The sequence below is a fragment of the Gossypium hirsutum genome, chromosome A12 (genome assembly GCF_007990345.1).
Source record: "Gossypium hirsutum isolate 1008001.06 chromosome A12, Gossypium_hirsutum_v2.1, whole genome shotgun sequence".
Lineage (NCBI taxonomy): Eukaryota > Viridiplantae > Streptophyta > Magnoliopsida > Malvales > Malvaceae > Gossypium > Gossypium hirsutum.
In genome coordinates this window covers 97,147,500-97,219,588 of record NC_053435.1, presented here as the reverse complement: position 1 = coordinate 97,219,588, position 72,089 = coordinate 97,147,500, and the positions used below count along the sequence as shown (strand labels likewise).

Genomic DNA, 72,089 nt, shown 5'->3' with positions numbered 1-72,089 from the left:
TCCTAAGCTAATCGGTTATAAAAAAACTAGTTCTTGAATTGGCTGAGGAGTTTGACGATATCACCTTCTATTACCTCCACGGGAGGAAAACCAAATGGCTGATGCATTAGCTACTCTAGCTTCGATGATTCAGGTGAATAGACTTGAGGCAATGAGGTCTGTTCAGATGAGTATCTCTGAGACCCCGGCTAATTGCTGCAATATTGAGGAGGAGGGAAAAGATGATTGTCCTTGGTATCGGAGTATCTTACAATATGTGAAGAATCGGGAATACCCTGATCAAGCGACAGAGAATGACAAAAGAACTCTGAGAAAGATAGCCATTGAATATGTCTTAGATGGAGAAGTGTTATATAAAAGAAGGAAGGATCAAGTACTGTTAAGATGTGTGGATGCTGTGGAAGCCAAGAAAATTTTGGAAGAAGTCCATGAAGGTATTTGTGGGACGCACGCCAGTGGTTTCACGATGGCTAGACAGATCATGAGATTTGGGTACTATTGGCCCACCATGGAAGGAGATTGTATTGATCATGCCAGGAAGTGCCACAAATGCCAAATTTACGGAGACAAAATACACGCGCCTCCTTTACCTCTTCACGTCATGACCTCTCCTTGGCCGTTTTCCATGTGGGGTATGGATGTTATTGGGCCAATATCACCAAAGGCTTCTAATGGGCATCGCTTCATCTTCGTAGTAATTGATTACTTTACCAAGTGGGTGGAAGCTGCTTCATATGCAAATGTCACGAAAGCAGTAGTCAGCAAATTCTTGAAGAAGGAGATCATTTGTCGATATGGAATGCCTGAGAGGATCATATCCGACAATGCGATGAACTTGAATAATAGCACAATAGCTGAAGTTTGTAGCAAATTTAAAATTAAGCATCATAACTCATCGCCGTATCGTCCCAAAATGAATGGTGCAGTGGAGGCGGCCAATAAAAACATTAAAAGGATTGTGGGGAAAATGACTGAAACCTACAAGGATTGGCATGAGAAATTATCATTTGCTCTCCTTGCCTATCGAACATCTGTTAGAACCTCTACTGGGGCAACGCCTTTTTCTCTGGTTTATGGAATGGAGGCAGTATTACCCATTGAGGTTGAAATCCCTTCTCTACGGGTGTTATCTGAGCTACAGTTGGATGAAGCCGATTGGATCCAATCTCGGTACGATCAGTTGAACCTAATAGAAGAAAAGAGGCTAAGAGCTATTCACCATGGGCAAATGTACCAGAAACGAATGATGCGAGCCTATAATAAAAAGGTTCGCCCCCGAGAATTTCGTGAAGGGGACTTGGTGCTAAAAAAGATTCTTCCTATGCAAAAAGATTTTAGAGGAAAATGGATGCCAAATTGGGAAGGCCCTTATGTTGTAAAGAAGGCCTTTTCCGGTGGAGCTTTGATCCTATGCGAGATGGATGGCAAAAGTTTACCAAATCCGGTAAACGCAGACTCCGTCAAGAAATACTTCACATGAAAGAAAGGGGAACCAAAGTGAAAACCCGTAAAGGGCGCTTTGCTTCCTAAAAAAAAAAAAACTTTGGAGAGGCTAAGGTGAAAACCCGTAAAGGGCACTTTGAGACCAAAGAGGGCTTGAGTCGAAAACCCGAAAAGGGCGACTCAAGTATTGGGCAGGATTGGAACATCAGGACTTGAGCGGATCAAATTTTGATCAGGGGCATATGATGATCTTGCAACGTCTTGGAACATTGACAGAGTATTGCAGATCTCCTGAACACATGTCAAACTCAGAAGGGTCTTCGAAAAGTTTGTACAGAGAAACTCAAGCGGCGATAACTGGGGCACCTAGTTCTTATGTGTATTCTTGAAATACATTTTCTTTCTTTCTTTCTTTCCTTTTGTGAAAACGCACATTCTCAATTCACTTCTTTGTTACCTTCTTTTTCGCCATCTTTGATGTTTTATTTGAGTTATGATCAGAGCTAGCTTTATTCTTATCCATTGTTATGATCTTTTTGCAAACATGTTGCATAGGAATAACGATTAACGAACTAATAAAACTTTCAGGAAAGAAGTTTTGCACATTACTCTGGAAAATTTCTAAATAATATAGGGACCTGAAACATGACTATTGTTTAGAAAATACCAAGTTTAAAGGGTGAAATAGCTAGGAAGGAAGAGTCTAAGTTAAAGACCATCCTTTCAGATTTTGTCGTCTAAACATTGATTGAACAAAATGACAAGCTGTCGTGTTAATTACAAAGCTTAAATGAACAAGCAAGCAATGATCATCAGGCAATAGGAAGAGGTTACCTCGGAGAAGAGAGCCTTCACTTGCGCATAAGACTTTGGTATGACACCTTGAGAATGGTGTAGGAAACCAGAACGGTTCAGATCCTATATCCCCGAATTGTGATAAAGGAGGACAGAGGAAAAGCCACATATTTCTACCCTTAGATTGCTGTGAGAGAATGATGGTACAAATTTTGGCGTCCCAGTGGATATAACTTTGAGGTTTATAATGGGGACAGTATGGCTGAATGTTTCTTCAGAAAAATCAGTCAAGCGAGAAGGTGTTGTAGCACATCAGTCACAAAACCTTGATAAACTTCGAGTAGTGATAACCTAAGCAAGATCATTCTCGGAAAAATAAAATTCTGCATTCATGTAAACACCATTCACATATGTCTAGTTAGGAGCATTTGTTTCATTTTGATCATGTCATCCTAATCATTAGGCATAATTAGGTTTATTATACAGGTCTTATCTCCCTGAGATTACAGTGGAACAGACCAAAGAATTTCAGATCTTATCTCCCTGAGATTACAGCGGAGCAGATCAAAGATAGTAATCCTATCTCCTTGAGATTACAATGGAGCGGATTAAAGGATCTTATCTCCCTGAAGTTACAGTAGAGAAGATCACATCAGGTCTTATCTCCCTGAGATTACAGTGGAATAGACCAAAGAATTTCGGATCTTATCTCCCTGAGGTTACAGTGGAGCAGATTGAAGCCAGAGATCTTATCTCCCTGAGATTACAGCGGAGCAGATCGAAGACACTATCCTATCTCCCTGAAGTTACAGTGGAGCGGATTAAAATAAAGGATCTTATCTCCCTGAGATTACAGCGGAGCAGATCGAAGACACTATCCTATCTCCCTGAAGTTACAGTGGAGCGGATTAAAATAAAGGATCTTATCTCTCTGAGGTTACAGCAGAGTGGATCACATCAAGTCTTATCTCCCTAAATAGTAGTGAAGCAGACGAAAGAAACCGATCTTATCTCCCTAAGTAGTAGTGGAGTAGATCGCATCAAGTCTCATCTCTCTAAGCAATAGCGGAGCAGACAAAAGAAACTAATCCTATCTCTCTAAAGTTGCAGTGGAGCAGACTAAAACCTCGAAAGTTGCTGCGAAGAAGATCGAAGCAACAAGACGCAATGGACTAGAATGAGGCTACTTAAGGAAGAGAAGCTCCAGAAGAAGTCAAGATTCGGCAAGACCAGGCAAAATGGGCCTTTCTTAGTCTTTGCTCTGTTATTGTTACACGACAACGAGCAAAGAGGGGCAGCTGTTACAGGCCCATTTCAACCCGAAGCCCAAACCTAACCTACCCAAAACAAACCCATTTACCCGGGGCCCAATTGAAGCCCAAAGACCCCCAAACCCAACAAGGAGTCAGACTAGGGTTTCAGTCGCTGAAACCCTAGTGCCCCACTTGCGCCGCAGCCACCGCCCCTGTCATGTCTTCTGCTGCCACCGCCCAAGCACCTGCCACCACCGCCCATGCCCACTTGCTCTGCAAAACCTGCAAAGCAACAAAGAACAGAGAGCAAAAATAAGGCTATAAAAGCCGAAACAAGCATGTAACAAGGGGGGATTTTTGGTTTGTAAAAAAAAAAGGAGACAACACATTAGCAGAAAGAAATAAAAGTAAACAAACCGATTCCAGGTTGATTTTTCCATCAGATTCGCATTTTCTTTTTTATTTATTTTCTTTATTTTGTATATCAAATAGAAAACAAAAAAGGACGAGAGGAAGCCTTACCTGCGCCGCGCCGGAGAGGAGGGAAGGCGAACGGATTCCTTCTCTTCTTTTCAGTTTTGACTCGTTTTTAAGGATTCGGCTTTGAATCCGAGTTCTAAAGGGAGTGGGCTTCAAGCGGGGCTAAGAAAGGTTTTGTTTTGCACCTCCGGCCGCCGTCCGTGGCGGAGCTACGGCGGAGGTGCGCCGGAGCCTTTGGTCGGGTCCTGGGGAGAGGGTGTTGAGAGAGAGAGCTCTCTGTTTTTGTTGAAAATGAAGAGGAAACTGTTTTTTTAATATTTTTTTTGTATTTATATTAAATTTAAAACGGCACCGTTTTGATAGGGTCAGGACAGCCCCAAAACGACGTCGTTTTGGGCTCCTGACCCGAGACCCGACCCGTACCGCCTGGGATCCGCGTGTTTTTGGACCAGAGGGGTTATTTGCGCCCTCAGTCCTTCCGCTTTTGAGGCCGTTTACAATCGGGTCCTATTCCCTCTTATTACTTGTTTTAATTTTGCCCTAAATTTCCATCTTTCTTGCGATTTGGTCCATCGACCGTCTGCTCAGGCTTTGTTAGAACGACGTCGTTTGGTCCACGTGGGAATATTTTCCGTTTTGACCCTCCGTCCTTTCGCGCGAGTCACATTTTGGTCCTTTTCGTCCTTTTTATTCCAAATTCGCCCAGTATTTTCTTTTTTATTTCGATTTAGCCCTTTTTTAGCCACTTTATTATTTTGTTTATTTTATTATTATTATTATTATTTACTATTATTATCTTTACTATTATTGTTAGTATTATTACTACTATTATTATTACTATCATTATATTTATACCTATATTTACTTATATAAATCTTAGATAATAGGTGATATATTATATTATTATAAATTGCGTATATACGTATATGTATATGTATTCTTTTGACTTATTTAATATACACATACAAAATCATATTTTCGTATATTTTATAATTTGTATATACATACACTTATATCTATATTTTCTAATTTTTATAAATATATTTATATGTGCATACTTATATTTTTATATACTTTCTAATTCGTACATACCTATTTACATCTATATTTTAATATATTTTAAACATATATATAAATATCGCTATTTATTTTTTTATTTTTTATTTGCTATCATTATTTTCAAATTTTGATGTATACCTACATATATATATCTTTACATTTTATAATTTTATTCATTTATTTATTTACATTTTCATTATTATTTTGAACGAATGCTCTAATTTTATTTGCTTGTATACATTGCTATTTCGTATGTTATTAGTCTGTATCTTTTATTTTTCTTATTTTCGTTGCTATTACTTGCATTGTTTTTACATCATCGTATTCATATTTATTTAGTTACGCATATTAACATCTTATCTTATTTTTACTGTTTTGTGAAAAATATTTCATTCGATGTATGAATTATAACTTTTTGAGTAAACAAAATTTCGTGTTTAGATTCGAGAATATCGTACCCTAACTTACTGGGTTTCGATTTTCACAATAAATCTAAATATACGAATCTTTTCAAACTCAAGTTTTTTTAAAATGATCTCCGGAATTAAGAAAAGATCGTGTCCTAACTTACTGGGCACGACCCCTTTCCTAAACCTGGGATAATAAAATATCTTTCAAATAAATAAAATTTCGGCATTCATTCGCGTATCGAAAATTCGAGACATTGTGTCCTAACTCACTGGATATGATTCTCCTTCTCGGATAACGTGAAATATGCCCTTTTTTTCCTGAAAATTTTCAACGTTTTAATATAAGGATCGTATTTTTAAAATTCTTCAAGGTTCTCAATTTTGACATTAAGACATTAAGTAATCAACTAGGTACCAATTTTGGGCGTATCGAGGGTGCTAATCCTTCCTCGTGCGTAACCGACTCCCGAACCCATTTTGTTTCTTCTGAATTTCGTGGACCAAACTTGTTGTTTTAATAAAATCAAACCGTTTATTAAAAACAACCATTTTTCGAGGTAATCCAATCACACCTCATAAAAAAGGATTGGTGGCGACTCCCATTCCCGTTTCTTTTTTCAAAACCCAAGTCGATCCCGTTTTTAATCCAAAAATGGAGTCAACAATAATATTTTGTCATAACTTTAAAAAGTTTATTTTTTTTTATAAACAAGTTAGGATAAAGTAAACATATAACATTTTTTTAATGAATAAGTATATTATTTTTATAACATATAGCATGAACACATAAGTAAGTTATGTTCATATCCGACCATCGCATTTTATAAATAAATATATTATAACACTTTTATAAAATGTAAAAATATATATAATAATTTGTTCCTATAACTTTAGAAATTTTTTAGGATTTAAATACTCTAATTTTTTGTTATAACCTTATAAAATACACAAATTTTTTTATAATATAATTTTTTAAGACTTATAATATAATTTTTTTTCCTTATAACCATCTCAAATACTCATATCCGTTTATGCTTATAATATATTTTTTCATAACTTTTATAAAAATATTTTTAAAAAATTAGATTTGGATGTAATTACTTATCTAATTACTCTAATTCTCACCTCCCCTCTAAGAATTGAAAAGTGTGGATAGGTGCTCAAATTACACCTAATTAGGTGAGACCCATCAATTACAATGGTTACCTAAATACGCCACTTTTAAATAATTGCAAGCAAGTACATTAAAATCTAATTACTAAGTAGCTTTCCAAGCACTACCTTAAATTTAATTGTAAAAATTTATTTTAAAAATTCCTTTTATTTATCTATTAAATATTTAAACTTAATTTAGATTATATAATATTAATTTTAGATTGTAAATGAATAGTATAACTAGTTTTCTTACTCGTGATCACATAGGTTGATTGTGTGTATTAATTTAAATATATTATATTTTTATTAAAAATTTGATACAAAATTTGAATATTCAAAATTAGATATATGATATTTTGTTTGTTAAGAAGTTGAATATATAAAATTAAAATTGCAACAATAGTTAAAATTAATTTTTTTCCCGTTAAAATCATTGACTATATTATATCAATTAAATCTTTGAAATAAATTTATAAAAAAATAATCTAATATAAAATTTTAATGGGACTAATTTTTTAAATGATTTAAAATATTAAGCAAGACTAATTATAATCCATATTTGAAATAAATATTTACTTAAAAAAAACACGTTTTATAAAATTTATTGTAAAAAGCATTTAAAAAAAAGCTAATATTTACATCAACAAGTAGTAGTTTATAAAATGTTTTTAAAACAAATATTTTTTTAATAATTGTTTTAATTCTTTCTTTACTTAGACATTTTTAGCCGCTTACTTTCATAATTTTTCTAAAAATATATTATTGATAAAATTTAATGCAAAAATGTTTTCTAATATTTAGTAATAAAAACAACCATTCTTACAATATTTTATTAAAATATTATGAAAGTTGTGTTTAAAAAGTTTTTTTTTTCTTTTTTAATGTATTAACATTTGATGCAATGTCGGTACACAAGTCTCATATACCATCAATTAATAATAGATGACATATCATCATTTGTGTAAAATAAAAAATATTAAAGGACTTAAAAATAAATACAATTAATTTTATTTAAACATAATTAAATATTAATTATAATTATCTTTCTCTTTTAGCTCTTGGGATTCAGATTTGATTTTTTTTAATATTTATTTATGTTTAATAATTGTAATTAATATTTATTTTTAATCCTTTTAATATTTTGTGTTTTTCACTAATAACGATGTACTAATAGTGTATGAGATTTATATATTGATTGTACATCAAATATTCTCTGTTTTGTAATATATTTAAGAAAACTATTTCATTAACATAATTATTTTTTAAAAACTGTATTGCATAATAAAAAAATGCTTATAAATTGTGTTCCACACCATCACTATTAAATTTCTAATATTATTTTAAAATATGTTTTATGAAAATTTGAAAATATATTAAAACATAATTTAAAATTTTAACAGTTTGACATATTGTAATTTTAAATGTAGTTAATTATTTATCTTAAAATGTAAATATAAAAAAGAAAAAACCAACAACTTGAATCATAGCTAGCAATTAAGGCTTAAAAGCCGAACTTTGGATTTGTCTTTGGATGGGTAAATCTTTGAGGAGGTCCGTGAATTTTGTGTTGGTTTTGATTTAGTCACTTTTCGGTATATTTCTAAATTGGCCAATTGGGTTCTAAATGATGCCTGCTGGTTTGGACTGCTCAGGTGTCATTCACTAGTTAGTGTTGGATAACGTTATTGCTGCTCAATTTTATTTTTTTTTAAACTTTTCTCCTTTATGACCAAACGGGAGAATTGTTTTTTAGACCCTTCAAAAATTAAAACATTCAATTTACATGTTTTCCACCTTTACTTAAATAAATAAATAAAAAATACGTTTTGACTCATTTGAATAATTAATAATTTAATCTAAAACATTTAAATACAAAATATGTTTCTTTAGCCACCCAAAATTTTATTAATTCTATCTAGCTCCTAAACATAATTCCTAGCTTTGCCCCAATTCGAATGGTTTGTAAAGCTTGAAACCCCGAGTTTAAATTACACCATAAAATTTATATTGGTGAATTAATTATCTAACCATTACTTTTGAAAACTAATATTCCTATAATTTCAGTATATACATATATTTAAGAAATTGAAGGAGCCCTAGGAAGGCTGTTCCCTTCACCCCTCAATGTATATATGTCACTAAATAAATTTCAAGTTGAAGCTAATTAAAGTAAGTCATATATATATATCATTTTAAAATATTTAAACAACCAATTGCCATTGACTTATACATATTTAAACAAAACCATTTTATTATTTTATATAGTAAGGAAAAGTCGCATTTGTTGTTAGCCCATAAATTGTTAGGTAAATTAAGAAAAATAAAAAGAAATTAGAGAGAAATTAAGTTGACTTCGTATTATTATTATTATTATTATTATCCAGCCTTTGAAATATTCTCTATCTTTCCCACTTCAAATGAAATACAGCTATATATATAAAATATATTCCTCCACCCAAGAATTCCTTCATTATGTTCAATAATTTGTGTTATTTATGCCTTTACTTTTTCTTTTCCTTTTCCTTGTCATGTTTGTAACTGTAAACAAAATTCAACATAAATTATTAAAATATACTAAAATCTTAAATTATTTAATCAATGCACAACATTTTGAATTTCAGTTATAGTGAAAATGTGAAAAATGAAATGCCACATTCAATATAATATATGTTAGGAAAATATAAAACATAAAATTTTCAAATGAAAAATATATTGCTAAATATAAATCTAACAAAATTTAGGAGTTTAAAAAATTATCATGAATATATTTTAATTTACACTACTTTTTAACTTTAATTATCAAGCCCTACCCAAAAGAATTGACAAACTATCCGTTTGAAATTGTAGTTGAATTAATCCTCCATCTATATCTCAACCTAGTATTACTCTTCAATACTTTAAATTTGGTTGTATGACCGTTTGGAAACCAAGCCCCTAACCCTGCCCATTTTTATTAAACACATCATGTTTGATTTTTAGTAATTTAATATGCAAATATATAATATTTTTATTTTTTATTTGAAATATATAATTTACATTAAAATTTCAAAGCTAAATTAACTAATACCTATTATATTTCTCAACATTTAAACATATATAACTTTTTATTCTACATAATAAATATATGTTACATGTATACATAGTAAACATGCACATTGAATATATTATAAAGTAATTTATACATATATATATATATGTATAGTAAAACTCTAACTGTATGCATATAAAATTAATTAACTTCATTAATTTTAATTATTTCCTATTACTGCTAGTTTTAAATGGGAAAAGGAAGAGATTGTAACATGTTTTGATAACTGAAAGGCAATTATTAAAAAAATTAATAGAATGTAATTTTTAGTCAATAAAAGTAATATGTAGTATAAGATAAATATAGTAGGGGTGACCGGGTGAAGCCAAAAAAAATTTTTTTTAGGGGCAGGAACTGAATTATAAAATTTTTAAGAGATTCAAATTAATTTTACCATATATTAACTTATAATTCCATTATTTTTAAAGAAATTAAATATTTTTTTCATATTTAAAAGGAAATGTGCAATTTCACTATAGATTAATTCATAATTTTATAATTTTTAAAGGTACTAAACTAAAATTTCCATTTTTAAGGGGACAAGGCCCCTTCTCAACCTCTTAGCTTCACCTCTTAGATATAGATACAGCTACAAACTTTTTCAATTAATATAATTTTAATGAAAAAGCAACAGTAATTGACAGGCATTTATTGAAGAACTAAAATTTTCCTAATTAAACAATAAAAAATGAAAAATATAATATAATACATATATAGATATAGACATGTTCAATTAATTTTTTTTTTCAAATTATATATAACTAAAAAAACTCTAACTCAACATTATACAAAATTAACTCGAAACTATATAAAAGATAATGATTGGAAAAAGTTTATAAAGTTTCTTATTAGTATAATTATATTCAATTTTAACGATATTTTTAATTTATCTAAAAAAATTAGAAAGGAATGCAAAATGTTATTTTATCCAGAAAATTGAAATAAATGTAACGATTTTAAACCTATTTAATTTGGAAGAACTAAAAAGAGAGATGAAAATATTGTTGAATATTGGCAATATCCCACATTAGGAAAAGATAGAAAGGGAGGGGGTTTGGTTTGTTATATATAGAACCCCTCCCCCTTTGGTTGTATCAGCCCAAAATCTTCTCCTTTGTAATATTTCTAGAGGAAATATTAATTTGGTAGTGTCCGAGGACGTAAGCTAAATTGGCCGAACCTCGTTAAAACTCTGGTATTTTATTTCTTATTTGTTTGCTTTTATTTAATAGCTTTATGTTGGTTATATTTATTTAGTTATTATTGCTATAAATATCTAAGTGAGTTCTGTCTAGTTGTTGGGTTTTAAGCGGGACCATTGTGACCCCTCCAATTTAACTGGGAATTTTCTTAGTATAATTGTTGGCATAATAATTATCTAAATATTTCTGATAATATTGTTATTAATATTATCGTCGCTTCCGCAACAATTGGTATCCGAGCCAAGGTTTTGTAGTATGCTCTGTGTTTGCAGCTTAGTCTGATCTTACACATCAGAAACATTTCCTAAAGCTTGTGGGTATTCTACATTTGGTGGCTATTAAGTAGAAGCTATGGCAAAAATGACAGAAGAAAAACCATCCATATCAACAACTTCCACTTCGTACATTTTGCCGAGGATTGGAACTGCAAATACGAGATTTGTAGTGGAAATTTTTGATGGAACAGGTCATTTCGGCATGTGGCAAAGTGAGCTTCTAGATGCCCTCTTTCAACAGGGTCTAGATATTGCCATTGAGGAAGAAAAACCAGAAGGGGTTGATGATAAAGAATGGAAGACCATCAACCGATTGGCATGTGGTACAATTCGATCATGTCTTTCCAGAGAGCAGAAGTATACATTCAGTAAAGAGACTTCTGCAAGTAAATTGTGGAAAGCATTGGAGGAGAAATTTCTGAAGAAGAACAGTCAAAATAAGTTACATATGAAGAAAAGACTGTTTCGTTTCAGTTATGTTCCTGGTACCACGATGAACGAGCACATTACCAATTTTAATCAGCTGGTGGCTGATTTGTTGAATTTGGATGTGACTTTTGAAGACGAAGACTTGGCGTTAATGTTGTTGGGATCGCTTCCTGAGGAGTTTGAGTACCTTGAAACTACTCTACTTCATGGAAAATCGGAAGTAACTTTCAATGAAGTAACTGCTGCATTGTATAGCTATGAACTACGCCGAAAGGATAAGTTGAAAGGTTCAGGTGAAGCAGCAGTGGAAGCATTGGTAACAAGAGGTCGTCAGCAAAGTCAGTCTAAGGGGAAGAGAAGAAAGTCCAAAGGTCGAGCTGTTGCCAAAGATGAATGTTCTTTTTGCAAAGAAAAAGGACATTGGAAGAAAGATTGTCCAAAATTGAAGAAAAAAGGGAAGACTCCGCAAGATGCAAATGTTGCAGAATGCAATAGTGAAGCAGAGTCAGACTTTTCTCTTAGTATGACATCTTCAACATTATATGCAGATGAGTGGATCATGGATTCTGGTTGTTCCTATCATATGTGTCCCATTCGGGAATGGTTCTTTGAATTTCAAAAACTAGATGAAGGGGTTGTTTACATGGGTAATGATAACACATGTAAAATAGCCGGGATAGGTTCAATTAAACTGAAGAGTCATGATGGATCTACTAGAATTTTGCGGGATGTACGATATGTCCCAAAGTTGAAGAAGAATCTCATCTCTTTGGGGTCGTTAGAATCTAAAGGCCTAGTTGTGACAATACGAGATGGAGTTCTTAAAGCAACTTCAGGAGCATTGGTGATGTTGAAAGGCATAAGAAAGAACAATCTGTATTACTACCAAGGTAGTACAGTGGTCGGGACAACAGCAGCAGCAATTACGAGTACCAAGAAGGACGCTGAGGCAACACAGCTGTGGCATATGCGTTTGGGCCATGCTGGTGAAAAATCCTTGCAAACTCTAGCCAAGCAAGGATTATTGAAAGGTACAAAGACTTGCAAACTTGAATTTTGCGAGCATTGTGTTCTGGGAAAACAACGAAGGGTGAAATTTGGCACTGGGATTCACAATACTAAAGGTATTCTGGATTATGTGCATTCTGATGTATGGGGACCGTCCAAGACTCCATCACTTGGAGGAAGACGTTATTTTGTCACCTTTATTGATGATTTTTCCAGACGAGTTTGGGTGTTCCCTATGAAGAACAAAGATGAGGTGCTTGAAGTTTTCCTTAAGTGGAAAACTAAAGTTGAAAATCAGACAGGAAGGAAGATTAAGGTTCTCCGATCAGACAACGGTGGAGAATATAAAAGCGATCCTTTCCTGAAGATATGCCAAGATTGTGGCATAGTAAGGCACTTCACCGTAGGTGGAACACCGCAACAGAATGGGGTGGCAGAGCGTATGAATCGAACGCTTGTGGAGAAAGTTCGATGTATGTTATCTAATGCTGGATTAGATAGAAAGTTTTGGACTGAGGCTGTGACGTACGCTCAACATCTCATCAATCATTTGCCATCATCTGCTATAAATGGCAAGACTCCTTTGGAGAAATGGTATGGAAAACCTGCTACTGATTATGACACCTTGCGCATTTTTGGTTCTATTGCATATTATCATGTGAAAGAATCAAAGTTAGATCCAAGAGCAAAGAAGGCTCTATTCATGGGCTTCAATGCTGGTGTTAAGGGATATCGTTTGTGGTGTCTAGAGGCAAAGAAGACGATAATCAGTAGGGATGTTACCTTTCATGAATCTGCCATGTTGAATAAGGTAAATCCAGAAGGAGTGAGTAGTACTTCACAGCAGGTGGAGTGTACTCCGCAGCAGGTGGAGTTTGAGCAGAGTGTGGTAATTCCAGCAAAAGGTACCACTAGTGATTCTTCATTGGCAGATGCAGAGTCAGATGAGGAAGAGGTTTCTACCCAAGAACCTCAACAGCAATCAGAGCCAATTGCAGTCAGAAGGCAGAGACGAGAAATTCAGAAACCTGCTCGTTTCACTGACATGGTAGCTTATGCACTTCCAGTTGTTGATAATATTCCATCCACTTACACCGAAGCCATTCAGAGTTTAGAGAATAATAGATGGTTAGGTGCAATGGAAGAGGAAATGCAATCTCTAGAGAAAAACAAGACGTGGAAGCTGGCACAACTACCAAAAGGGAAGAAGGCGATTGGTTGCAAATTTGAAGACACTATTGAAGTTTGTGTTATGAGAAGATGTTCGAAGATGTGGAATATCGCCAAGGTGGAGATTTGTTGAATATTGGCAATATCCCACATTAGGAAAAGATAGAAAGGGAGGGGGTTTGGTTTGTTATATATAGAACCCCTCCCCCTTTGGTTGTATCAGCCCAAAATCTTCTCCTTTGTAATATTTCTAGAGGAAATATTAATTTGGTAGTGTCCGAGGACGTAAGCTAAATTGGCCGAACCTCGTTAAAACTCTGGTATTTTATTTCTTATTTGTTTGCTTTTATTTAATAGCTTTATGTTGGTTATATTTATTTAGTTATTATTGCTATAAATATCTAAGTGAGTTCTGTCTAGTTGTTGGGTTTTAAGCGGGACCATTGTGACCCCTCCAATTTAACTGGGAATTTTCTTAGTATAATTGTTGGCATAATAATTATCTAAATATTTCTGATAATATTGTTATTAATATTATCGTCGCTTCCGCAACAAATATAGTATTGTTAAACACCAATGGTCACCAACTTGAAATATAAATAAGGTTCGGATCAATTATCCACGACCTGGTCAGGCATCACCAGATGAATATATGCAAGGCGTACAATGAGGGGACAGCCAGGGGAGCTCGCGATATCAGCTCATACGGGTTGAGGGGAGTTCCTGGTCCTAACTTGCATACACCCAATAAGTTTACATGTAGGGGACTGTGAGGCCTAAGATGCGACCCAGAACGGTACATGTGCTCAATATGCTCGAGGCCTGTTCAGAAAGAGATCAAGTTTATGAACAGTGGAGTCAAATTATAAACAGTGATAATAAATATAAATACTCGAATGTTTCATTTAACGAGACACAGAGAAAATTAATCAAACAAATATAATATAATATATAAACTAAAGCGATGTTAACTTTGTAGGGAGTTGGTTTTATATAATAAATAGATTATATTAATCTAAACAATTTGATGCTTAGAAAAATAAAACCTATCTGTTAGAGTAACGTAATGCTTATAAACTATCGCAAGCAAGAATAAAGAACAAAGCGTTGACCTAATAGCTAGGATAGTTTAAACTTTAAACTAACTCAAGGGCTTCTTCCATTTATGTACTACTTTAATTATGCATGTGGATTATTTATGGGTAATTATATGACCTTTTCCATACATGCATCCGTACGCAATTGAATATGCATATTCACATACATCATCCTTCACGTTTAAATATATATAAACTAGAATAAAATCATCATTATTTATCAATAAGAAATTGGATGCGAACTTTAAAAATAATATTATTGAAAGGAGCAATCATAAATCTCGAATATAAACCGTAAAACGAATATAAATATATAAAAAAAACCGAATTTTTTGCTTAGTCCACCCTCACCTGATTTTATACTTCATCTATTATTGTTTGTTTTGTTCTTCTGTAATTCGTACTTATTAATTGTAATAGACATTTCTATCAACCTCCAAATAACAAAATTTGTTGGTAAAATAATGTTATCGTAAATCTATTAAATTTTAAATTTTCTGTCTATTTGTGGAAATATATAAATATATAATCTAAAAGGTCAGTGCTCTCTTTTTTCTTTTTTTTTTCTAGGGATTTTAATATAACTATTATTCAAGCAAGTAGGCAGTGTTTGAATTTGACAAAAACGTTGAAACTAGGAAAAAAAACTCTTTTTTTTTTCAAAAAAATGAAATTGTTGGTTTTAATGAATAGATATGCAGACGCGGGCTGACTCCTTCGTACCCAAATTTCGTCTTCTCTGTCTTTATCTGCATGCAAACGCCGTTTCTACTCTTTGTATATTTTTAAAAGGTTAAAATATACTTTTCATCCCTGTACTTTTTAAAAAATTTGAGATTTGGTCCTTTTACTTTAAATACTACTTTTCCATTTTAAAAATCCTAGGCCAATTATTACCATTGTTGGTAGTTTTCGCAGAAATTTGTCCTCTAAACTTATTTATTTTCTGTCAATTATATGTCACGTCAAATGAGGGTAGCCTATAATCAACATGCCAAACTAACAAACTTTGATGAAATATACTTATAATTTTAATGATTAGACAGATATTTTTAAATAAAAAAAGTTACATGGCTTAATTTTTAAATTTTTAAAGTACAAAGACTAAATATCAAATTCTCTATAAGTAAAGGGATTAACAACATATACAATTGGCAAAGGCAAAAACCCTAAATCTTGAGTATTTAAGTTTGAGACACAATGTGTAACAATATAGTGGGTCTACGAGTCCCGCCATATATAAGTTTTAGTTTGGACTGTTCTAGTTCTTAATCTAGCTATACTGTAATTATTTGATTATACAATTCTTAGTCTATCCGTGTTGGATTTTTTAAAAAAATAAAATAATAGATATTCATTTACCAAACTTGATAGAAATCACAGAATTTTTAAGATTGATTTATTAAGTAAATGTGAAATGAAAAATTAATTATAGTAATGATGTATTTTATTTATTTTCTTGTTTTTTATTATAAAATAATTTTAGAATTATTTTTAATTGATATTAAATGAAATCTAATTTAAGTAAGTTTTGAATATTTTTAAACTTATATTGAATTCAATTATATATTAACTTTCACATGAATACGCTAAATATTTACATTTAAAATAAAAATCATTAATTTTAAAAATTTAAATGATAAATAAATTAATTAAAAGAAATAGAAGAATAGTAATAAAAGAGGAAATAATATATGAAAATATAACAATTATAAATGGCATTTTCTTGAAAATAAACTTACATTTGATCTCTTTAGAGATATATAACTAATTTATTAGAATGTTATTAAGTAAACTAACATTTGTTTCAAATTTTACTTTAATTACTGAAATATCCGTTTATTTATTTTCCTTTCTTGTGTTTTAGTTGTTTTTTATCATTATTTTTTTAATTAATTATTCCAAAGAATTACAGATGAATTTAAAATATTTAATCTGTGCTTGTATAAATTTTTTTAATCCTTCAGAGTTTCTCATCAACCGACAAGATATTAGCAGCCGTTTCCAACTGTAGGCTGTAGGAAGGCCAACCTCTGCTTTTTCAAACCCCACTTTCTATCTGTCGTGCATGTGTAATGCGTTTAACATGCCGCCACCAATTATCCTAAATTCATAGCTTAAGCTATATGCCATTACTCCCACAACTCTGCGTAAACTACGATTTTAGTGGTATTTTTATTTTAAAAAATTTAGTTTTTTTTTTTTATTTTTTATATTTTAAAATTATTTTGTTAAATTTAAATTTATTATAAAATTAATTTTTTTAGTTACATAATTATTAAGTAAATATTTTTTATTTCAAAATATCATATCAATAAATTTAACGAAAATTTTTTAAAATTTTAACAATTAAATTTTATATTTTAAAATCTAAAAAAGTAAAAAAAAAAACGAACTAAATTCCAAAATTTAGAAAAAAGTAGATAAATTTATCATATATTTTAATTTTTTTAATTATTACAAAATCTATATATTTAAGAAACTGAGTGTAAAATTATTATTATGACTTCAAATTTCAATTACGTGCAAGAGATTAATAATGATTATTGAGAATTGGTCATATACTTACATAGTTTTGGAAGTGTTATATCCCATCACTCTAGCATGTGTTAATATTAGACATGTTGCGGAAAGGATCGATTCGAGAACTCCGATATGACTACAAGTAAATTGACCGGAACGAAAAATAAAGTGAACACAAGGATTTACGTGGTTCGGCTTTAATGCCTACGTCCACGGGCAGAGGCGAAAAGAAATTTCACTATAACAAGATGAAGATTACAAGTGTTTTACACTCAAGACACAACCCGAGAACCTCACAACTCTCAACCCCTATAGAAAACCCGAAAGCTAAAATCCTAGCTTTCAAAGAACAAGCTTTGCTCTCTCTTGGTTTGGGATGATCAATATGGCTAATGAACCTCTCTATTTATAAGAGAGTTCAAGGACATAATTGTCCAAAACTTTGGCAAAGATTTGTGGTTGAAAATGGACACCAACAACCATCCACTAATCCACTACCACCAACAACCCACTACCAACAACAACAATCCACTACCAATTTTAAGCCATTTCTTAACAAATCTCCACCTTGGCTTGAAATTTACCAAGCTGAACATCATAGTGAATTCCTCGAACTGGATCACCTCTTCCAAACGCCTCTCTGGCGCTAATCAATCCCGAATACCTATCAAGTCCAAGCAATGCTTGAACTTATATGCAGGGATCACCTTAGTTAACATATCTGCAGGATTCTTCTCGGTAGCAACCTTGCTGATAACAATGTCACCTTGCGTAACATGTTCCCGAACAAAATGATATCTGACATCAATGTGTTTGGTCCGTTCATGAAACATCTGATTTTTAGTCAGATGTATGGCACTCTGGCTATCGCAAAATACAACAGTGAAATCCTGTTGTAAACCCAAACTGCTTACTAGACCTTTCATCCACAATGCTTCTTTCACTGCTTCTGCTAACGCCATATATTCCGCCTCAGTCGTAGATAAGGCTACGGTAGACTGTAACACAGCTTTCCAACTAATGGCTCCTCCAGAATAAGTGAAAACATAACCCGTCAGAGATCTTCTTTTGTCCAGATCTCCAGCATAATCAGAGTCCACATAGCCCGTGACACTGCTAGTGCAGTCACTCTGATCATATACCAAGCATAAATCTGCAGAACCTCTCAAGTACCTGAGAATCCATTTCACGGCCTGCCAGTGTTCCTTGCCAGGACAACTCATGTATCTGCTGACCACACTAACTGCATGTGAAATGTCTGGACGAGTGCAAACCATTGCATACATCACGCTTCCAACTGCACTCGAGTATGGAATGTGAGACATTTGCTGCTTTTCTTCATCAGATTGTGGTGACAACTCTGCAGAGAGTTTGAAATGTGGTGCCAACGGAGTACTCACAGTTTTCGCTTTATCCATGCCGAAGCGTTGAAGAACCTTTTCAATGTAGTTCTTCTGCGACACACGAAGCTTGCCCGCCTTGCGATCTCTGTGAATATCCATGCCCAAAATTTTCTTGGCAGCACCCAGATCCTTCATCTCGAACTCACCACTCAACTGCGACTTTAACTTGTTGATTTCCGACATGTTTTTGGAAGCAATTAACATGTCATCAACATACAGCAACAAATAAATGTGCGAACCATCTGAGAGCTTCCGATGATAGACACAAGCATCATAGTCACATCTTGTGTAACCATGCTGAATCATGAAGCTATCAAACCGCATGTACCACTGCCTTGGGGATTGTTTCAATCCATATAAAGACTTCTTTAATAGACAGACATGGTCTTCTTTACCAGGAACTGTAAAACCCTCTGGTTGACGCATGTAGATTGTTTCCTCGAGCTCACCATGCAAGAACGCCGTTTTTACGTCAAGCTGCTCAAGTTCTAGATCAGACTTGGCCACCATGGCAAGTAATACACGAATGGAAGAATGCTTTACGACTGGGGAGAAAACTTCATTGTAGTCAATCCCCTCTTTCTGAGTGAAGCCTTTAGCAACCAATCGTGCCTTGAATCTAGTTGCTTCAACCCCTAGGATGCCTTCCTTTTTCTTGAAGACCCATTTGCAACCAACTATCTTCTGGTTACTTGGCGGCTTAACCAACTCCCAAGTATGGTTCTTGTGAAGAGATTCTATCTCCTCACTCATAGCAATTGCCCACTGTGCCGACTCATCACACGTGACAGCCTCATTATAACTGGAAGGTTCTATACCAATGGACTCCGCCACACTGAGCGCGAAAGACACCAGATTAGCGTAACGCGGATTTGGTTTGATTTGTCTCTTCGTTCTTCCAGTGGCAATGCTATATGGTTTTTCTTGAGGTGACTCATCTTCATCGGAATCTTGCACCTCAACTTGATCATCCTGGACTGAAGTACCTTCCGTAGGAATTGGAGCGTCCACCTGACACTCCACCTGCTTCTCAACACCGTGATCTCCCATTCTATCTGACTCCTCCTTTTCCCGGGAATTTGTGGTGGATCGAAGCATGGATGACTCATCAAAAGTCACATCTCTGCTGATGATGAACTTGGACGAAACCGGATCAGGACACCACAACCTGTATCCTTTCACCCCTTGGCCGTATCCAAGAAATATGCATTTCTTCGCCCTCGGTTTGAGTTTTCCCTCATTTACATGAGCATACGCAGGGCAGCCAAACACTCTTAAACCAGTGTAATCAGCAGGAGAACCATACCATACTTCCTCAGGAGTCTTCAGCTCAATAGCTGTTGACGGAGATCTGTTAACCAAATAACAAGCAGTATTAACAGCTTCAGCCCAAAATTCTTCACCGAGCCCAGCATTTGATCGCATGCAACGAGCTCGCTCCAAGAGAGTTCTATTCATGCGTTCTGCAACTCCATTTTGTTGTGGTGTTCGACGAACAGTGCGGTGTCTCACTATTCCTTCATTTTTGCAGAACTCATTGAATTCACCTGAGCAAAACTCCAAGCCATTATCCGTCCGGAATCGCTTGATCTTCTTTCCTGTTTGATTTTCGATCAAAGCTTTAAATTGCTTGAAGTTGATGAGAACCTCATACTTGCTCTTCAGAAAATACACCCAAACCTTTCTCGAGTAATCATCGATAAAGGTAAGCAGATATCTGTAACCACCTTTAGAAATTGTCGGAGAAGGCCCCAAAGGTCAGAATGGAAGTAATCCACTGTGCCTTTTGTCTTGTGAATCCCAGTGCTGAACTTTACCCGAGTCTGCTTACCGAAGACGCAGTGCTCACAGAAATTCAACTTTCCTGTACACTGCCCAGACAATAATCCTCGTTTGCTTAGCACCGATAAGCCTCTCTCGCTCATATGCCCGAGCCGCATATGCCATAACTTCGTGGTGTCAGAATCTAGATCATCTGATGATGACACTCCCGCAACACCTGTAACCGAGGAACCATCGAGGAAGTAAAGGCCCCGCTCCAAATTACCACGTATCACAGTCAAAGCACCCGAGAATACCTTGAGAACTCCACCTTCAGCAGAGTACCGAAAGCCTTTCTTGTCCAACGTACTCAAAGAGATCAAATTTTTCTTCATTTCTGGAATGTGCCGAACATCAGTTAGAGTTCTAACAATACCGTCAAACATCTTTATACGAACTGTGCCAATCCCCATGACTTGACATGCGTGGTCATTTCCCATTAGTACTGAACCAGAATGCTTCTCGTATGTTGAGAATGCATCTTTCGAAGTACTTATATGAAATGTAGCTCCCGTATCAAGAATCCATCTCCCACCAGCGTAAGAGTCGGATACTGCAAGAACGATCTCGGCATCACTTGAAGAATCTGCATCAGCTACATTCGCACGATCATTTTGTTGCTCCTGTGATTCTGATTTCTCCTTCCTTTTCGGACAATCTACCTTCATGTGCCCGTACTTCTTACAGTAGTAGCACTGTATTCTCTTCTTGGACTGCGATCTAGGATGGCTTTTACTTGAACTTCCACCCTTTGCCTTGGATCTTCCTCGAGCAACCAAGCCTTCGCCTTCATTGTTTTCGACCACCTTACCAGTGATTTTCTTCCTCAACTCACTGGAACTTAAGGCATTTTTCACCTCCTCTAGAGTCAGGTCATCACGACCGTACATCATTGTATCAACAAAATTCTCATACGAGGGAGGCAAAGAACACAAAACAATTATTGCTTGGTCCTCATCATCGATTTTGTTATCGATATTATTCAAATCCATGATAATGGAATTGAATTTATCCAGGTGCTGGGAAACAGGTGTACCTTCCTCCATCTTCAGGGCATAGAGTCTTTGCTTGAGGTAGAGCCGGTTCGTCAATGACTTCGTCATGTACTTGCTCTCTAACCGGAGCCACAAACCGGACGCGGTTTTCTCATCCGCTACTTCTCGTAGCACTTCATCTCCTAGACATAGCAGAATAGCACTATGTGCTCTTTCTAGCATGTCATCCTTTTGCTCTTCCGAAAGCGTGCTTGGTAATTTATCTTTACCAGACAATGCTTTTAGCAATCCTTGTTGAACCAGCACTGCCCGCATCTTGATGCGCCATAAACTGAAACTATTTTTCCCGGTAAATTTCTCGACATCATACTTAGTCGATGAAACACTTGTAGCCATAATTTGGAACCTTTGAATGAATGATAATATTTTCTTCCTGATGTGAAAGATCAGACAAAGCTGCAGTCACAGGGCAATTCAGAAAATATTATCACTCCTTCAACTACGCTCTGATACCAATTTGTTGCGGAAAGGATCGATTCGAGAACTCCGATATGACTACAAGTAAATTGACCGGAACGAAAAATAAAGTGAACACAAGGATTTACGTGGTTCGGCTTTAATGCCTACGTCCACGGGCAGAGGCGAAAAGAAATTTCACTATAACAAGATGAAGATTACAAGTGTTTTACACTCAAGACACAACCCGAGAACCTCACAACTCTCAACCCCTATAGAAAACCCGAAAGCTAAAATCCTAGCTTTCAAAGAACAAGCTTTGCTCTCTCTTGGTTTGGGATGATCAATATGGCTAATGAACCTTTCTATTTATAAGAGAGTTCAAGGACATAATTGTCCAAAACTTTGGCAAAGATTTGTGGTTGAAAATGGACACCAACAACCATCCACTAATCCACTACCACCAACAACCCACTACCAACAACAACAATCCACTACCAATTTTAAGCCATTTCTTAACAAGACACATAGTTAATTTTTGTGTTGTCATTTTTTGAAATAGCATTTTGGTAAGTCATTTCGAATTTCAGTACCTTTGAATATGATCATCTGTTTCACCTTTCTTGATCTCTTTAAATGAATCGATTTCTATCATACTGCTCCTCTTTAATATTCTTTTTAATTGAATATGAAATAATAAATAACTATGCATACTATAAAAATGAATATAATTATATCACAACTTGGGAATCCCATTGCATCAAACGGATCTATAAATAGTTATATTAAATTAAATGAATTTTTAAAAAAAGTTTTAAATTGCACTGACATGCATATGAGTTATGACTAATTTCTTTATTAAATTGCTGGTATGTACATATATTTTCCTTCAATTTATACTAAAATTAATCTAATAAAATAAAATATTTCGACCTCGAAAATTGGAAAAAACCAGACAAATTAACATTAATTTAGTCGAATTTAATTACTTTATTCACTTATCATTATCCTATTATCATATATATATATATATATATATGCATTCAATAAATTTGGATTAATTCAAAAATATAACACCAATAGGATAAACACAATACGATTTTATTCATGATTAATACAATTAACGGGAAATATTTAATATATGTATATTTTAAAATTTTATATTGTAATATCTATACACCGGATGTATGTAGTTTTTGGCAAATGTCAAAGCCATTTTTCAAAATCATGGACGAAACCAAAACTGTGCATACACAATCAACTGTCCATTGCAGAAGCAAAAGTTGAAATAATAATTGTAGAGTTAACAGAATTTTTTTATAGAAAAAAATTTATTGCAACGCCGTGGTTTTCTTACTTACATTTACACTTTATATATATATATATATTAAGATTGAATAAAATAGAGAAATCACGTCATTTTATATATATATTTAATTATTTAATAATATTTTAGTAAAATTTTTTTATGTTATTTATATATAATTTTAGTTTTTTTTAACCTTAATCTTAAATTTTGAATCTTAAATTTTAAACCCCGAATTAAGATGTCACGTTTAGGATATAAAATTTAAGGTAATTGGTTCAAGGTTTAAGATTTGATATTTAAGGTTTTTGGTTTAAGATTCAAAGTTCTAGGTTCACATTAAAAAAATAATCAAAATTATATATTAATAATATGGAAAAAAAATTATTAAAATACCATTAAATAGTTGAAAAAGAATATAGGATGACGTGACGCCCATATTGTATAATCATTTATCCTTATCTCATTATTTTTTAAAAATATAGATAATGTATGTGACTTAGCAAAAAAAAAACCAAAACATTTAATTCTTAACGTAACAAAAAGAAGGGGATAACATGAGAATAAAAAAGAAATAAAGAGAAGGGAAAAGTATAAAAAGGTACAGGTTCAAGCTATAATTCTTCACACAATATATTAATGGAATTGCGTTTGGACTAGTTCGTTAAAACAGGTCAAGTTAGAACTGCATGGATTCGGAGGGTTACCTTTTTTTTTTAAAAAAGATTTTATCCCATGTTTGTCATCAATCCCCACACCACCATTTTTTTTAACCCAAAAACCCTCCACTCTTTGGGAAAGCCAGATCAACGATTTGTACTAATATCAATCTCGATTTTAGATTTTATAGACAATCTCAATTCTTATCCTTTGTCAAAAACTCAAAAAAATAAAAAATAAAAAAGCCATATCCCTTTGATTTATTTATTTTCAAGTGTTTTTGAATTATTAAAAAAATAAATACTAAAAGTAGTTTCATCGGAGTGAGATTCCGAATCTCACTACAATATAGCGAAGTCTTACAAAAAAACAAAGCAAAGCTACCGTCACCGGAGGTAAGAAAAAAGAAAAAAGAGGAGAGGTTAAAACCTTTGACCATGAACCAATCCAATACCCCCATGTGACGTTCGCAAAGTACGAAACTTCAACGAATGGTAGCATTGTTTGACATTAGGTGGGGACCGTGTATTGCGGCTCGAACCCCTCCCCCCTTCTTTTTTTTTGTATTCTTTTGCCCTTTGCCAGTACATGTTATCCAAAAGAGTTGAATTTCATTTCTTCCTTATAGTTTTTTATTACATATGGGATGAATATATTAATGACTCCCTTTTTTTTTTCATTATAGTTTTTCGTTGGTTCTTTAGTTTTTTCTTTAATGCAAGTGGATTTGGGTTTTGTTGACATTAATGTTTATTGGAGCATGAAGTCATTTTTATATATATACACTGAAATTCACAATATTATTAAATGGATAAATAACAATATAAATCCGTGATTAAAAGAGTTATGATGAAAGCCATTGTTTTTGCATTTTTTTTTAACAGTTAAAAAAGAGAGAGTCAAATACAGCAGCCTCTCTATAAAAGAAGAGCGAACTTGGTTTGTTTGAGAGATTTTATTACAAAAAAAAAAAAAAAAGGAGAAAGCTCAATGGAGGAGAATTTGAAGAAGAGCTCTGATGATATAGGAGGTGGTGCAGTTGTGAAGAAAGAGAAGATAGCTGATTCTTGTGCTGATGATGAAGACGCTCCCGCTGTTGTTGTTGTTCCCAAGGTGAATACACACACCATTCTTATTCCTTGCTGGTTTTTTCTTCATATTTTCCCTCTATTTTTCTATAAACAAAATTGATTTGTATTTCGTATGTCTGTTTTTAGCAGTTTCATGCTGTTTCTTTGGATAAAAGAAAAATTGTTTTCTTAATTTATTTCATGTTATTAATTTTGATGATCAGGGAGGAGATAAAAGACCCTGTTGTGAGAATGATGATAATAAGCCATCTTCCCCTGGAAAAAAGGATTTAAGCAGCAGCAACAACAACAAGGTAAACAATTAATTAAATCCTGCTTTATATTAATTCTTTTTTTTAATAATAATTTCAAGTAGAAATTTTATTTATTCTGATTAATGTACACGTTACTGTGGATTGAAACGAATGGTTATTTTACAAGTTTGATTGTTTTCTTCATGACCAATATCTATTATATAATTGGATAAAGTTATTGTAAAATATCGACCTTTAATAAGATATAGATCATTTAATTCACAGTCTGTACAACATATTATCAACTATTTTAATTTGTGTGAAGCATAAAAATTTGGTGATCACTATGGATGCAATACCTATGTATGCAATCACGTAAATCCAACAGCACTAAAAAGAAGTATAAATTTTTAACATAAATTGGCACAAAATAAAATAAAATAACAATATATTTCTACATTATCCAAAAAAGGATATGCAAATTTTCTGATCCTAGATAGTTCACCATATACCATCTCGTAAATCAACATCTGGCACATATGTTTTACACAAGAAAGAGACAAGTTGGATTTATACAACATTTGGTTGTGGAAGAAATGAAGGGAAATATTCCAAGTTGGCTACGAAGCAATAAAATTAGACAGATTTTTTGGCTACAAACATGAACAATCAAGCCATAGAAATTTGAGTCATCTTTTTTAGATTTTTCAACCTTTTTTTTTTATATTTTTCTTAAATCCCTTGATTTCTAGATTTTGACTAATGTATATGTTTCTTGTCTCGATGCTAGACTTGAAGTCATCGCCCATCCTTTTATTCTCACCATTACTTTTCCAATTGCTTGGCTTCATTCTGGGCTTCCAGCTTTGATTTTAATATAAATAGACTGATTTTATGCTAACTCAACATTGTGCAATATTAAAACAGGTATCTCTAAAATCTGATACTGAAAGAACCGAACCTGAGTACTCCATGGCTTCTTCTTCAACTCGAAAGGTGCAGGTTAGCTTTGTTTTATGTATATGTATGTATGTATGTATGTATGTATCCATGAAAATAAAAACATGAATTTTATGCTTTAATAAGGGTATAGATTTTCAGATAAGGATATAATTCTTGGGGAAGTACATGATTGAATTATATTTGCAATAAAGAAGATTATTTGGTTAAACTGAGTATTTTGTTTTTGTTATGCATGGAAATAGGATGATCAACTTGAATCTGCCAAAGCTGAGATGGGAGAGGTTAGAGAAGAAAATCAAAGACTAAAGATGTATTTAAATCGGATTATGAAGGATTATCAGAAGCTACAAATGCAATTTTATGACATTGTTGGACAAGATTCAAAGAAATCCCAACCAGCAGAAAATAATGACCGCCACCACCAACAACAAGAAGAAGAAGAACCCGAGCTTGTGTCTCTTACACTTGGAAGGTTTTCGAGTGATTCGAAAAAGGATGGTAAAAACAAAGCATCCAGCAGCCATGGAAAAGAGGAGGAGAGAGGGAATGAAGGTTTATCTCTTGGCTTAGATTACAAGCTTGAAGCTTCTAAGTCTGAGGTAGATGATGAAGCTTTACCAAATCCAAGCCCAGTGAATAGTACTCAAGAACTCAAGGAGGAGGAAACATGGCCACCAAGCAAAGTTCTCAAGACAACCAGAACCGGAGACGATGAAGTTTTGCAGCAAAACCCTGTTAAGAAACCTAGGGTTTGCGTCAGAACCAGATGCGAAACTCCTACGGTATTATCATGGTGTTTAGTGCATATAGATACGACTATACTAATCATGGTTTGACGGTTATAATGTTCTTGTAATTTTTTACAGATGAATGATGGATGCCAATGGCGGAAATATGGGCAGAAGATTGCTAAAGGAAACCCTTGCCCTCGGGCATATTATCGTTGCACAGTTGCACCTTCATGCCCTGTGAGAAAACAGGTGAATTTTGAAGGTTAATTTTCTGTTTTTTTAAGCCATTAATGGCTACATTAATTAAACTGTTATCCTCCCTGAACTTACAGGTTCAAAGATGTGCTGAAGACTTGTCGGTCTTAATCACAACTTATGAAGGAACCCACAATCATCCACTTCCAATGTCAGCCACTGCAATGGCTTCCACCACTTGTGCAGCAGCTTCAATGCTATTGTCTGGTGCATCGTCGTCGGGTTCCAATGTTGCATCGTTAACTTCCACCGCCAACCTCCATGGGCTCAATGTCTACCTAACTGATAACTCAAAATCAAAGTTCTACTTGCCCAACTCTTCACTCTCGGCTGCCTTATCACACCCAACAATCACTCTTGACCTTACTTCAACACCATCTTCATCCTCATCATTTCCTTTCAATAGGTTTTCTTCAGCTTATCCCACTACATCAAGATATGCTTCCACAAGTCTCAGCTTTGGTTCTTCCGAATCCAACACTGTGTCTTGGGGCAATGGGCTTCTTAGCTATGGTAGTCCAAGTACTCAACCCTACATGAAAAACCCTCTTAACATTAATGGGAGACCACAGTCCACCATGGAGAACAATAGCATTTTTCCATCTTTCATGCAAAAGAATAACCTAAATCCTCCTCAACAGCCATTGCCGGATACCATCGCTGCAGCAACCAAAGCAATCACAACAGACCCCAATTTCCAATCTGCTTTAGCGGCGGCTCTCACATCAATCATTGGAACCGGCAATAATAATAATGGTGGTGGTGGTAGCGGGGAGAGCTTGGCACAAAGGTTGAAATGGGGAGAGCAGACATTTGCAGTGAACGGAAATGGATGTGGCTCAAGCTTCTTCAACAAACCACCTCCTTCCACAACTTCCCAACCAGGGAGTTTGATATTTCTACCACCTAATTCTTTGCCATTTTCAACACCCAAGAGTGCCTCCACATCTCCTGGTGATACTGGAAATCACACCAATTGATTGTTTTTTTTTCTTCTCTTTTTTTGAATATTAATTTGTAATTAAGGATGTTATTCATTAGTCTTAATTGGCATGTAATAATAGCAAGTTTGAAGAAATTTTCCTCTCAATGACAAGGATGGGAGGCATGGAAAATTTGAACAAGTTTGGTTTCTCCACAAATATTTATTTGGTCATTCGCAATTGTTCAAATATTGAAAAAGTTTTGTATTAAATAAAACGTGAACCATAGCGTAAATTTAATACATTAATGAAGACAGTTACAGATAACTTGAGGATCCTTTATCCTGAAAACAAGTCAATTTGCCTGCAACTGTCAATGTTCCTCCCTGGTCTGCAATCTGCATTTTTGCACCATCCAAAGGCAATCCCTAAAACCAACCTCCCCTTTCCATATTTAGGCTCAGCATGAACAATAATGGAAAACAAAGTACAAGACAATATACAAAAATATTGATTGATCCGTCCAAATTCAGCCCATACAAGGATTGAGATTAATATTGGATTTAATATCGACTGTTTGTGAATATACAAAACCCCTCCCCACAGGTAATTCATTTCCTAATCAACATATTATTTCTCTTTTTATAATCTCTTTATTCTTGTAACAACCTGATTTTTCATTGATGTTAGAAATTATAATTCCTAAATAATTGTGTTTGTGAATATTAATATTTAATATTTACGATACTATAGTATAGAAATATATTAAAATTTGGTCTAATAATTTTGTTTAATTATATATAGTTAAGTAAGGTACAAGTGCAATGATCCTAAAGTAAATGGTATTAAAATACGGTTTGAGAGCCCCATTTTCTGATGATTGAGCTCGTAATCACTACAAGAAAACAGACTTTTAGCAGCTTTTGAATGAAAAACGCCGCAAATATTATACATTAGCGGCGTTTTGAACTGAGCAATTGTGGCGTTTTCATGCAAAACGCCGCTAAAAACTGAGCAATAGTAGTGTTTTCATGCAAAACGCCGCAAAAAACTGAGATATAGTGGTGCTTTAGGTCCAAACGCCACAAAAGGTTGAGCTATAGTAGCGTTTTTGTAAAAGCGCCGCTAATATTTATTATTTTAACTACTCTATTTTGTTATCCCCGAAATGCCTTAGTATTTTTCCAAAATTAGTTCCCCCTCCCCAAAACCAAACTTAATCAACTACTTTTTAATGCATCGATTTTTATTTTGAATCTTATAAAATTGAATCCAACTTAAATATTAAAATTTTACGTCTCAAATTACAAATTCAACTTGAATTCGAGTTTTTACAATCTCAAGTGAATCATATTAAATTAGGGACATAACTACGGGGTTGAAAGGATTTCGGCCCCCCTAAAATGAAATTTTTTTATTTAAACTACCCTACCATACAAACTAAATCCTTATAAGGGTCTAATTAAACCCTACATAAACATTAAAACTATAAACCCTGAAAATAAATTATAAATGGAAAAAATATGGAGACTTATAATGTTCCAATAAGAAAATGATCATCAGATTGCATTTCCACTTACAATTGAATTTTTGCCCCTAAAGGCTAATCCCAAAACCTTAAACTACATTAAACCCTAAAATATGAAGCCTAACCCTAAATCATAACCCATGACCGCCTAACCCTAGATCATAACCCATGATCTAAACTCTAAACCATTTAAACCTTAAACTCTAAAGCAATATCCTAAAACCTTAAACTACCTAATTAACCCTAAAATATAAAGCCTAACCCCTAAATCATAACCCATAACCTATAAACCTTTTAAACCCTAAAACTCTAAACTCTAAAAACTAAATCTTTAAACTCTTATACCCTAAATTATAAACCCTAAATTTGTAAACCCTAAAAATAAATTTCACAAAACAATAAAAGAGGAAAAAAAGTGAAATGGCAAAATGATGCATTTCACAAATGGATGACTAATATATATCAAAATGTTAATTGATCTCCTTTTCAATTCAACATATATTTCATGTTTACTTTTAGATTTATGAAAAATATTATTTTGGAATTCATAATTATCTCTCTTAAATTATGGTTAGCATTCTAATTTAGTTCTTTTAAAACATTTTATTTGAGTTATCGAATAACAAGTGTCTTAACAATCATATTTTTTTGTCATTTTAGTTGTTTGCATTGGCCATTAAAATTTGGCTATCTAGATTAGGGTATAACGTGAATCAAATTTTAATTAAGTTAAACAATAGTGGCATTTTTATTAAAAACGCCACTAATATACATTAAAAAGATATTAGAATGCTACCGTTTAATGCTGCGTAATTAGTGGCGTTTTCCACAAAACGCCGCAAAATGTTATGCTTTAGCGGCGTTTTCATTCAAAACGCCACAAATGTGTATTACGAGTCCAAAAAACGACGCCGTATTATCCTTGTTCTTAGTGGCGTTTTTCAAAAATGCCGCAATAGGTTATACATTAGCAGCAAAACGACACTGTTCTATGTTTTGTTTTTAGTGGCGCTTTGTACAAACGCCACAAAAATGTATTACGAGTTCAAGAAACGACACCGTTTATACTTGTTATTGGTGGCGCTTTGACAAAAATGCCGCAAATTTATGTTATGTGTTTTCTAAACGACGCCGTTTTATTCTTTGTTTTTAGTGGCGCTTTATATAAAACGCCGCAAATTTGTATTAAGGTTTTAGTGGACGATGCCGTTTTGGCAATGTTATTAGTGGCATTTGGTTCCAAACGCCGCAATAAGCTATACATTACCGGCGTTTTATCTGGAAACGCCACAAATATGAGTTAAATGTTTACAAAATGTCTGCGTTTTGTTCTTTGTTTTTAGTGGCGTTTTATTAGAAATGCCGCAAATTGATTCAGTTTTATACAAAAACGTCGTCGTTTTTTTCCATCCAATATATCCATGATGTTAAACCCGAAAGAACTTAGTTTTCCCCCACCCAAATTTCCCCAAATCCCTAACTTTTCCCCTAATCCCTAAATATTTCCCCGAATCAAAATTGAAATATCCTTCTGCCGTTGAAGACTCCGACTGGACGACCTGCTGCATCGCCGTCTTCTCTACTGCGACCGTCACTTTCACTCTTCTCTGCCACAACCAATCGGTAACTTATGAATTAAATAGTGTAAGTTAATAGTTTGTTTTCTGCTTCTTTTCTTACAAGCACAGTTCCTGCAATGGAAATGGCACAGTGGCACTACCATTTCACAATTTTTAAGCTTTGCAAATATAAACTTGCAAAGGGCCAAAGGCTTTAAAGAAAGCGGAAGAGCAACAAAATTTTAAAAAAAAAAAGGAAATTTAACTTCATAAAGAATAAACCAATCACGTGAATAAGGTATTTTTCATTACATTTCACATTTCAGTTTTAATTTTTTTTGTTCGGTTGTAAATATTTTGATTCAGTTAAAGTATTTTTGTTTTTGGGTGAAATATAAAAAAAAGGGTCAAATTTTGCTATTAACCCTTGTACAATCATAGGTTGCTTGAATTTGGTTAATTTTTATTTTTATATTTTTTTAAATTTTAAATTTTCAATTTTAATCTAAACAATATCAGTTAAATTTGATAGGTCAAATTTAGTTATTAGTCTTGTGCTATGCAAAAATTGAGGATTTAGTCATTATTCTCCAATTGATCATTTTTTTAGTCCTTATGCTTTTAAAGATTTTGAAATTTCAGTCTCGACTTAGACAATAATTGTTAAACTATTAACTAAAATAATATGCCTTTTTGTGCGAGTATTATGTAATAATAACAAGTTTTCATAACATTACAAATAGGGGCGAAGCTAGGAAGAGATTTTTATGGAGGGGTTGAAATTAAAATTAAAATTTTTATGAGAACTAAAATGTTTTTTTGATTTGTAACCTTAAAGCTTTATAATTTTTAGAAAGGTTAAATCACAATTTTATCAGTTTAGGGAGACAAAATACCATTTTATCATGTATTAATTTGCAATTTTTTAGATTTTAAAAGGGTTAATACAAATTTTTATTTTGGGGGCAAGGCAAATCACCCCTGATTACATATGTGATAATGTGTTTATCGCTTAATAATATTGAAAATGGTAGACTATAGAAATTGGGTTAGGATTGAAATTTTAAAGTTCAAAAAGTATGGCTAAAAATGACGATATTAAATTATAGAGATTAAATCTACAATTTATACATAGTATAAGGATTAATAGCAAAATTTGACTTTCTTTTCCTTTGTTATTACTAGGTTAAAACAGGCTTGAAAATGTTGGATCATAAATTTGGAATTGTTTACTTTTGTACATGTTCATTTGATGATTTTATGTTTGCTTTATTGAGGCTATTGTTGTTGTTGTTTTTTTTTTCTTGATGTTATTTGCCAGTTTATTTAGTGCTAAAAATTTAGTGGGAATTGCTTTGATCTTGGGTCTTTGGTTTTTTTGTATATGTTCGATTCTCCTTATCATTTTTATTTATTTTTTGTTATGTTACTATCCTGGCTTGTTGATCTGTTATCTTGATATGACTATGCTTTCTGTTGTCTTACTCTCTAATGGCTTAGTCATGATGCAGGAATTACCGTTGCTTATTCTGCTCCAAATAGGCATGGATGTTTGAAGGTGGTTGAGAATAATTACTGTGCTTCAAAAATAGGTATGCTGTATTTTTCATTTATTTAATTTAATTTCTTATTGGTTTTGGAACTTTGGTCCTTTGTTATAATTCCTTAAAAAATAGAAACTGTTTTCTCACTTTTTGCATTTGGAGGTTTCAAGTAAACCTCTTAATTGCAACATGAAGTATAAGCTGTGTTGTGAAGCAAATGGTTCTACTTGTTGCAATCTGTTACGAAGGAATTTGAATCTGTTCTAGGTGCTACTTCATAGTAAATAACCAACATCTTTTTTCTGTTGTTCATCCTTTTGAAAGTTATTAACTATAAAGCTATTAACAAGTTAGCTGCTTGAATATACTTTCATTTGCTAGCCAAGTTTTCTTTGTAGTTACCCGACTGCTAGTTCAAGCTAGTTTTCATCTCTCTATTTTTTATATATATATGCGCATGTTACTTTCATTGATTGGAGTGGATGCTAAATTCCCAACTGAAATCTGTAGGTGGAGTTCATTGCCTGTCTATTTTGAATGCGGTTTTTGCTGTCATCTTTGGTCTTCTTGCTTTGTTTTTCGGTTCAAGCCTCCTCACATCGGTAGCTTCTATTTTTTTTATCATTTTATTTGTTTATTCCCACCTGTTATTAGCAAATATAAGTTTGGGATTGTGCATTTGGTTATTGCTTTTCTAGGTTTAACTAATCAAACTGTGAATATCCTTATCATATATGCATTAGGAACTATGATAGCTATATTAGTGAATATGGACTGTAATTGATAGGCTTACTCTTGAAAGTCCTTGCAAAGTTCTCTTTATCCTTAGGGTTGGCGATTGAAATGTCTAATCCTTTATGGGATAGAAAAACAAGCACACCCTTTATTTCATAACATTAATCAAATGTATGAATTGCAGCACTTTAAATATATGAATTGCAGCCCTTAAAATAAACTTGAACCAGACCTGATTCTTGTAGCTTAATTATTATTTGAAGTATGAATAAGTATGAATAAGTTTTTATATTTGGTTCAACTTAATTATTATTTGATTCAACTTAAGTATGAATAAGTATGAATTAATTTTATTACCATGTAGCTTGCTTGTCCATTAAAATTACAACAATAGCTGACCTTCTCTCCAACCTTATTTTAAATATTTTAAAGATTCAAAGTATATAGGCTGGAAACCTGACGGGTTACCTTATATCGAGCTGTAAGATATAATGGATCCTCCCTAGGTGTAACAACGCCACGTATGATGAATCTTAAAAAATTTAAAAAGACATGAAAAAAGTTCTATCAAGCTCATTTACTATTGAATATTTATATAACATTAATTTATTTCCAATTTACTTATAAAAATTAAACTACGATTCTTTTTTGATATTATTATATTCAAATTACTATTTTTTTATATTAATAATGTTTGATTTTAATATTTAATATTTTTAAATGTCTTTAAAAGTTATAACTAATTTTTATCAAAATAGTATTAATATTGATCATTACTTAAATAAATTACATAACTTACATAACTCATATAACTTACATAATTTACATAACAACTTACATAACTCACATAACTTACATAATTTACATAACAACTTACATAACTCACATAACTTATATAATTTACATAACTCACATAACGTACATAACAACTTACATAACTTAACTAATACATGTAGTTTAATCTAATAATTTCCTTAAAAGCATATAGTTTAAAGTTCAAATTTCATAACTTACATAATCTACATAACTTACATAAAACATAAAAATATATCATATCAAGACTTACATAATAAACAACTTACCCGTGTAACTTATTGCCAACTTTAGACTTCAACAACTACGAAATGGATAGGACTTGGATGAATTTCTCAAGGGCAAGCAACGAGTATCAAAATGGAGTGCAATCTTTTTTAGATTTTGCATTTCACAATTCAAGCCAAGAGAATATGATTCTTTGCCCGTGTAAGAAGTGTGGCAATATCTATTGGCATTATCGTGAAGTTGTCTACGAACATCTAATTGTTGATGGCTTCATTCGGGGGTATAAAAAATGGATTTTCCATGGAGAGTGTACACCTAGTGGAGCCTCTTCGACGATTAATCAGGGTTATTGTAGCACCCCAAACCCGGCCCAGACGTTATGGCCGGATCCGGCATGCCACATCAAAAACGTAAAAAAAAAAATTTCCATTCTAAGTCCAGAAAATCGTACTTGATGTTCAAAAGATTAATTCATTAAAGGTTAAAGTGAATGGAAGCTGAGCACCAGGTACGAAACTGGAAAAGAGGAGATGAGTCCATCGGACTGCTTAAGTACCAAACTCCCTTCGGATCCAATCCTAGACATGCAAACCGCCATTGCCATACCTTAACGTCATGTATATTTCTAGGAAACCAATTTGATTAAGTTCTTTTTAGGAAAAGTGATTAATTTTGGAAAATATCTTCATTGCGGAAGCTTTGCTTGTTTTCGTGTTATTTTGAAATCAATTACTGTTTTTGAAAACGCGCCCTAAAGCTATCCAATTTCAACAGTTAAATATAAATATTACCTATCTTAGTAACACATATTAAAACCATCAAAAATAATTAGGCGGCCTTATTACATTTAAAAACTCAAAACCTCAAACGTAAATAAAAGGATATCTAGTTCACCAGAAGAAAATCAAACTTTTAGAACGGGTGGCCACTCCGAATTCCCTCACAGCTCCAAGCCCACTATGGTTGGGGATTTCCTGCGTGGATGAAAATAAAAGGGGTGAGTTTGGGGAAACTCAGTGTGTAAGGAAAACCCATTCGAAGCCCAAGTCAGCTCAAGCCTATAGGGCCTAAGCCCATTCAGGTAATAGTGGTACTGGCCCAGAGCCCTTTTCAGATTATAATAAACTGGGCCTTAGCCCCTTATTCAGATAACAGTATGGCCCATAGGCCCATTTCAAAATACATGCAACATCAATAAACATATGCAAGCCCATTTGGGAAACAGTGGTACTGAGCCAGAGCCCTTTTCAGATTACAATAAATTGGGCCTTAGCCCCTTATTCAGATAACAGTATGGCCCATAGGCCCATTTCAAAATACATGCAACATCAGTAAACATATGCAAGCCCATTTGGGGAGACTACTCAACCCACCAACCACTACACTCCACTCGTACCAGCCATACACTCCATGTGGGGAATAGCTCAACCCACCCAGCCCAACACTCCACAGTTGCAGCCTTGTTGCTCAGTTAACAGTAAATTGAGGCAAAGCCTCCAGTACGTGGACAAGCCACTTTCAGTACTTCCTCCGTCAATATCCCAGTCCCATGCATCAGATAATAACAACATGGAATGCAGTAAATAACAACAATCAAACATGCATTTAGGTCAATTTAACCCTAGGGGTATTTCGGTAATTTATCTACTAGGGGTAAAACTGTAAATTTTCCACTTTTAAAGGTATTTCAGTAATTTATCTATTTTAGAGTTTTTCATGCATATTCCTACTTTTCACGTACTAACAGAATCACGTACCGAGGGTTCTTACCGAATTGGACCCTTTGGCCCATCATTCCAATTTTGGCCCATTAAGCCCAAAAATATCGAGGGCACAGAAATCATGCACTTTACAGTCCAAATTTTGCAGTTTACCAAAAACATTAATCGATTTACCTCACGAGCATTCGCACACTCGCAAATATACAAAATACCAGTTTTTGGCATTTCGGCTTTTCGACTTTTGCCGATCTAGACTAAGTAAGAGGGTGTTAGTTACACACCTGTTTGCGACGATATGCTGACGAGATCCACACACGAACCGCCTACAATTGGATTACTAACACGTTAATCTAACTATTCAAATACAAACTACGTCTTAACCCCTTACAATATTCGGCCAACCACACCTACAGATCATAGTAAGCTTATAAGAAATCAATAAGCAACTCATTAACACTTTTTTTGTCGATGTTTACCACATAATCAAAATTTCACTGCAAGCTGTCTTCCTGAGCAACAGTCACTAAATCATTTATAACTAGAGCTACGGAACTCCAAATCAAGTGCCGTTAATTTTCCCTGAAAATAGACTCATATATCTTCTATCCATAAAATTTTCAGAATTTTTGGTTTGGCCAATCAATACCAGATTTTTCTTAAAATTTCCCATGTTTCACTGTTTGACTAATCTGACCACTCTTCATTACGAATCAAATTTATCATTGTACAGAATTCAAAATATGTTCCCGTTTATTCCATTTGAAACTAGACTCATTAAGCTTTAATTACATAATTTATGCAGCTTCTAATTCATCTTCCACAATTTATGGTGATTTTCCAAAGTCACGTTACTGCTGCTGTCCCAAGCAAATTTATTACCAAATCACTCTTTCATACACCTATCTTGCATGCATGTTATTTAAACATGTATATCACCAATCAATCATCACATATCTATGATTTTACTTAAGTATAATCTCCATTTCATCATTTTAAAGCACAACATGTTAGCTGATTTTTCCCTTTAACATCTAAGGCACATGCATGCTCATTTGTTTGGCTCAACTTCACCTATCTTCCATTTTTCATCAAACGAACATGAAACAACAACCATTTCCTTCATTTTAATTCATGACTAAATGCTCACAACACAACTAAAAACCAAAATATGCTTCAAGAGTTAAGGTAGAATCAAGAAGAACTCATGAACATCAAGATAGAAGCCAACTACCATGAACTTACCTTCAATTTTCTTCCCCAAGTGACCGAACACTCAAGAGCTTTCTCCTCTCCTTTCTCTTCTCTAACTTTCAGCTATGATGAACAAAGATGGACAAAACTTTGTTCTTTTCACCCCTTTTTCTTTTAATAAAACTTCATATTTCATCCATTTAATTCTTTAATACAAAAGACATGAAATTCTTATCATGAAACATTTACCTAACCTATCATCATGAAACATTTACCTAACCCATTATCATGGAACATTTACCTAACCTATTATCAATTTGTATCAATTTGTACCATAAATTATGGATATCAAGTGCACATTTTGTCTACAACAACATGATGGCTGGCCACTTCATGTAAAACGGGAGGTTTGTCATGCAAATCCTCCTATTTTGCACTCCTATTTATTTGGCCACTTCAATTTAGCCTATAGCATTTTCAAACATTTTCACATAGGTTCTATTTCATAATTTCACCCCCTTTTTCTTATGGAACAAAAATTAACTAAAATTGTCGGGTTCTATCTTAAGTTTGGGCTTTCTAGAGGCCCACTAATATAATTAAACCTATGCTAACATTCACAGGATTCCCGAAAATTGGGGCGTTACAGTTATCCTTATAGTGGTTACCGTCAGTATGTTAGAGAAGATGACATGGAAGGTATGATGCGGGATGCATTTAATATGCGGAGTGAAGGTTTCCAATCATTTCCACTAAACTATGTTGCATCCGATGATTATAATATCGGTGGGAATACTTTTATGGAAACGAGAAGAAGTGTACCAGATGAATAATCGAATGAAGAAACGGTAAAGTTCTACACGTTACTTGGTGAAATGAATGAAGAACTTTATGAGGGATCAAAATTTTTGAAAATGTCATTCTGTATTCGCCTTTTTCACTTAAAATGTTTGGGAGGGTGGACCGGAAACTCTTTGACAATGCTGTTAAAGCTTTTGAGAGAAATGTTCCCGTTTGCAAAAATCCCTCAATCATGTAAAGACATGAAGAAAGTGATAAAAGATTTGAGCCTTGGGTACAACAAAATTCATAGTTGCCCAAATGATTGCATGTTGTATTGGGGTGATCGGAGAAATCAACAGTCTTGTCATGTTTGCGGTAAATCTCGTTGGATGAATAGAGATGCAGAAGATGTTAATGAGGATGAATATGGGCCACAGTCAATAAGGAAGCCGAACAAGATTTTGCGTTATTTCCCGCTAATCCCAAGGCTTCAAAGGCTATTCATGTCGTCAAAGACAGCCGAGTTTATGACGTGGCATCATGATCAACGAATGGATGATGGATTATTAAGGCATCCTGCAGATTCTTTAGCATGGAAATCATTTGACAATAAATTTCCAAGCTTTGTAAGTGATCCTCGGAGTGTAAGGCTCGGGTTAGCATCTGACGGATTTAATCCTTTTAAAATCATGAGCACCTCGTACAGTACTTGGCCTGTGGTCCTTGTTCCTTATAATTTGCCTCCATGGCTCTGCATGAAGTAATCTTCTTTGATATTATCTATGATTATCCCCAGAGAGAAAGGCCCCAGAAATGATATTGACATATATCTGCAGCCACTTATTGAAGAGTTAAAACAATTATGGGTGGGTGTTGAGACGTATGATGTATTGAGAAATGAGAACTTTTACCTACGTGTTGCTTTGCTGTGGACAATTAATGATTTCCCGGCATATGCGAATTTATCTGGTTGGAGTACCAGAGGACGTTATGCTTGTCCTTGTTGTGCTGCTCAAACGTGTTCACAGTGGTTATATAATCACTACAGGAAAATAGGGCTTTAGCGGCGTTTTATCAAAAAACGCTGCAAAAATTGTAAAACACATAGCAATAGCGGCGTTTTACAAAAAACGCCACTAAAAACAGAGCAATAGCGGCGTTTTACTAAAAAAATCCGCGAAAAACAGAGCATTAGCGGCGCTTTTGGTAAAACGCCGCTGAAAGTCATATAACCCCTAAACCCCCAAAAAATCATAAACACTAATCTATAACCCCTAAAACAATAATTATTAAAATTTATGGTTATACAATATATTAAATATTTTCTTATATAATCGTAAAAGAGATAGTATTGAATTTAAAATATCGAATTAATTATCATTATAGTTATGGTTTATGGTTTAAGATATATGGTTTAGGGTTTAAGGTTTATGAGTTAACTATGGTTTAAGATATATGGTTTAGGGTTTAAGGTTTAGGAGTTAACTAGTGTTTGAAGGTTTATGATGAATTATGGGTTTAGGGATTATGATTTAGGGTTTAGGGGTTAGAGTTGGAGTTTAAGGTGTAAGGGTTTGGGGTTAAGGGTTAAGGGTTTAGAGTTTAGTGTTTATGGGATAGGGGTTAAAAGGTTTAAGGTTTAGATTAATTAGTATTTTTTAATTTATATATTAAATGATTTCTTATATAATTGTAAAAGAGATAATCTTAATTTGAATATATTAAACTTAAGATTATAGTTTAAATTATTTAAGAGATAATAGATATACTTTATATATATATATTAAATGGTTTAAGATTTAATCTAAAAATATTTTGATATATTAAAAATAATTCAATTCAAATTAATTTCTCTACACTTAATTTGATTAGTTTTAGTCCCTATATTTTTCAAATCGATCAAATTTATCTTTTGTACTTTTCAAAATTTAAAATTTTAGTCATAATCACTCAAATGATAGCAATTATATATGTTTGGTTAAATTCTGCTATTAGTCTTGATATTGTGCATAAAGTTGTAGGTTGAATTCATGTTATCCAATTAGATCATTCTTGGTCCCTATACTTGTAACGACCCGAATTTTACCGTTACCGAAAAAGTGTATTTTCGGGTCTCCGTTTCTGAAAAATAGATTCGTAATAAATATTTACGAAGTCAATTGAGTGGTTAATTAGAGTTTAATTAAGTAAATTTAGTTTAATTAAGAGTAATTAGGAAAAATGACTAAATTGAATAAAGGATGAAAGTTGAATTGTAGAATAAAAGAAAATGAAGAGGACCAAAATGGCAATTATGCCATTTGTCCTAAGTGAGGCGGCATAAACATAAAAATCTGAGATTTTTTATGTGTTAAAATATATATATTAAATTATTATTATATTATAGTATATTATATTATATATTATATTATATAAATAAGTAAAGAAACATAAGAAACAGAATGAAAGCAAACGAAACAGAGAAGAAACAGGGGAGAAAGAAAGAAAGAAAAAGAAAAAGGAAAATTTGGGTTTCAAGGCTCAAAGTTTAATTTAGTAAGTCAATTAAGTCATTTCTTCTTAAATTTTGATGTTTTAGAAGCTTTGGAACAAGACTTTGATGAAATTAAGTTGATATTTTGAGAGTTTATAGATTTTCAAGTATAGTTCATGTTGAATAAAATAGTGAATTAAGGGTTTAATTGAGTAAATTTCAAGCTAGAATTGATAATAGGATCAAATTGTAAAGTAAGTTATAAGTTTTATGTTGTAGGGACTAAATTGATGAAATTTTGAAATTAGGAAAGTATGCTGGAAATTTAATATTTAAATGAGAGTATGGATGAAATTTGAATAGAAATAAAGTATGAATTAAGATAGAAAAGTAAGTGAATTTAGTTAGAATTAAATTGAAATTAAAGTAAATCAACATTTTGTACTAAGACTATTTTGGACAGCAGCAGTAGTCTAAGTTTGAAAAATCACCAAAAATTGTAGAAATTTAATTAGAGGATGAATAAAATATGAAATTAAATATTATTGAGTCTAGTTTCTTATAGAAGAAACGATATAAGCAATTGAATTTTAAATTATGAGATATAATGAATTTTGTGAGACAAGGTCAGAATGAATTCAGGTTCCCCTGTTCTGACTTTGGAAAATCACCAAAAATTGAATAAAAATAATTAGAGGCTTAAAGATATATGTTTAGAATCCCTAATGAGTCTATTTTCATTAGAAATCAACGAGAATATTATCCGAGTTCTGTACTGTGAGATAATTAATTTTTAGTGAAGAAGGGACGAAACTGTCAGACAGCAGAATAGGGGTGAATTTAAAGAATAAACTGTACTTAATGGCTAAACCAAAAATTCTGAAAATTTTATTGTAAGAAGATTTGTGAGTCTAGTTTCAGGAAAAATTAGCGGATCTTAATTTAGAATTCTATAACTCAAGATATGAATTAGTAATGTATTAATGATTATAAATTGTATTAATTTCGTAGTCAATGTGGTACCAGAAATCTCGGCTAAGAAAGGACAAGACAAAGTCAACGGGAGTTAGCTCGAAAATTACGGTTTGTATTTCTATAATCCGAACCTAATACTTAATTGTTGAATTTATTTCTTAAAATGTATATTAAGTGTTTTGAAGTAAGAATTATTGTGTTTTGCAAATGAAATGGATTGATATAGTATGTGATGAAATTATTGAATTTATATTGATTGAATTGGCATATATATATAGATATATATTGAATATTGAATATATATTGATTATTTGAATTGAATTGAAATATAAATTGTTTGAAAATTTTAAATATGAGATTTGTGATATTTGGATATTTGTTATTGAAAAGTGAATTGAATTGTATTGAATTATGAATTTATGTGATTAATTAAAATGTGTATTGATTGAAAATAATTGAAAGTGAATTGAATACCCTATTAACAGTATCGGGCTGAGTCGGATATAGTTGGCATGCCATAGGATTGGAAGTGTTCAGGGATTCTTCGACCTCGAGTCGATGAGACACTGGGTGTCACTATATTTCTTCGGATAGATTCGATGAGGTACTGGGTACCAACTTTACTTCGGCTAGGCCGATGAGACACTGGGTGTCAAGTATTGCTTCGAACTATCCGATGAGGCACTGGGTGCCATATTGGTGTGTTTGGTTGGATCCGTGTATCCACCAAGGTCCGAGTCTTGTTAATAGGGGTAAATAAGTGAAAAGATAAGTCGAGTGAATTTGATTGATTGAGCTATTGGAATGAAATGAGAAATTGAATTGAGAATTGAAATTGAGATATGAGATTGAAAACATGACCAAAAGGTTCATGAAATGAGTGAAGTTCAAATGGATGATGATTGATGTTAAAATGAATTAAAATGGTATATTGTTAAGAAATAAAGTGTGAAAACAAGTGAATATATTGTATAGAATTTATACGGTAAGTAAATGAAAAGAATTGAACAAATATGTTATTGTGTTTGTTATATGACTTATATAGAATTTATATGGTAAGTAATTGAAAATTTATCTATAAAACAAATAAATGAATACTTATAATTGTTATTGTGATTTTAAGTTTAATTGTTATATTATTAAGTGTTCGGATTATGGAAATACCACTAAGTATACCATACTCAGCGTACGGTTTGTTTCCTTGCGCAGGTTTAGTAAAGATAGAACGTTGAATCAGCATCCCAGTTCGATCCCGAATTCATTAAGGTAAAGTGTGTTAATTATTGGTAATAGCATGTACCTAGGATGTTTTATGAGAGTCATTTAGGTTGTAGATGTTCTCATGAAATGAGTAAATTATGGTTGGCAACGGTATGTAGTACTAACTTTTGAAATTTACTGTTCATATTGGACCGCGAGGGCCCATTAAAAGGACGACATCTTAAAACTAGGATATGTGTAAATATTTATTTTAATTAATGACCGAAATTGGACTGTACTGACTGGTAATGTCTCGTAACCCTGTTCCGATGACGGTATAAGGTTAGGGGGCGTTACAATACTTTTCGACTTTTGAAATTTTAATTTTGACACAAATGACAACCATTAAATCCGTAACTGGCTTTTTGTGAATAATATGTTTGTTACATTAGATTTTGGAAATAACAAAACTTAATGAATTTAATAGCTACCATTTAATTAATACTAAAATTTCAAAATTTCAAAATTACAATGACTAAAAATAACAAAATTAAAGTAAAATGACTAAATCCACAATTTACATATAATTCAATAACTAATAGAAAAATAATAATAATTAAAAATATTTAACTTGTTTATATTTAAAAAATTAATAAATATCAAATGAAAATAACATGTATATATTTATAAAAAAATTAAAACAATATATTAGGTTTACGTAAATTTACGTTAAGTATTTATAAATTTAATTGGAAATTTAACTTAAAAGGTCGTTTTCCATTTACATTTTTCGCCAAAACCCTAGCATTTGCCTCAACACATTTTTATCGCCTCACACTCTCTGTTTTCACTTAGTTTCTGATTCTTCACTTTCATTACTTCAAACTCTCGCAGCGATGAGACCTGCAAGAGGTAAGTAACCAACGTCTCTTACGTTTCCTATCATTTTTAGTTACAGACTCTCGTTATGGCATTCCTAATGGTTTAATCATGTTTCAGGCCGTGATGGTGGTGGGTTTAGGGGCAGAGGTAATGGTGGAAGAGGGAGAGGAAGAGGTGGTGATAGGGGTGGTAGTGCCATGAAATCCCGCGACGGTGGCTGTTGTCTGAGCAAAGAACGCAGGAGATACTTTGTATCATTCAACCTTCTTTGGTTTCTGAACAAAATCGACAAAATATTATTGCTTACTTTCAGAGGCTAATCAAAGGTTACTATGGGATTGAGGTAAACTTAATTTTCCTTCAAATTTTTAGCCCTGGGTTGTAAAATGGTCTCATTTCTGTGTGTTGGTGTTCCTTGTATAACTGGACAAATTCTAGAAATTGTTTGCTTTGTCAAATGCCTTTTTAGGAGTGAAGACTTTTATGTGAACGTTACACCTAGGGAAATTCAATTCCAAAGTTTTCCACATTGAAGCATAATAAACTAGCCTCTGAAATCGGTGCCTTCATAAAAGATTGCTCTGTCAAATGCCCTTGTAGGAACATCTTTTGGTTTCAATGCTTAATGTTTCTCGTCAAGCTTTTTTTATCTATGTTTTGTTTCTTGCTAGGTATGTGTTGTACCCATTTAATGTTTAGCAGGAATAGAGATACCAATGGCTGTGAAACCATGTTATGAGTAAATTTTGCTGGGTTTTCATATGCAGGAGCACTGAGCATTTATATACTCTGCTTGTGAGCATGGATATCAAAGTAATTTACTTGATACTTTAAAAGGCAGAGAGTATCTGACAAATATTTCTTGTCTCATACAGTTGTAGCCTGAAAGCAACCAAAAGTGAAACCCGAAATCACAGTGATCTTTTAGAACCATAATAAACTAAGACTTATTTTGTTCAGTCTTTTGAATAAGATTTCACTAGCTTCTTAATGCTAAACAAGTTTTTGTAGCATACGGCATCATATGGCATGAAAGTGACGAGAAACTCTCTTTGTTACCTAAGAAAGCTGCAACTACATCTCACTAAAACTTGTTCTCTTGTCTTCTAATGTTTTTTTTTTACTGAAGTTTCCAGTAAAAAAGAAAAAGAAAATTCAGAAAACTACTTTTTTTTTTATAATCTGACTTGCTGACTATAGCAGCATACAATTATTGCTCACACGATTTTAGATTTTTAAATATAAGTATTTTATCAGTAAAACGAATTTTTATTATTTACATGCTATTAATATTCTTCATGTTATACCAGAAAAATGCCTTGTTAGTTGAAGACAATAAATTGGTTATATTATCATGATTTTAACATTCTTGTTTTAATCATATAGTTTATATTAATTTTAGGTATTATTTTGATTAACTTTAGTTTGTTTTATGATTTTTAAATATTATTTGATAAAATTCTAAAATATTTTTCATAAATATTTCCAAAAAAAAAAGAAAAGTTTTTCAATTAAACCCTCTTTTGTATCTAAGAAAGCTGCAACAACAACTAATTAATATTTATTTTCTTTTAATGCTTCTTGTTCCTGAATTTTCCAGGAAAAAGGAAGAAAAATCATTAAACTGTTATATTTTTTAAAAAATATCTGACTTGCTGACTGCAGCAGTAATATAATTATTGCTAACACAATCTCAGAAAATTTGTGATACCTTGTAATTCAATTAAAGATATAGTTAACTTCCACTTTGTTACTTTGCATCTTTCTTGAATTTGGCACTTATCATTTTTCTTTTCTGTCCCATGGCTGTTTAGTTGCTGCCAAGTTTGAAAGATGCCTAGAGGTATGAGAAATTTAAGAATGAGATATGTAGGATTGCTCGTCATAGGTTAGCAAGTTAACGTAAGAGATGACCCCATGCCTTGGATCTAAAACTTATGTAGTATATTCCATTTATGAGCTTGATATGGTTTCATGTGTATGAACTAGATAATCGCAGCTATCATCAAGTACATCTAAAGGATTGTGTTTTTCATCTGATTTATTTCTTTCCTTAACTTCGCTTTTATTGGACATAGCATCGAAACTGCATCCCAATGCTAATCGATTAAGGTAGCACCCTTTATAACTTTCTGTCACGTGTAAAAATTTAAAAGACGTTCCTGTAATGTAGATAACGGAAATTAGGGTAGCAAATGACTAGGCGCTTAACTGATATTGAATAAAACCACATAAGTCATATGCTGTTGGACACTTGGCAACAACTTCTATTTGTGCTATTATACTGATATTAAATTTTCAGCTGCATCTTTGTCGTTGTCCCCGTGCAGTTAAATGGTATTTATTGCATATTAGTATATGTACGTAAGCAGCAAATATACCTTAAAATCATCTTGAGCTCATTTCGGTTATTTTGGAATTTGATTTCAGGTTAAAATAGTGAAATGCACTGTGAATGACATACCGGTGGACATCTCTTTCAATCAAACGGCTGGTCTATCTGCACTTTGCTTTCTGGAGAAGGTATCATCTAATCCTATCCAACATTGATATGTTTAGAATCCGTTTCCATTCCAAACATTATGGATGTGGTAATCATAATTCATATAATTCACTTGATGCAAAAGATGATTCAAAAGTATAATTCTAAATGGTACATTATTTCATTTTCTGGCATTAAATTCTAAATGGGCATATAATTCACTTGATGCAAAAGATGATTTAAAAGTATAATTCTAAGGAGCTTAAATACTGTAAATTTTGCATGTAATGAGGTATATCATTAATGTTGTTGATGACGGCAGTGTTTATTCATATAATTCACTTGATGCAAAAGATGATTCAAAAGTATAATTCTAAATGGTACATTGTTTCATTTTCTGGCATTAAATTCTAAATGGGCATATAATTCACTTGATGCAAAAGATGATTCAAAAGTATAATTCTAAGGAGCTTAAATACTGTAAATTCTGCATGTAATGAGGTATATCATTAATGTTGTTGATGCATGTAAATTCTGCATGTAAATACTGTAAATTCTGCATGTAAATCGGCATATAATTCACTTGATGCAAAAGATGATTCAAAAGTATAATTCTAAATGGTACATTGTTCCATTTTCTGGCATTAAATTCTAAATGGGCATATATTTCTGCTAATGTATTGAGTATATTAAGTTGTGCAATTTGATGTTATATGTGGCGTCAATATTGACTTGTTAATTGCATATTTTATTATTAATTTGATGTTATATGTGTCATTCATTAGCTTTTTTTTCTTTTTTCTCAGGTTTGAGTTTTTGGTGGATGCATAGTCCAGGATTAGCTGAATTCATGCATAGTGACGACTTGTTTAAGCTAACTGCTTATCTTAAAGTGTGCATTCTATCATTATTTTGTTCTATTTGTATTTTGTTAGGTTTCTGGTGTAGTATGATAAGTGCGGTATTTTGTTTGGCGGGATTTATTTATATCATAGATTATTATTCTTTTCAATATTTTGATAATGAATTTTAATTTTTTTATATTTTTCAGGACTTTTACAATATTTTATAATATTTTTTTAAAATTTTTATGACCTTTAGTGGCGTTTGTGGGAAAAGCGCCGCTAAAGGTCCTGACCTTTAGCGGAGCCATCTATAGCGGCGTTTTTTGCAGCGCTTGCAAAAACGCCGCGAATAGTTTTAGTGGCGCTTAAAAGAGCTGCTAAAGGCCTAAAAAAACGCCGCTAAAAGTTAATTTTGTTGTAGTGAATGGGAAGAAGTTCTGCTATATGGGGCATCATCGGTGGTTAGATGAAAATCATAGCTATAGATTTCAGAGGCTTTATTTGACGGTACTAAAAAGTTGAAAAAAGCTCCTGAGCAGACCATTGGATCTGAAATCTTATTCATGTAAAAAGATATGGATTTCAGTTACGGGAAGCTGAATCAACCATCTAACAGGCAAACAAATAGACGATCGAGGGATGAATCTGACGAGGAGGATGACCCTAATAAGGCGGACTTGTAGAAGAAAAGAAGTATTTTTTTGAGTTGCCTTATTGGGAGCATCACATATTACGCCACAATCTTGATGTGATGCATATTGAGAAGAATGTCAGCGAGAACATCATCTAGACAATTTTGAACGTCGATGGTAAATCAAAAGATAATCTTCAGAGTCGACTTGATTTAGTTCACATGGGAATTAGGCGTGATCTTCATCTCCAAGTACGTCTTATTAGTTGCTGCATACAATTTTTGCAATGTCAAAGGAAGAGAAAGAAATGTTCTGCACGGTGTTGAAGGATATAAAGGTTTCGAATACGTATGCATCAAATATTTCTCGATGTGTAAGTCTTAAAGATCGAAGACTATATTCATTAAAATCACATGACCATCACATCTTGATGCAAGATCTACTTCCAGTTGTTTTACGGTGTTGTATGTCAAAGAATGTAACGTCCTGTATAATTGAACTGTCTAATATAATGAAAACAATTTGTGGCAAAGTTCTGGATGTTGAAGAACTTGAAAAAGTACTAGATCGAGCCGCTTTGACATTATGCAATTTGGAGAAGATCTTTCCACCTTCCTTCTTCACTATTAGGCGTGATCTTCATCTCCAAGTACGTCTTATTAGTTGCTGCATACAATTTTTGCAATGTCAAAGGAAGAGAAAGAAATGTTCTGCACGGTGTTGAAGGATATAAAGGTTTCGAATACGTATGCATCAAATATTTCTCGATGTGTAAGTCTTAAAGATCGAAGACTATATTCATTAAAATCACATGACCATCACATCTTGATGCAAGATCTACTTCCAGTTGTTTTACGGTGTTGTATGTCAAAGAAGGTAACGTCCTGTATAATTGAACTGTCTAATATAATGAAAACAATTTGTGGCAAAGTTCTGGATGTTGAAGAACTTGAAAAAGTACTAGATCGAGCCGCTTTGACATTATGCAATTTGGAGAAGATCTTTCCACCTTCCTTCTTCACTATTATGGTGCACCTTGTCATTCATCTCCCTCGTGAAGCAATAATTGGTGGGACGGTTTTCTATCGTTGGATGTATCCAATTGAAAGGTGCTAATTTATTTCAAAGGCATTCACCTTTATACCTATAGTTACCAGTTTTGATAATGTTGTATATGGTGTTTAGGTTCTTAAGCAAATTGAAGTCTTATTGCCGTAACAAGCGTTATCCAGAAGGATCAATTGCTGAATGCTACTTGGCAGAGGAGTGTATGACATTCTGTTCTAGATATTTAGAAGATGTTGAAACAAGATTAAATAGACCAAATAGAAATGCCGGACTCAATGATCCTAGCTTAGCCGAAACTTATTTATTTCAAAGTTATGGAGAACTAATCGGCAAAGTTGAAATTGCAAAATTAGATGACCGATCTTGGATACAAGCACATAGATATGTTCTTTTCCACCACGATGCACTTGAACAATTACGCAAGTAAGTTCTAGAATATGATAAATATTCATCTTTTTGATTTGTTTATTTTTAACGAATTAAACATGTTTTTAACATAGTGAGTACAAACAAGTCTTAAGATCTCGTTCACGCTTACGAAGATTACAACATCGCGAGATTAATAGGTTATTCGCAAAATCTTTTCATGAATGGTTAAGTCAAACGGTATGCAACTCAACATTTTATTGACAAATAATAATATTTTCTCATAACATTTACAATTACTCAATTTACTTTTGATTCAATTGGTTTGGAGTGGCAATGTCGTTAATGACGAAGTTAAATGGCTTTCTCAAGGTCCGAACCGAGTAGTAAAAAGATATAGTGGCTTTATCATGAATGGATTCAGATTTCATACCAAATATTGCGAGAGATTGAGGAGAACTCAAAATTGTGGAGTAGTTGTTAATTCTTTAATTACAAGTTACGCTAGTGCTAGGGACAGTAATCCTGTCGAGGGAAATGTGGAGTATTACGGACTTCTAACCGACATTATTGAGTTAGATTACTATGGAAAATGGAAAGTTGTCTTATTTCGATGTGATTGGGCTGATGCTAATACTGCTCGTGGAATTAAAAATGATCAGTTTGGTTTTACAATGGTGAATTTCTCTCAATTAATTCACATTGGAGAACATTTGATAGACGAGCCGTATGTATTTTCTTCTCAAGTTAAACAAGTTTTTTACTCGAAAGATCCAACTGATGAAGGTTGGTATGTTGTACTCCAAAACACCCCTAGAGACTTGTTTGACATGGGGAATGGAAGTAGAGAGGACATCGTTGAAAGATCAGAAACTTTGCCTTTTCCAAAACAAAACTTAAATGAAAATATCCCTAGTACTAGTACACAATTTCAATGGGTTCGTCAGGATGTGGACGAAGATATTTACGATTTATGATGTAGTGAGATTTTATGATATTTCTTTATATGTAATGTTATAATTTTAACATTGGTCAAGTTATATAATTTAACTATTTTATATTTACTATTGTTGTTATTTCTTACTAAAATTTTAACTATTTTATATGTTGTAGGAAAAATGCCTAGAAGAAGATTAAGAGATCTTAGTATTGTAAAGAATACTACAAATTTAGAAGAAGTAAGTACTGAACAGCAGATAGTTGTTGGATCTTCAAGCATGCCGGAGACACTTGACGAGTCTGTGGAATTTCAAAGTAATGTTAAGTTTATTTTACAAATTGTATTAAATTTTATTACTGATTTATTTTTAAATTTCAATATAGTAATAATATATTATTTTTCAGCTGAAAATGGTGGGACGCGCAGAGGTTGAGGACGTACGCTCCTAACAGATTTGTATAACTTAAATTCTGTCGAGCGTGTCAAAGTAACTAGAAACAGCCATAGTCAGCCTGTTGGACAAGAAGCTCTACTTTTAGCAGGCTATTTGGGCATTATAGCACGAAATGCCAATATGTTGCCCATCAACTACGAATCATGGCATAACATGCCTGATAGCAATAAAAATCAAGCTCTCTCTAATACTAAGGTAACAAAACGTTAATGTAATTTATAATACTTTGGTTTAAGTTTCATTTATATTTAATTCCTAAACTTGTGTTTTTTAAGAGAGGTTTGCTTTAGAGGTCTCTGATGCCTATATCAAGAAGGCATTGGGAAAAAAATGGAGAGACCATAAAAGCAGTTTGAAAAAAGAATATTTTAAAAAACCCATAAGCCTCGAAGAAAAATTGTAAAATGTCCCACAGGGAATGTTGAGGTACCAATGGGAAGATGCGGTTCGATTTTGGAATTCAAAGAAAGGAGAGGTATTATGTACTTGCAAACTCTTATAAATTCTTCGGTTTATAGTATTTACTATATACGTAATAATAATTTCATTATGTAGGACCGTGAGCGAGTTGGAACAAGCAGCAGGCAAAAACAAAAATTTACGCACACGGCAGGGTTGAGAAGTTTTGCTTGTGTAGCTCAGGCCGCAATACTATGGATTTATTAATTCTATCAAGTATTAATGACTTTTTACTATTAAATAATATTTTTACTACTATATTATAGGAAGCCTCTTCTGGTCAAAAAGTTGGACGCCTTCAGCTTTTTGACATTACGCACAGGAAAAAAGATGGAACTCCGATAACATCTGAGGCTGCAGAAATTATGGTATATTTACTTAATAAAATTTGATTCATTATAAATATTTATAATATTTAATTATAATGTTTTAATTCGTCATTTTTATTAGTTTAATTTTAAATAATTTTATGTTGTATTCCTTTTTATTGTATATTTCGTTTCTAACTCTTTGACTGATTTGTTAGGAGAAACTAAAAGATAAGAAGGCAGAGTATGAAGCGTCTGCTTCGACTGATAGTTCTGTTAATTTTGAGGATATTGATAACAGAATTATTAATGAAGTTTTGGGTCCTGAAAGGTATGGTCGGGTTAGATTTCAAGGATCTGGTGTTAACCCGACCCAATATTTTGGATCCACTTCGCACCAATACATGCCTTCCGGGAGTCAAAGTTAAGTTGAAGTTCAGAGGCTAAAAGATCAGATAGTTCAGATACAAGCTAGCACAGATGAGCAAATTTCTCAACTTATAGCGGAGGCAGCAGCGAGGGAGGCGGAGGCAGCAGCGAGGGAGGCGGAGCAGAACAGAAAATACAATGAACTCCAGCTACAGCTTCAGTCTATGATGACTATGTTCCAGCAATTTCAAAATCCGTCATCTTAGACATTTGTTTTCTTGTAACTTTTAACATTATTGTAAGAATATTTTGAATATTCATTTACAATTTATATAATATATTTTTCGTATAATTTTGTATTATTTAAATTTGCGGGTTTTGGTTGGATTTCATAGTATATTTGTTGTTTTTGGTTGAATTTCTTGCAGGAAGGTTGGATATAGGTGCAAAATACATATTGCAAAACTGGGCAAATTAGCGGCGTTTTTTAAAAAAGCGCCGCTAAAAGTCCTAGTCTTTAGCGGCGTTTTTTAGAACTTTTAGCGACGTTTTTTAGAATTTTTAGCGGCGTTTTTTAGAAAAGCGCCGTTATAAGTCTTGGTCTTTAGTGGCATTTTTTATATAAGTGCCGCTAAAAGTCCTGGTCTTTAACGGCGTTTTTTATATAAGCGCCGCTATAAGTCCTAGTCTTTAGCGGTGTTACATATAGCGACGTTTTTTGCGGCGCTAAAGGCAAAAAAATGCCGCTAAAAGTCTGTTTTCTTGTAATGAATATAAAGTTTAATTAAAATTTAGTCTTTTAATTCTATCAATCGAATGATTAATTAAGGTATAATGACTAAATTATAAAAATGATAAAAGTTCATCGCTATATATTTTTAATTGCTAAATGACTATAGTGGTAACTAAACCATAGTTCAAAATGACAAATAGTCATTTTATATGTTAGTTCACAGTTGGTTGGAGGTTTTGTTAAAATAAAATTAAAAGTTTTATAATTAAAGAATAGAAGAAACATAAAACATAAAAAAAAATAAAAATAAGGTCAATATCTTTATATTTCTTCTCTTCCACTGACTGTAAGAAGAAGAACAAGGAGAAGCCATTGTTTGGCTTGAAGGAATTTGGCCCTTGCATGTAAGTAAATTGAAAGTTCGTTTTTTTGTAAATTAATTTTATGTTTTTGAGATCGTTGAAGTTTGGTTTATTTAATTTGTGTTATTTTTCAAATTTGTTAAAGTTTCAAAATATTGTTAATGATGAATGATTGATGAAATTGGTGTTATTTGGTTAGATTTAATGCTTAGATATGAAAAATATTAGTTTGTAAAATAAAAATGGTTAGTTTTAAACATAGGGACTAAATTATAAAATTTTGAAATTTATATGAAATTTATGTGAATATATATATTAGAGAGACGCAAAAGGGATGAAATTGAGATCAGTTTCAAAATCGAAGCTCAAATGTGAAAGTTATGACGATTTCGGTTTTAGGGACTAAATTGATTAAAACAAAAAAAATTTAGAGGGTATTTGAATAATAAAATTGAACTGATACATGTACATAATATGATGATATAAGATGTGTGTAATTTATAAATTGAATAGAAGAATTGTATAGATAAAAAATTGAATCAAATCAGAAATAATTGGGAAAAAGATAAAATTGTCGAATAGTCCTTAAAGTTTTAACTTGTTTGTTGATTTAACCAGATCAATTCATATGGTGGTTATATATATTTATAATTTATTTTTGAATTATGAAATTTTTTTGTATGTTTGCAATTTGGTAAAAAAAAGTGTGATATGGATTAAATTGTAAAGGAATGATAAATTGAATATGATGAATCTCAATTTGAGATATTTAATGAATTTATATTTGATTATGACTGGCCGAATAGTATTAGTATGAATTTGATTGATTATTGAATTAGAGAATTAAATTGAATAATTTGCAAAATATGTATGATCTTGTAATTAAATGTGATTTGGATAGAACTTGATATTATACTATTATTGAAATATTATTTATAGCTTAAAACATCTCAATCCTTAAACTTATCAAGCAACAATTCCACTAAATTTGTCTCAAAAGCCAATCCCATGATAAAAACACATCATCCACCTTTTCCCAAAGCTTGTGGACATCAACATATGACCATTGGAATGACGTCAAAGACGTAAAATATGTCTCAAGAAAATTGAGACCCTTCAATCTTCTTGTACTAAGTTTTAATAAATTTATAATTTATCAATCCATAAAAAATAATTTGCTTACCACCACTACCAACACCCCTTTGAATTAACACCGTCAGCACAATCATCTATTAAACCAACCATCTTGCCAAATTCACACTTCAAAGCAGCTCTCTCAATGTTCTTCGTCCAATGTTTTCAGAATCACCATATGGAAGAGATTCATTTCACTATACTTTTAAGTTTTCTCTTCAAAAACCCAATACTTCAATACTTTATTGTTTTTGAGACACTCAAACTTATCAATGCTAATAATATTCATTTGTTAAATGCTATTTATAATGATAAATCTTAATTTTAATAGTAAACTACGTCATTAGTCACTAAATTATGAGTAAATTTTCGTTTTGAGTACTTAAAGTTTTCATTTATGTTACTAAACTATTCAAAAGTTTTTATTTAAATTAATAAACTGTTAAGGTTTTTTTTTAGTTCTGTCAGCAAGCTCCAAGCAACAATTCAACGTGGATCAATACCTATTAATGAGTAGAAAAACAAACCTTAAATCCAAGTTGATCTGATAGTCAATGTTGAATATCAAAGAAAAAAGTTGTTTGAATTTTGGTACGTAGATTCATGACGTCCAAAACTGTTTCATGAAAAGAAAAACTAAATTGTAAAAGAGAAGGAAAAAATGAGCTTTCGATTAGTGCAGTAAGTGTGAACAAAAATAGACATATAACATCGATTTTCATAATCTAATAATTTAAATGAAAACTTTTGAATAGTTTAATGATTAATTTGTAATTTTTTTTAGTTAAGTGATCAAAAGGAAATAATTTAATGATATAGTTTGTCCTAATTTTAAATTATATATAAATGTAAAACAAATTAAATGATAATTGATTTAAAATCATTTACATTATTAATAATTATTATATTCAATTGTATCGTTGAAATAGATAATAATAAAAAACCTCATTTATACCAAAAGAAAAATCCATATGATTTTATCTACTACTTTTTATGAAAAAAATTTATCTTTTTAAGTGTAAAGGTATTTTTGCTACATTTAAGTCCACGGTTCAAATGAATAAAAATTCAATTATATAAAAAATTATTTAAATTGAATATGAATTTAACGAGGGATAAATATCAAATTTATATATAAATTTTGTTTTAACATGTAATTTGATATATAAGTTTTAATTTGGTGCAATTATATATATAAAATTTGAATTGTGATTCACATATATAAAATTTTAATTTTAATTTAATTGTATACATTTAATTGAATACATGCATTTACTTTCATATTAAATTTATATAATTGTATGAACATACAATATATCAATATAAAATTATTCTAATTCAATAATATTATAAATAATTTATAAAAATTAAATTAAATTAAATTAAAATTTAATAAATAAAATTACACAATTAAAATTTATATATACTAATACATATTAAATTAAAATTAAATATATAAATTTAATATTTATCCCATTTACTAATTAAATCAAAATTAAAATCTGTGTTAGAGTCGTGGCCTAGAAGGGAAAAGCAAATAGGCTGTGAATATTTATTTCATGATAAATCAAAATTTTCTGAGACAAACAATCTAAATCGAATAAAATTTTTTGTTATTCAGATTCTTTCTTCTTTTCTATGGCTTTCTGATTTCCTCTGCTACTTTTCTCTCCACTCATCCCTTCCAATTTTCACACTCTTTTCCTTTTTTTTTTCATTTTTATTATATAAATATATTTCAGTTGATCAATTATATCAAGTTGAAACCCTAAACTCTTCAAATTTTCTGGTTGCTTATCTCCTCGTTCAGCATTAATTTCCTGGTAATTTTTTCCTTTATTATTGTGAAGGCTTTCATTTATTTAAGTTTATTTTAGTAGATCCAGGAGGAATATATCTAAACTTTATGTTTTTTTGGGTGGAAAAGTTCTAAGCTTTTGGATAATGTCTATTTCTTTTTCTTGTTTTTGATTAATTCTTTAGTGTTATGGTGAATTTGAGTAGGGTTTATTTTTGGCTGAGAACTTGAAATTTAAAGAAAATGATCAGTGTGCTTGATATATTGGGTGAAAAATTTTGTTCTTTTAGATTTAATTAGAATATGAAATGAAAGAAGGTGAAGCACTTACTTGTATTATTGTAAATTAAACAGCTATAAGAATAACCAGTTGGGTGGTGAAAGCTCATTGCTTGATATTGTTGTTGTTGGTGGCGGTGTGTATGTGTGTGTGTAGGTGGTGACAATGTCAACTCCTGCAAGGAAGAGGCTAATGAGAGATTTTAAGAGGTTGCAACAAGATCCGCCTGCCGGTATCAGTGGAGCACCTCAAGACAACAATATTATGCTTTGGAATGCAGTTATATTTGGGTCAGTTTGGAACAAAAAGGATCCTTTTTTATTTACTTTCATGTTTTAGGATATTTGCTTTACCTCTTTTGGCATTATCAGTATATTAAGTATGGTTCAATAAGCTATTCTGGTTTCTTTTCTGATTGGGATTGCAGTCCAGATGATACTCCATGGGATGGAGGTGAGCAATTCTGATGCCCAAACTCTTATTCAAATAGGATATTCTGTGCTTTCTATTCACTTCTCAGTTGCTTCAGATTAATGCATATGTAGGATCTCATATTGTTTGTTACACATCCTTTTAGGTGACTTCATGTTCTTTTTTCTCCTTTGTTAACATAATAACCATTTTGTCTCTGTTTATGACTGAAACTATAGCATATTCTTAATTCTTATTAAAGAGATGGATTTTTGTGCAAAATCATGTAGTTTAATTTTCTGGGCTCTGATTGTCACTTCATCGGATGATGCTCTGATGTGGTACGAACTTTAGACAAGGTGATGCGTTCAACAGTAACAGAGTCCATTTTGAGGAGTCAAATATGTGTCTTGACATGAAAATTTTAGGGAAAACTAAGAGCAGAGCCACATAGCAGTTTCGTTTGTGGTTATTTTGAGTTTTCTTTTACTATTGCCTTTGTTGTGCATCCTTAGCCTAAGCTTTCAAAATTTTCACAGTAATATGTGTTCCATTGCCATAGCTTTCTAATGAATCCTCCATTAAGATTAGTCCATGCTCTAGATAGCCCTATGGTAGTTGGCATTAGAAATCCTAGTTGTGACTGAGTCATGATTAAAATATCTAGAAGGTTTGATTCCTGTGAGCTTCTATGTGGATGTTTATTCTGAATGTTTCCAGGACCCTGTCTGTTTTCCAAACTAAAAGTAATGATGTTAAGATGAATGTACACGTATTGAGATGTATTTGTGTTCACAGTTTTATTGGAGTGCTGTTTCTGCCATGGCTATAAGACTGCTTGTAAAGGGGGATTCTCTCTCACTAGTCTTGATATGAAATAGGAGGCAATAGTTTGATAAGGGAAAAAGGATAATGTTTTCTAAATAAGCATTTCCTTGTTAAATTTTCATCCACCAACCTCTAGGGTCCAAAATAATGGATCAAATTATAGAATCAACAGTTGGTGGTGGTTTAGTAGGAAGATGGAATGTGTTAGTTTCTTATTTTAATATACACCTAGTGGAGAGGCCTTTCCCTTTATGAGAATAAGTATAATAACTTCAAATTTCTAGTTGGAGAGGTCTGTATGACTTGCTTGCTCATATCAGATTAAATAACCCTATGAAGCTTTGACATGGTTCCACTGATGTCTGTGCTGGATATATGCCTATGTCAGATAAATATCCAACATGGCAAAGCCAAATGCATATTGGACATTGCTAGATACCCCCAGGAAGAAAATTAGAAGATATTTGATATCTTTTGACACTTCAAATTTTAACACTCTTTTGACCTTTGTGAAGTGACTTGTTTTTGAGTTATTCAGGTACGTTCAAGTTGACACTTCAATTCACTGAAGATTATCCAAACAAACCCCCAACAGTGAGATTTATCTCCCGGATGTTTCATCCAAACAGTAAGTTACAACTGTGTTGCTTTAACTCTTTATTTTCTTTGAAGTACCTGAGATATCTGGGTATGGAGGTATGATCCTAAATTATATGAGAAAACTTTAAGTCTGAGCATATCTATTTTTGGAAGATGTCCATATATCCAACACTCAATCCCCAGCCTGAGTATTGGTCAGTCTTCTCTAATAATCTGTATTATTCCATCTATGGGTTCAGACTTAAAACCTTTTGAATCTTTTCAGTTTATGCCGATGGAAGTATTTGTCTGGACATTTTACAGAACCAATGGAGTCCTATATATGATGTAGCAGCTATTCTCACATCCATCCAGGTACAGTAGAAACCTTTTTACAGTATGGATATAGTTGTTACTTGTCTATTATTATGAGACTATTGACAAGAATTGTTGCTACATACACCATATCAATGATCGGAAATTTATTCAAGGAGGAGCCTGCCACCTTCCTATTCTTATTTCTAGATTTAGTAAGGAAACTTTGATGAAATTTTGCTTACATATGTCCGTATGTTTAGATGAGAGAAAAACTTGGAGGATTAAATTGTTTATATCATAGGATACATGAAATTTTAACTGCAAATAATGAGTGTTCTAGGATTGATTTATCTATTGTTGAAAGGTTCATCATTTGCAATCATATTTTCAAGTTTACTTAGCTGCTGCACTCAATCCCTATTTCAATTAATTATTTTTTGAGTAAAACCTACTTTAGGTAATTCTGTTAGATTCTTCAGGGTTTGAAGCATCCAACAGTGCAGAAATGATTGTTTTCACTACCCCTAAAATTCTTCTTTCAGCTAAGATTGCGTTTTTATTTAACAGATATCTTATATATGCACAGCTATGCGGAAATGATTGTTTGAACTGGTGATCCTGAATTAGAGATTCAATATTTTATTTAACCCATTAAGCTTAGAACAAAATATTGGTTACTTGTTTTTTTCATTTAGGCTCATTTTAAAAAGATAAGTTGTGTGTGTGATTATGTGATTAAATGATTTTAATTATCATTCCATTGATGCAGTCATTGTTGTGTGATCCGAACCCAAACTCACCTGCAAACTCGGAAGCTGCTAGGATGTTTAGTGAGAACAAGCGCGAGTACAACCGAAGAGTAAGGGAGATTGTGGAGCAGAGCTGGACAGCGGACTAACTCCATGTGGTAGTGGAACTGTCAGTTTTTAAGGTTTGATGTCGTGGTGACATTGCCACTTAGAGTGCTATTCGCTGTACTAATAAACTTTATCCTTGATATATACCTCATCGACTTTTGCAATGTGCCGTAAGCTTGTGTAAAATAGCATATGAATTCTATGTGGTCTAAGGTGTGAGTATCAGATATGAATCTGCATCCGAGACGGGTTTATTTTTTAAAGTTTTATCGTATATTAAGAGGTTCATACCATAATATCCACATCCAAAAACATGTATGTGTTTGTCTATTTGCAATGAACCATTATGAACTATTTGCATCCATATAAATAATCTCTTGTTGATTACGAACCGGGTTGTTAATTTTTTTTTTCCCTTTTGGTAGAGAAGCACAGAGCTTGTGGAGCTTTTGACTTTTTTGTTGGGGTTTGAAAGAGCTTTTGATTGGTGATGGTAGTAGTTGCTGACTAATTTCCATAGTAATAGTTTAGATGTTTGTGTTGATAAGAGGTGCATATCCCTTTTGTGTGATGCATGCGTGGTAAATGAGTAGATGGGAAGTAAGTATTGATATACATGGCATCTTACTTTACCTTTGTGCATATATATGGCTGCTGCTTGAAAATGATGTTAGGATTTTTAATGTTTCAGAAATTGTTTCTCAGCAAGGGTGCTTTCTAATTTAAAGATTTAGATGAAACGTTTTCCTTGATATGCTTCGTTTAATATGTCTACCTGAGAGGTTTTTCTATTATAGGTATTTGATTAAATTAGTCTTTGTACGAGCCCATTTTGCCCGGGCCCATACCAACAAAATAACTCAAATAATAAACCCAAAAGTAACAGTCCATTTACAAACCCAAAATCTGACCCAAAATTTAAACCCAAACAAATCAAAACCTTAAAGCCCAAATGGCCCAAAATCTAAAACATTTTTCAGCAAATTTCAGCAGCAAACCCCAGCTCTCCATGCCACCATGTCGGCCACCATGCCCCTCAGCCTTGGCCACCACGCCCCACGCGTCTGACACTCCCACCAACTCCTCCATGTGCGTCCGCCTGTTGATTTCCGTCACCTGCAGAATAAGACAAAAAGAAAGCAAACACTAAGACAGAGGCAGACGGCAGGAAGCAATGGCAAGAAATTTAAAATATTGTATTGAAATGGCTATAAATGCCAGATCTGAATGTAATAGAAGGGGGGGATTTTTATGTTTTTTTTTGGAGATTTCAAAGGGAAGAATCGGTTGTATTTTGGGGGGACCCTTTTTTTTTTCCTCTTCTCTCTTTCGATTTCTTAACCAAAAGCAAACAATTGATATCCGAAATACCACGATCTTAACATCAAAAGGCAGAGATTCGAACATCCAAAAATCAGTAAATCAACAAGTCAAAAATCAGAACCGGAAACCTAAGGTGGTTGTGAATCTATTCTTGTTTTGTCTTTTGTTCTATTTTCCCATATATATATACTAAAAAATATAAAAATAACAATATAATATAAACATAAAAAAATAGAAAAAAATTTAAAAAAAATATTCTTTACCGCGGTGGCCGGCGCCGGCGCCGGCGAGCCTCCGGTGGCCGTCCGGTGACCGGCCCCTGGCCGGATTCCCCTCTCTTCTCTCTCCCTTCTCTCTTCCCTCTCTCTTCTTTTTTTCTTTCCCTCTCCCCAAATGATTTTTTTTGGTTATTTTAGGCCTTATATAGCCCTCCAAAACGACGTCGTTTTGGGGGCTACACTTAAGCCCCAAAACGACGTCGTTTTGGCCATGCCCGACCCATCCGACCCGACCCGCAAGAGGATCCGCGTGTTTTCGTTTGGATGGGATATTTATGCGCGCAGTCCTTCCGCTTTTTCAGGGTTTTGCAATTAAGTCATTTTTCTTGTTTCCAATTTGGCCCCATAATTTCTCGCGCTTTTCGATTTAGTCCCCGCCAATGTGCTGCGTTTTAATGGAAAGGAATAATTGTTGTTTCGGTCCCCCAACGTTTCATGCGCGTACAATTAAGTCCCTTTTCTTTGTTTTCATTTCAAATTGGCCCCACAACTTTGTTTTTAATTCAATTTTAGTCCTTTTTTCGTTGATTTTTATATCTTTATTAAATATATCCTTGTTACTTTTATATTATTAGTACTATTAGTATTACCATTATTATTATTATGTATTAGTATATATTTTTATTATGTACGTGTATACATATATATATTTTCATATTTAATATTTTTATTTCACTTTATTTTAATATTTTATTAATGTTATGTTTGTTTCTTTTATATTCCAATGTTATCATTATTATTATTATTTTTATTAGTCTATGCTTTGTTATATATTTATATATTTATAATACGTATATATACTTGATATATTTGTATATACCTCGGTAATATTATTACTAGTTTTTAATATACGCATATATTACCTAAATATTTTAGTATTATGTATATTCTTCATGTATTATATATATGTGTTCTTAATACTATACTTTATTTGTGTCATTTTTTTATGTTGTATTATTATATTTTAATATTATATTATATAATTATACATACATATATCTTTTATATATATTATCATTGTATATATTTTAATATTATTAGTTATATTTTTCTTTTACACTATTATACACATATTTCTAATATTATATTGTATATACTATTGTTTATATATATATGTATGTATGTATTTATGTAGTGTACAAAATAGTTTTATTATTATTCTTATCATTTCTAAGGTATGCATATACTGTATATGTTCTATGCGTGTTGTATGGATTTTTAATATTGCTATATATACATATATCATCGTACGCACGCATTCTTAATATTATTATTACGTGTATACATTCATTATTTTCATTTCGTGTTCAATTCCATTATTACATTATACCTTCATCTGTTCTAATATTATTGTCACCTCGATTATCTGTTTCAATATATTCCTAGCTCTTTCATTTATTGATTTTTATTTCATATTATTTTACTTTGCATTATTTCGAAAATATTCTTATTCATGATTTAAATCAATTTCAATAATCAAGGAAATGTACCGATTTAACATTAAGTCATCGAGTTCATCGCTATGTTGGGTGAACGTCAATTGACTCGTGTTAAAAAGGCATACCCTTCTCAAAAACGGGAATAAACTAAAATTTCTCGTTTTTTTCGGATCATAACTAAACTTTACATTGAGTTCGCATTTTTGAAAATTAAGACAACATGTGTTTAACGAGATACCAATTTTGGGCGTCGCAAGGGTGCTAATACCTTCCTCGCGCGTAATCGACTCCCGAACCCTAATTTTCTCTGGATTTTCACGCAGACCTAAAATTACCTCTTTTTAGAAAAGCTTAAAAATAAAGTTTTCTAAAAAAGGAGAATTTTGTAGGTGTCCGATCACACCTAGGAAAAGGATCGGTGGCGACTCCTTCTTTATTTTAAAATCAAACTTCAGTTTTCAAACTTTTTCACTAGATTGCCACAATTAGCGACCCCGAATCCACCAAAATTTTTATGTCGCTACAGCTGGCGACTCCACTGGGGACAGCCTTGTTGAGAGTCGTGTTTGGAATTAAACACATTTTGTCAAAATTTTCAAATTTCCTTGTTCAAAGTAAATATTTGGTCATGATCCGAAAATCTCGTTTTCAAAATTCATGCATTTGTATCGTGCTGTAAATATTTCTTCTAACTTGCTTATTTGGTTGTTTTTCAGTGTTTCAATTTTTATGGTTTTAATTTTGGTTTGGTCTCTTTAAGTGAAACGTAAAGGTTTATGAGTTGTTCCCCACACACCGTGTACTTGCATTTTCGCATAACATGAGCTCTCTACCCGGGCTCCGTCCGTTTAAGAGAAAGTAAACGCTACGCCTTCGTGAGTTAACTCGTTCCTCCGCACAAGCTAGTGAATACTTTCGGGTTACATTTGACTTATGCTTTCTTGAGTTAACTTGTCCCTCCGCATAGGCATAAGTAAATGTAATCCCTCGAATTGATCTCGTAAGCCTGTGATAGGCTATGACCGAGGCTCCGTGTTAATCTTAGCAGATGATAGTACGAGTAATTCGAGTACCTGTCTAGAACCGAGACTACATATAGTGAACCATACGAGCCACCTAACTAGAGCCATGCCGAACCTCTGTCCGCTTATAGTCACCAAAATAAGTACACGGGGAAAATGCCTTTTGCCTTTCATTTACACTGTTTATGCAAAATAATTGGATTGGGTAGTTTAATTTGTTTTTCAAATTATATTTGTTGTGTTTACTAACCAAGTTTGTTTGTTTTTACTTTTATTTTCATCATGCATCATAGGCATCATATTAGGAAGGTGTTGATTAAAAGTTGGTTGCCAAAAAAATGGGTTTCTGATGGAGGAGTCAATTACACAAATAACCGAGAAGAGTGCCGTGGTTCGGGACTGGTCTCTAAAAATTCAGAAAGAAAAGGGGGATAGTCTAGTGGAAGGGTGTATTGCCAATTTGCCCGAACATATAACTGTAAATGTTCGCCAAAATAACCTTGAGGATTTGGTTCGAATTTGGAATCAGTGGGATTCAGACACTAGAGACATTTTCACTGAGAGGTATGGGGATATAGCTCACCTGATCACCATCCGTGTAGACGAACAGTTGATTCAAGCCATGGTTCGATTCTGGGACCCAGCTTATCAGTGTTTCACCTTCAATCAAGAAGACATGACTCCAACCATAGAAGAGTATGCTGCTTTACTCCGCATCGACAATGTACAATTCGGCAAAATATATGTGAAGGAGCCTAAGCCGATGACCTTCAAGAAAAAGTTAGTGAGACTGACAGACATGACTGATGCATGGGCCGAAAAATAGATAAAGAAGAAGAATGAAACCATTTGCATTCCATGGTCCTCCCTACGAGATTTGGCTCTGAACCATCCCAACATGCTGAAAAGGGTAAATCTATTCGCTTTGGCCATTTACGGTTTGGTCATTTTCCCAAAAGTTCTCGGACATCTCGAAGTTGCAGTAGTTGATTTCTTCGAAAGGTTAAAACAAGGAATCAACCCTGTCCCGACCATCCTAGCCGAGACCTTCAGGTCCCTGAGTAGTTGTCGAAAAAAGGGGAGGGACGATTTATCAGATGCGCGCAGTTGCTCAATGTTTGGATTTTGAGTCACTTCTGGAAGGTAGAGCGCACTCCGTTCCATATGTTTTCTAAAACATTCTCCCCGCTAGAAGCTTACCTCAATAAAGAATGGCCGAAGGAAGTCACCGAGCAACATTTTGGGTATCAGTTTTTCAGAATCTTCGCGCCGAGAATATAACATGGAGATCACCCTGGATCCGTCCTTCAGTTCTGCTATACAAATGTGGAAGCCAAGATTGGGTACCTCTACTCGGGTTATGGGGAGGAGTTGGATATGCCCCGCTATTAGTCCAAAGGCAGTTTTTTTCGCGACAATTCCTCCTCGCAACTGGAGGATTAGCACAGTTCGAGTTCGCTTTCGCGGGTGAAGGATATATGAAGAGAGTCTAGGACACTGCAAAGTATTGGAAGGAAATTTATTTCATGGAATTAGCTTTGTATGCTGATACCCTTACCCAAGATTACGACATATGGAGGAAGCAACGGGTAAATAGTCAGCAACTCTCATCAACAAACTACACCATCCAGAATCCTTTCTCGGAGGAAACGCCGTCTGAGCTAGAAATGGCAAGACAAGAATTCGAACGAGAAAAGGCCAAGATGTCTCGGGACCTTAGTGCCCTTCAAGAAGAAAACTATCAACTGAAGATTGAAGTTCAGGTTGAAAGGTCCAGGACTGAAAAAGTACAAAGAGAAGCCGAGATTGTGAGAAACGACTTAAGGGACCTTCATTTGGAAAATAAGAAATTAAGAAACACTATAAAGAATAGCGGGTTGGGCAAGTCGACAGCAGAATGGAAGGAAGAAATTAGCAATATCAAGGGAGGAAAGGAGTTTTGGAAGGGAAAAGCAAAGAAAGAGGAGGAAAAGGCTGTGCGCGCTGTGATAGAGTTAAGAAGGAAGAACGCCGAGTATGAAATAGTGGCTGCAAAATTGGCGAATAGTCAGTCTGAACATCAAGAATTAAAAAGGAAAACACGAGATCTAGAAAATATGCTGCAATCTCGTCAACAACAATTAGATAACCTCTTGAAGGCTCTAGAAGAAAAGAGTGAGCAGTACGATAAGGACATTCACGCGTATGAAGGAACCCTCAAAGAAAAAGAAATGCAACTTGACTTCTTGATCAATGAAATTCGTAAAGCGGCTATGCAAGATGTTCAATTATCAGATGAAGCCGAAGTTCTCAGTTGCCAATTCCCTCCGAGCCAAAGATCGAGCATATCAGAGTTTTTAGAGCAAGTGAAGAAACAAGGCAATGTAGCTAGGAAATTTGTGTAACTGTTGGAAAAATGAGAACTTTGTGTAATAGACTATGTTGATAAATGAAATGCCTAAATATGGGGCTATCTTGAAATCAACACCAATTTCTTGCATTTCATTCATAACTGACATCCATTTGACATTCATGCATTCATTTATGCATCAGTTCATTCATTGCATATCCCATACTCGTTCGCTGAGGTTAAAACGTACAATTCGCAGTTGCCAGACTTCAAGACTGGAACCACGTCATCCGTATAAAATGTGCCGACAAGCTAGAGTAATGGAGAATGAATTCAATGAGAGAATTGAAAGGATGGAAAGGGCTCAAAAGGAATTACAAGAGCAACTGGCCAAATCGCAACAAGAGACGAGAGACCTAATGGTGAGATCTCGAGAGGAATCTCTCGAGCAAAGAAATCAGATGGCTAAAATGATGGAGATAATGACAACTTTGGTCAAAGGAAAATGGCCCATGCAGAACCCCGATGTTATGGAACCTCGGTCAAGAATTCACCACGATCAGGATCCACTCTATCCCCCGGGATTCACTCCACCGCCCGCATATACAATACAAAGAGGGTATACTCAAGAGGAACCCACTGGCTTGAAACATCGACCTATGCCACCTGCTCCACCCACTAATTTGGGGCAAGGAATGTTAGCGTCGAACCCAAGGGCTAGTTCTGCTAATCCACTAGTTCCAGATCTGGATGACCCGGCAGAGGTAGCCAAGTTGAAATTGGATAACCATGACGCAAAATATAGGAGTCTAGAGGAAAGACTCAAAGCAATAGAAGGCACTGAAGTCTTCTCTGCACTAGGTGCCAAGGAACTCAGTTTGGTACCTGATCTAATTTTGCCTCCGAAGTTCAAAGTGCCTGATTTTGAGAAGTATGATGGGACAAGGTGCCCGAAAGCACATCTCATTATGTTCTGTCGAAAAATGACCGGTTATGTGAACGAGGATAAACTACTCATACATTGCTTTCAAGATAGTCTAACAGGGTCAACTCTTCGGTGGTACAATCAACTTAGTAGAGAAAAGATTCGATCCTGGAAGGACTTGGCGTCAGCATTTTGCGAACAGTACAAGTATGTATCGGATATGGTGCCAGACCGTATGACCTTGCAAATGATGGAGAAAAAGCCATCAGAGACCTTTAGACAATATGCACAGAGATGGAGAGACGTCTCAGCTCAAGTGGAACCCCCACTAACAAAAACGAAAATAACCGTTCTCTTTATCAATACTTTAAAGGCACCGTTTTATGACAAATTAGTGGGAAGTGCGACAAAAGATTTCGCGGATATTGTAATATCCGGTGAACTCATAGAGAATGCCGTCAAGAGCGGTAGAATGGAAGGATCAGAAGGCTCAAGAAAAGCAACACCCTTAAGGAAGAAAGAGCCAGAAGCCCACATGGTGGGAACTGGGAGTCGTTACATTCCCAATTCGTATCCTAACCAACCCCGACCTCGAAATTATCCACCCCCGAATTCCTATTATCCCCCTCAAACCTCTTACTACCAAGCACCACATCCGTCCTGCCCCGTATACGCCACGAATAACCAAAGACCCGTCACCACTTTCCCACAAAACACGGTACCCGCCCAAAGCCAATCAAGGCATAATCCCGAGAGACCGCAATTTACCCCCATCCCTGTGTCGTATGGGGAATTGTACCCAAAACTTTTAGAAAAACAGCTAATTTCTCCCCATTACATGGCACCCCTTAAACCTCCATACCCAAAGTGGTACGATCCAAACGCTAGTTGTGCATACCACGCAGGGAACCAAGGGCACTCTACTGAGAACTGTCTCGCTTTCAAAAGGAGAGTTCAAGGACTCATTGACGCGGGTATCCTACGATTCGATAGTGCTAGTAACGCCACGGGGAACCCGTTCCCTAACCATACCGAAGGGAATGTGAGCACAGTGGGAAAAGAGGATGAATGGAAGGTCAGAAGATGTGTATCAGAAATAAGAACGCCTCTGCAGAAAATCTGGGAGGTATTGGTTAAGAAAGGATTGCTCTGTCACTCTGATAGAATTTTTGGAGAAGACGGTCAAAGTTTTTACAATTTTCATGGGATTGTTGGACATGACATTCAGTCATGTGAGGACTTTAAAAGGTTACTTCAAGACCGGATGGATAATAAGGAGATCAAGGTCCTTAACAAGAGTGAAGATGCCAACGAAAGAGAAGTATGCGTCTCTGATAGCCAATCATCAGGGCCCCCTTATAGTGCTGATCGACCGTTGGTAATTTATTACGACGCGATGAGAGAGCCATTGAAACCACAGATGGTAATTGAAGTACCATCTCCTTTCCCGTATAAGGACAACAAAACAGTACCGTGGAAATATGATGTTAATATCGTTACACCGGAAGTTGAAAAGTCCAAAGCCATAACTGAAGATGTTGGGGAGGTAGGTCATTTTACTCGAAGTGGACGATGCTATTCTAAAGAAGTTGAACCGGTAAAGAAAAGTAGCGACTCGAAGCAAAAAGGGAAAGCAGTGATGTACTAGGTCGAAGTCGAGCAAGAAATTCCACCCGTGCAAGAAACTAAAAAGCCTGTGAATGAGGAAGAAGCTCAAGAATTTTTGAAATTTATTAAGCACAGCGAATATAGTGTGGTGGAACAATTGAGCAAGCAGCCAGCACGAATCTCAGTTCTATCTCTACTGTTAAATTCAGAGCCACACCGGAACGCTTTATTGAAGGTGTTAAATCAAGCTTACGTGGCCAACAACATATCTGTCGAAAAGCTTAATAGGTGGGTAAACAATCTGAATGCGGACAACTTCATCTCTTTTAGTGATGATGAGATACCGCCAAATGGTAGAGGCTCGGTGAAAGCGCTGCATATCACGACCCGCTGCAAGGGCTACATAATGGGTCAGCGATAAATGTTATGCCATTGGCTACGCTTTCCAGAGTACCGATGGATTTGTCCTACTTAAAGCCCTGTCATTCCATGGTAAGGGCATTCGACGGGACGAAGCGCGAAGTCATGGGAAAGATCGAAATCCCTTTGGAAGTGGGCCCCTACATCTATGAGGTCGAATTCCAAGTCATGGACATTACACCCTCTTATAACTGCCTTTTGGGAAGACCTTGGATTCATTCTGCTGGAGCAGTCCCATCATCCCTCCATCAAAAGGTGAAATTCATCATGGATGGCTGTTTGGTTACAGTCGAGGGCGAAGAAGACATCGTCGCATCTATCTCTGCTGATGCGCCATACCTGGAAGTAAGCAAGGATGCAGTGGAATGTTCCTTTCGATCCCTTGAATTCATCAATGCCACTTTCGTCGCTGAGGGAAATAGAATTTCGATGCCAAAATTGTCGAGAAATACCAGAATGGGTGTCAAGTTGACCGTAGGAAGGGGAGCTCGTGCGAGAAGAGGTTTAGGGAGACATCTGCAAGGAATAGTGAGGGCTTTAAAGCCAGTGCACCACAAGGCCCGATACGGTTTGGGGTTCCAGCCTGACATGCGCCAAAGAAGAAGACAGTGGAAGAGGGATCAAGAGAGAAGAATTGCAAGAACTTTGGGCCGAGAACCAGAATGGGAACCAATAGAGTACCCTCCTTTGTCAAAAATATTTACATCTGCGGGAATGATGTACCCTGGACAAGATGATCCACGAAACATGCTGGGATTAATTGAAAGGGATTTTCAGAATGTCAGTATAAATGTCATTGACAAATAAGCTGGTGCAAGTAAAGATGTCTCGAGGATACGCCCTTGCCTTCCTGGTTTCATGTTGTACAATTGGATTGCTGAGGAGCTTCTTGTAGTTTATAAGCCTTCAGAGTAATGCTAAACATCAACCTTCTATTGTGTCCTTAGATATAATAGAATTCTTTTGTAAGAGTTTGCATTCGCTCTTTATCATTTAAATGAATATCAATGAAGATGCATTTTGTCACGATTTTTCGCATTACCACTAACTTCATAATCATTTTCTCATCCTTACATTTGCCTCATTGCCATGACATAACATTTGTTTGTTGTTTCCAATACTTGGATGTCCACCGATAGCTTCCTTTTCCATTCAACTTTCAGGTGCTCAGATATTGACGACATGAATAAGCCCGTTACGAATCTTGAAATTGATTTTGAGAAGGCTGTTTGCTTAGGAGAATTTGAAGCCGAAGAAAATGCTGAAGATTATGTCTCGTCTCCTGAATTGTTAAGAATGGTGGAACAAGAGGATAAACAGGTTCTGCCTCATGAAGAATCTGTGGAAACAATAAATTTGGGCACTGAAGAGAGGAAACAAGAAGTGAAGATTGGGACTTCTATTTCAGAAAGTACCAGGCATAGTTTGATCACTTTACTCCGCGAATACAAAGATGTTTTCGCGTGGTCATACCAGGACATGCCAGGGCTAGATGAAGATTTAGTGGTCCATAAGCTCCCATTAAAGCCAGAATGCAAGCCCATCCAGCAAAAATTAAGACGGATGAGGCCCGAAATGCTGTTGAAAATAAAAGAGGAAGTCAAGAAGCAATTTGACGCTGGCTTCCTACAAGCCTCCAAATATCCAGAATGGGCGGCTAACATAGTCCCGGTACCAAAGAAAGATGGAAAAGTACGAATGTCCGTGGATTACCGTGACCTGAATCGAGCAAGCCCAAAAGATAATTTTCCCTTGCCACATATTGACACGTTGGTGGACAACACAGCAAAACATTCATTGTTTTCTTTCATGGATGGATTCTCGGGGTATAATCAGATCAAGATGGCCCCTGAGGATATGGAGAAAACTACCTTCATAACAATGTGGGGAACGTTCTGCTACAAGGTGATGCCATTCGGGTTAAAGAATGCTGGGGCAACATATCAGAGGGCTATGGTGACATTATTCCATGACATGATGCATAAGGAAATAGAGGTCTACGTCGATGATATGATTGCTAAATCTCGAGGAGAAGAAGAACATGTAATGAACCTCAAGAAGTTGTTCGAAAGGCTGAGAAAGTTTCAGCTAAAGCTTAATCCAGCCAAATGTACATTCGGGGCTACCTCGGGAAAATTGCTAGGCTTTATTGTTAGTGAAAGAGGTATCGAAGTTGATCTAGATAAAATAAAAGCCATCCAAGAATTACCTCCCCCGCGCACACAAAAGGAAGTCAGGGGATTTTTAGGGAGGTTGAATTACATTGCTCGATTCATTGCTCAACTTACCAACCAATGCGACCCAATTTTTCGACTCCTTCGAAAACATAACCCGGGAGAATGGAACGAGGAGTGCCAAGTGGCCTTCGATAAGATAAAAGGTATCTGTCTAATCCTCCTGTGCTAGTACCACCGACCCCTGGAAAACCCTTAATTTTGTACCTGACCGTGTTTGAAAACTCAATGGGTTGCGTACTGGGGCAACATGATGAGTCAGGGAGAAAAGAAAAGGCGATCTACTACCTCAGCAAAAAGTTCACTGAATATGAGGCAAAATATTCGTCCATTGAGAAATATTGTTGCGCTCTGGTTTGGGTAGCTCGGAGACTCAGACAATATATGTTGTATCACACGACATGGCTAATTTCAAAGCTGGACCTAATAAAATACATGATGGAATCGCCGGCACTATCAGGAAGAATGGCACGATGGCAGATCCTCCTTTCGGAATATGACATTGCCTATGTAAGTCAGAAGTCGATAAAAGGGAGCGCAATAGCTGACTTCTTAGCAACTCGAACGACAGAGTAATATGAGCCTTTAATATTCGATTTCCCAGACGAAGACTTAATGTGCATCACAAAAATAGAATCCGAGTCATCAAAAGATAAGTCATGGAAGATGTGCTTTGATGGTGCGTCAAATGCTTTAGGGCATGGAATTGGAGCAATCCTGGTATCACCAGACGGGAATCATTATCCGTTCACTGCAAGACTGAACTTCTTCTGTACCAATAATATCGCAGAATATGAGGCCTGTATCATGGGGCTTCGTGCAGCTATCGAACGAAACATCGAGATCTTGGAGGTGTACGGGGACTCACCCTAGTGATTTACCAAATCCGTGGAGAATGGGAAGTGAGGGACTCAAAATTGATTAAGTACAGCGATTTAGTGGCTGGATTGATCAAGGAATCAAAGAAATAATTTTTATTACTTCCCACTAGAAGAGAACCAACTGGCTGATGCCCTAGCCACTTTGGCTTCAATGTTCAAAGCAAGTAGAGAAGCAGAAATAATGCCCCTCAAAATGAGCATATACGAGGTCCCTGCACACTGTTGTAGCATTGAGAAAGAAGTAGACGGACGACCTTAGTTCCATGATATCTTAGAATATACAAGAATCAAAGGTATCCCGAACAAGCGAATGAGAAAGATAAAAGAACAATTAGAAGAATGGCAGCGGGATTTGTTCTTGATGGGGATATCCTGTATAAAAGAGGAAAGGATCAGATGCTTTTGAGATGTGTGGATGATGTTGAAGCCAGAAAAATACTTGAAGAGGTCCATGAGGGAATTTGCGGAACACATGCCAATGGTTTCAATATGGCCAGAAAGATCATGAGACTCGGTTATTATTGGCTGACAATGGAAAGTGACTGCATCAA

At 34.0% G+C, this 72,089-nt stretch overlaps 2 protein-coding genes and 3 long non-coding RNA genes across 6 annotated transcripts; all 5 read left to right on the top strand.

Annotated features, from left to right (window-relative positions):
• The first annotated feature begins 24,910 nt into the window (after window positions 1-24,910).
• LOC107946498 (probable WRKY transcription factor 61) lies at window positions 24,911-28,440 on the top strand. Of its 2 annotated transcripts, none has more exons than NM_001400388.1 (6): window positions 24,911-25,141; window positions 25,323-25,412; window positions 26,280-26,348; window positions 26,558-27,097; window positions 27,182-27,295; window positions 27,379-28,440. In NM_001400388.1, the coding sequence occupies exons 1-6, from the start codon at window positions 25,019-25,021 to the stop codon at window positions 28,279-28,281; spliced, it is 1,839 nt and encodes a 612-aa protein (NP_001387317.1). In that variant the 5' UTR covers window positions 24,911-25,018; the 3' UTR covers window positions 28,282-28,440. The 2 variants fall into 2 exon arrangements, with proteins under 2 accessions (NP_001387317.1, NP_001314442.2); NM_001327513.2 differs by having other exon boundaries at window positions 26,280-26,354.
• Window positions 28,441-40,734: 12,294 nt separating this feature from the next.
• On the top strand, window positions 40,735-41,843 carry LOC121211025 (uncharacterized). The gene is made up of 2 exons (XR_005906396.1): window positions 40,735-40,861; window positions 41,811-41,843. It is a non-coding gene; the product is annotated as an uncharacterized lncRNA (long non-coding RNA).
• Window positions 41,844-43,738: 1,895 nt separating this feature from the next.
• LOC107946499 (uncharacterized) lies at window positions 43,739-47,350 on the top strand. Its single transcript, XR_001696945.2, has 4 exons — window positions 43,739-43,886; window positions 43,974-44,199; window positions 46,287-46,379; window positions 47,145-47,350. It is a non-coding gene; the product is annotated as an uncharacterized lncRNA (long non-coding RNA).
• A 2,734-nt stretch (window positions 47,351-50,084) lies between these two features.
• LOC107940002 (uncharacterized) lies at window positions 50,085-50,937 on the top strand. Its single transcript, XR_001695295.2, has 4 exons — window positions 50,085-50,230; window positions 50,363-50,503; window positions 50,594-50,838; window positions 50,923-50,937. It is a non-coding gene; the product is annotated as an uncharacterized lncRNA (long non-coding RNA).
• A 4,557-nt stretch (window positions 50,938-55,494) lies between these two features.
• LOC107940011 (ubiquitin-conjugating enzyme E2 2) lies at window positions 55,495-59,375 on the top strand. The gene is made up of 6 exons (XM_016873419.2): window positions 55,495-55,831; window positions 56,243-56,376; window positions 56,514-56,539; window positions 57,864-57,953; window positions 58,191-58,279; window positions 58,992-59,375. The coding sequence occupies exons 2-6, from the start codon at window positions 56,252-56,254 to the stop codon at window positions 59,118-59,120; spliced, it is 459 nt and encodes a 152-aa protein (XP_016728908.1). The 5' UTR covers window positions 55,495-55,831; window positions 56,243-56,251; the 3' UTR covers window positions 59,121-59,375.
• The last annotated feature ends 12,714 nt before the right edge of the window (window positions 59,376-72,089 follow it).

What these genes read in the sequence shown, in the direction of transcription:
- LOC107946498 (NM_001327513.2), top strand. Translation starts at nt 25,019, where the DNA reads ATGGAGGAGAATTTGAAGAAGAGCTCTGATGATATAGGAGGTGGTGCA. An exon ending in CTGTTGTTGTTGTTCCCAAG is followed by an intron (nt 25,142 to 25,322) that starts GTGAATACACAC and finishes TTTGATGATCAG; the next exon opens with GGAGGAGATAAAAGACCCTG. An exon ending in GCAGCAGCAACAACAACAAG is followed by an intron (nt 25,413 to 26,279) that starts GTAAACAATTAA and finishes ATATTAAAACAG; the next exon opens with GTATCTCTAAAATCTGATAC.
- LOC107940011 (XM_016873419.2), top strand. Translation starts at nt 56,252, where the DNA reads ATGTCAACTCCTGCAAGGAAGAGGCTAATGAGAGATTTTAAGAGGTTG. An exon ending in TGGAATGCAGTTATATTTGG is followed by an intron (nt 56,377 to 56,513) that starts GTCAGTTTGGAA and finishes TTGGGATTGCAG; the next exon opens with TCCAGATGATACTCCATGGG. An exon ending in TGATACTCCATGGGATGGAG is followed by an intron (nt 56,540 to 57,863) that starts GTGAGCAATTCT and finishes TGAGTTATTCAG; the next exon opens with GTACGTTCAAGTTGACACTT.